Here is a 72,089-nt window from a genome sequence, read left to right on the forward strand (position 1 = left end):
AGTTCATCTACATTAGCTGCGCCGCTGTCTTCTAGGAGCATGTTGACCATAGTCTTGGGAGGACGCCCAAGGTTCATCCTCCCATGATTGGGCTCCCATGTGATGACTAGGCTGGCAGGTAGCTCGGGGTGGCGTAGCCAGTGCCCCGCTAGTTGCAGTCTTCTTGCCTCGATTTTAGTGGAGAGAATCGGTAGGTTGTAATAGAGTTCAATGTTCGTCATGTGCTGTTGCCAATTCATTTGGGTACCATAGGTGCATTTTAATATGAAGACAAATTGAATTTAATAGTACAAATAAGAATTGTAAGTACAGTTGCATAGTTCTGTGGCATTCTATCAGCAATATTACTGCAGTTTTAATATTTCTACTGAAACTCTCTAAACTGGTTGGTATTTCCAACAGCTCTAACTTGTATTTCACAGCTCTTACATGTCTGTTTCCTTTTTCTCTAACTTCCCTCAATAAGCATCATCAACAGCTTATCATATTGATAACTGACTCCACATCATCAGTTGTGCTCCCTTTTGTCTTATCCTCAGTCATACAGCATGGAAATAGGCCATTCAGTCCACAACATCCACACTAACCAGTAGGCACCCATCCACATTAATCCCATCTTTCACCTCTTGGCCCAAAGTCTTCAATGTCCAGGCGATTCAAGTGCTCATATAGACACTTCTTAAATGCTGTTGACACCCCTGCTTCTGCAAATGTCAGGTAGTGGATTCAGGTTCTTGCCATTTTCTGAGTGAAGGAGGTCCTCCTCATATCTCCTTCATCCTAAATCTATGGCCTATAGTTATATTCACCTCTGTTAAGGACAAATAATTTCTGCAGTCTACCTTTATCTATCATTTCATCAATTTAAATACCTCAGTCCTGTCTTCTCTGCCGCCTTAAGTTTACTTTCTCTTTTTCAACATAAGATTAACTCTTTGATATTTGCTGTCCTGCTTGTGATATTTGCTTTTGTTGGACTGGGCTGTAAAATTGTTATGTTTTTCTTGTAGTTTAAGTTCCTTATGCTTATTTGTATTTTTATATTATCACCTATATACCTAATATAAACGTGTTTATATTATCAACACGTTTTATGCCTTAATCATAACTTCTGAAGAACTTTCAGATCACAAAAGCATCAGGATCCAATATTTTCAATTTTATTTTTCCAACATTGGCAGCTCTTTGATTTTCATTTTTCTGCTTTTACCACTCACCAGGAGTAACTTCCTTACCTCAATCTTCCCTTAACGGGATTCTGATAAACATTGCTAAACCATATGCTTAAAAATGCTCTCATACTTGATTATTTTTTCTGTCTTAATTTTATTTCCATTTTAATAAATGCCTTCAGACTTACATCATCAACATGTTCATCAATAGCCTTCAAGGCTCTCAGTCCTGAATCCTGGTAATAGTCTGTCATTTCTTCTGCATATGAAATCCATACACAGTTATGGCATCCTTTCATACAGCACCAAGTAGGTGGTATTGGGGGAGGAGTGTTATTTACCCAACTTTTTTCACTCTCCCTATTTTTTCGTTCTTTATCTTTAAGATGATGTTGGTTGTTTTTTTGGTCCTTCATATAGTTCAGGTTCCTGGAGAGAGTGAAAAACCGTTGGCTGTTGGTAATGGTTCGGTAATAAGAAAATATCTGAAGAGATTTGATTAGTCCAGATGTGCAAGCTGAAAGAGGCAAGCTCGGCATCCACCTAATTTTACTGGAGAAAAATGTTGAAACTAGTCCCAAGTGCTCCTGAGGAAGAAAATAAAGAAAGGTAATGCAATGAGGAGTAACATGTAACGTCCAGTGTTTACTAGTGCTCTCCACATACCTTGACTCCGTCATTGTCATCAATTTGTTATGTGGCTTGTCCAATATCCAGCAATGATTGGCAAGAAGTTTCTTCCTAATAAATATTGGGAAGATCAAAGCCACTGTCTTATATCCAGCAATGATTGGGAAGAAGTTTCTTCCTAATAAATATTGGGAAGATCATCCTCTTAGGTCCACAGCACCACTACTTCTGAACTACCATCTTCACTTTTTTAATGCAACTGGTAGAGAGGCTGAGCGTGACTTCACAAACACCTCTACACATGTGCAACATCTGTGACCAACCCTTGGCTTTTTCTGCTGCTGAAACCCTCTACCATGTCTTTGTTAACTCTGGATTGAACTACACTAAGGCACACCTTGCCAACCTTCCCACTTCTACCATGGTGGTCTCAGTTATGGCATTACATCCTTGCTTTTATATTCAAGTCCTCTCGAGATGAATTGTACTTGCCTTCCTCACCCTGCAAATTAGCCAGCAGACATCATGTATGAAAGTGCTGGTGAGTGATATTTTTGAACCACTCCAGTCCTTTTGGTGTTGGGAACCCCATAGCAAGCTCCAGAATACCCAGCCACCCAGTATTTGTGAGTCAGGATGGGATGCATCACTGATGCTCTGCTCAAGACCACAAGAGAGAGCTGTGAACATGGCCCGGTCTCTCATGAAAACCAGCCTACCCCCCCTCCACTGGCTTTCTGCTGTCTTGGAAAAACAGCCAGAACAAAAGTAAAAGCAAAACAACTATTTAGTGACATAAATAGCTATACAAGACCTTAGACAGACCCCACTTGGAGTACTGTGTTCAGTTCTGGACACCTCACTTCAGTTAGAATGTGGATACTATAGAGAGAGTGCAGAGATTTACAAGGATGTTGCCTGGATTGGAGGGCATGCCTTCTGAGAATAGGTCGAGTGAACTTGGCCTTTTCTCCTTGGAGTGACGGAGGATGAGAGGTGACCTGATAGACGTGTATAAGATGATGAGGGGCATTGATCGTGTAGATAGCCAGAGGCGCAAGGGGTCATAGTTTTAAGGTGCTTGGAAGTAGGTACAAGGGGGATGTCAGAGGCAGGTTTTTCACACAGAGAGTGGAAGATGCATGGAATGCACTGCCAGTGAAGGTGGTAGAGGCTGATACAATAGGGTCTTTTAAGAGACTCTCTGATAGGTACACAGTGCTTAGAAAAATAGAGGGCTATGGGGAAGGGAATTTCTAGGCAGCTTCTAGAGTAGGTTACGTGGTCGGCACAACACTGTGGGCCGAAGGGTCTGTAATGTGCTGTAGATTTCTATGTTTCTATATAGTCAGTGTTAATAAACCTGATTCTGATTCACAATCAAATACCCTCTCATCCCAGACATCCCTTCTTCTCCCCCGTTGGGCAGAAGACACAAAAGCTCGAGAACTTGTACCACCAGGCTGAAGGTCACTTTCTACCTCTCTGTTATAGCACTCTTGACAGACCTTTTCTACAATAAAGACGAGCTCGACCTTACAATCATCTTCATCATGGACCTTAGACTGTATTTGACACTGTGTGTTACCGAAGCGCTATATTCTGAATTATATAAATGTTTTTTTTCTTCTTTCAATGTATGAAATGATCTGTCCAAGTAGCTTCCAGAGTCTCACACAGCATCTCAATACATTTGACAATAATAAATCAACTACACGGCGCTGGAGGCCTAAACTGTCCTTTTCGGTGGCAGAGGTCACCATGAGGTAGAGTCTACAGGGACACAGACTCGGGGCTGCTCCCTCTCCCAACATAATCCCTGGTACAACGGACGATACTCACCGACGATCCGACAGAAGTTAACCCAACCAAAATGTCCTTCAGCTCCGCCGGCCCAGAAACGCTCCCTAGCAACGGAAGTCGCCGGTCACCCGCCGAATGACGGACAGCAGCCCGGGCCAATGGGGTGCCCGCGAGGTAGATCACGTGTTCAAAGGGGCGGGGAGAGTCCGCTGACGGACGCGGACCGCGTGTGTTTGGAGTGGAGCGGCCGCCGGAGATGGGGAAGGTCCAGCGAGCGAAGCCGGGTTCCTCGGGGCTCAGGGACCGCCAGCAGCGGCGAGACAGGTTAGCCCGTCTTCGCTGATTGAGCGCAGCAAGGTGGGGGTCCGGAGTACTGGGATGGATCGTCCTCTCGGCTCCGGGTACCGGGTCTCTCGGGCCATGTTACTGGAGTTAGCCCGCTTGATCCCTGATACTGGAGGTTAGATTAATATCTGCAATCCACAGGCCGGTCTTTTCTCCCCTCGCTGCCCGTGGGATCTTGCGAGGATACCTCTTTGAGCCATTCTCATCTCTGGACCCACTCCATGAACCCGAGGTCAAAGACCTCTGGTGTAGTGTTGAGGGAATACCATGTTGCCTGTGGATGAGACCCCACGGTTTATTTTGAAGAAGCGCAGAAAAGTATTCTGGCCAAAATTTAGCTCGTAGTCAGTCTCATTTATATTGCAACTTGGCTATTTTGTTTCCTATAGCATTGACTTCAAAAGTATTTATTGTAAAATGCTTTGGGATTCTCTAAAAGGGGTATTATAGATGCACTGTAAATAGCTGTACTTGTGTTATATATGTGTACGTGTATATATTTGGCAGTGCTTTGAGATGACAGATGCACTGGACAGCAAATTTTGTTGAAAGTGTTGCTTCATCAGATTTTTTTTTTGTTTCTGATAAACTGCTTGAAGCTGAACGCATAATTTCAGACCGTTTGTATCACATAGGAATTTGGAGAAACAAGAAAATAACTTTTATTGCATGTAATGCATTTAATTGCACAATGGTGCTGATGTTCAACCAAGCTCAGAATGCCTTGTTGATGATTTTCATTTGTACTCAGTGTCTGAGGCGGACAATAATCAGCCAGTATTGATGGATTCCAGTTGCCCCTGATACTGTTTCTCCGTGACTGCAATGTCCTGGTGAAACCTTTCACCATGCTCGTCACTGACAGTACCAAGATTTGCAGAGGAAAAAATCTAAATGTGAATGCAGAAAGTGAATCTTTAGTGAGATACTGCACTTCCTGGTTTTGTATGCTTGAAGCATGTTGTCAGCCAGCTGCAAGTAGTTTGATGCTGTGAGGTTGCCAAGAAAATTTTTCAACAACAGCCTTGAATGTCTTCCATGTGATTTTCTCTGGTCCCACTAGAAGTTCTTCGAATTGCCTGTTATTGATGACCTGTTTGATTTGTGGACCAACAAAAATGCCTTCCTTAATCTTGGCATCAATTATTCTGGCTTGAATTATGAATTAAAGTAACAAATGTAGACAATTTTTTAAAAAATGGTGTGTGATAGGGAAATTTCATGGTGATTTTCATGATCAGCAGCCCAAAATCCATAAGACACACCCAAAATATTCAGGAAGCAAAGGGTTTGTTGGTCAGTGATTTTATTAATTTGTTAACCCTATCTTCTGGTTAAGATGGCACAACTGAACACGTGCGACAGCGCTCTGGTAATCAAAAACTAAGAAACCCAATTCAAAGACATCACTCAAAATACCTTTTCTGAGGTGATTTGTGTATTGTTATCCCCGCAAACAGTGAAAGAGCGAACAATAGCCAGGTGAGTTTGGGGGATGAGCTGAGATGGTGTGTGGCAGAATCATTGCAGATGGAGTTCCAATGCCTGTACAGCTGGCCTGGGTTTGAGGTTGGATCACTTTGGGTGCCAAGCTGATATGAAGAGCTTGAGAGTGGCTTTGGGCTGGACGGTGAAATCTAGGCCCGGAGCAAGTCGCTGGGTACCGTGGTCTAGGGCCAGGGCCTTTCACTGCAGCCGGGTCCTAGTGCAAGATACGATTTGCTGTTTAGACAATTTAAGTACCGGCCCATATCGGAGGCGAGAGCTGATTTAATTCGCTCTCCGCGATGGTCAGTCCTCTGCTGTATGCCCGAGCCTTTCACAGTCCATCTGGTCAATTTATACACCAGCCCAGACAGACTAAAAAGACAGGGTGTTGGCATCCAGGATGAGAGCCAATTTTGTTCATTCTCCACGATGGTTACTCCTTTCTCCATGGTGCCGATGCTGTGAAGACTGCCTTGGAGTTGTGCTCTGTGCCCACTAATACGATTAACTGATAAGTGAGGCTTTGGGCGTACTCCAGGGTTCGGATCTGAGGACTCAATTTTGGTTCAGAATGTTGTTTGCTTCAGTTGTTTGCGTCATTTGTTTTTTTTTTCCTTTCTCTCACACATAAAATGTTTGTCTTTTATTTTTATTTCTTTTTCTTTAATTGGGTTCCTTCGAGTTTCTTGCTTTGTAGCTACCTGTGCGCAAGCAAATCACATGGGAGCAGGTGGTGAATGGTTGTATGAGCAGCGGGTGCATGTCACCAGTCCTGTTTATGCAATCATTGACGCCAGGCAGACATTGTCTGAAGGGTATTGATAATGGTTGGGGTCACCCGTCTTGTGGAGACACTACCCAGAAGAAGGCAATGGCAAACCACTTCTGTTGAAAAATATTTGTCAAGAACAATCATGATCGTGGAAAGACCATGATCGCCTATGACATACAACACTACACATAATGAAGATGATGACACTTTAAAAAGGTTCTGTAGATAGATCCAAGATTTGGAAGCTGAAGCAGAAATGATTGAAATGTACAGTCAGCCCTCCGTATCCGCGGATCCAACCAACCACGGATCGAAAATATTCGGAAAAAAAATTCCAGGAAGTTCCAAAAAGCAAAACTTGAATTTGCCGTGCACCGAGCACTGCGTTTAATCCACACGAATGAAGTGATGTGTAGGCATACCCTGCTGTAGCCTCCGGCCATTTCACAGATCCTCTGTCTCTCCCCAGCACTCGTTGTTTGAGCATTGTTCACCTCGCGTCTCATTCATTCACTACTTGTGTTGTGTGCACCCTTTGTTTCTGTGAAAAAATGCCTCCTAAAAAGCAATTAAGTGGTCAAAGCAATTCTCAAAGCCTATGAGGGAGCGTAAAGTGCTGTCTCTTGCCGAGAAAATAAAGATCTTAGATCTTTTGAAAAGTGGCATGTTTGCCAAAGTGGACCGTAAGGTTGGTAAGAACGAATCGAGCATTTGCACAATAAAGCAGAAAGAAGCTGAAATTCGTGGAAGTGTTAGTGCTACCCCTACAACGGCAAAAATGGTCTCTCTGGTTCATGATAAAGTGCTTGCAAAGACTGAGAAAGCATTAAGTGTGCGGCTAGAGGACATGTCATAGAAGCATATCCCTGTTGATGGCAAAATTATGTGTGAAAAAGCACTTAGCCTCTATGAGCACTACTGTGAGGGGGTTGAGGAGAGCGAGAGGAAGGAGTTTAAGGCTAGTAAGGGATGGCTGGCTAGCTATGTAAAGCGCTAAAGCCTCAGGAACTTAAAGATCACGGGAGAATCGGCATTGGCTGATGCCACAGCAGCATCAGCGTTCCCAGAGGAGCTCAAGAAACTCAGAGAAGAGAAAGGCTACCTTGCAGAGCAAGTCTTCAATTGTGATGCAACGGGCTTGTTCTGGAAGAAGATGCCCAATCGTACCTACATCCATAAGAGTGCCAAGCAGGCCCCGGGGTTCAAGGCCTGGAAAGATGGCATAGAAGAGCATAGAGAAACCATTACCAACGAGGAACTCGAAGATCTGCTGACATCCTCTACAGAAGCTGATGATGCAGAAGATTTGGAGGAGGCAGAACCATCAATTTGGACACTTGAAAAATTTGCAGCAGTTTTTCAACAGGCGCAAGCGTTAAAGGATATGATCCTCGAGTACGATCCTTCGACGGAACGAAGCCTGCGTGTCACCCGAAGGATAACAACATGCCTACAACCACTGCAAGATTTGTTTGATGATGCAAAGAAAAAGAAGAAACAGCTTCCTATAAAAACGTTTCTAACTAAAGCATCTGCAATTGTAAAGCCTTGACCTGCAACGCTTGAAGATCCTCAGCCCTCAACCTCCACAGATCCTGACATTAGTATTATTAAGCCTCCTTCAAAGCGTCATTATTCCCTAAACAATACGGTATAACAACTATTTACGAAGTATTTACATTGTATTAGATATTATAGGTAATCTAGAGATGACTTAAAGTATACGGGAGGGTGTGCGTAGGTTATATGCAAATACTATGCCATTTTATATGAGAGACCTGAGCATCCACGGATTTTGGTATTCGCGGGGGGGGGTCCTGGAACCAATCCCCCGCGGATATCGAGGGATGACTGTACAGTGATTGAATCGTTTTACTTCAACTTGCTATTGGAAATGAAAAGGCAAAATAAATGAATTTTGGTATACAAACAACAGGAATTCTGCAGATGCTGGAAATTCAAGCAACACTCATAAAAGTTGCTGGTGAACGCAGCAGGCCAGGCAGCATCTCTAGGAAGAGGTGCAGTCGACGTTTCAGGCCGAGACCCTTCGTCAGGACTAACTGAAGGAAGAGTGAGTAAGGGATTTGAAAGTTGGAGGGGGAGGGGGGAGATCCGAAATGATAGGAGAAGACAGGAGGGGGAGGGATGGAGCCAAGAGCTGGACAGGTGATAGGCAAAAGGGATACGAGAGGATCATGGAACAGGAGGTCCGGGAAGAAAGACAAGGAGGCGGGGGGGACCCAGAGGATGGGCAAGGTGTATACTCAGAAGGACAGAGGGAGAAAAAAGAGAGTGAGAGAAAGAATGTGTGCACAAAAACAAGTAACAGATGGGGTACGAGGGGGAGGTGGGACATTAGCGGAAGTTAGAGAAGTCGATGTTCATGCCATCAGGTTGGAGGCTACCCAGACGGAAGATAAGGTGTTGTTCCTCCAACCTGAGTGTGGCTTCATCTTTACAGTAGAGGAGACCGTGGATAGACATGTCAGAATGGGAATGGGATGTGGAGTTAAAATGTGTGGCCACTGGGAGATCCTGCCTTCTCTGGTGGACAGAGCGTAGGTGTTCAGCAAAGCGGTCTCCCAGTCTGCGTTGGGTCTCGCCAATATATAAAAGGCCACATCGGGAGCACCGGACGCAGTATATCACCCCAGCTGACTCACAGGTGAAGTTTTGCCTCACCTGGAAGGACTGTTTGGGGCCCTGAATGGTGGTAAGGGAGGAAGTGTAAGGGCATGTGTAGCACTTGTTCCGCTTACACTGATAAGTGCCAGGAGGGAGATCAGTGAGGAGGGATGGGGGGGACAAATGGACAAGGGAGTTGCGTAGGGAGCGATCCCTGCGGAATGCAGAGACGGGGGGGGAGGGAAAGATGTGCTTAGTGTGGGATCCCGTTGGAGGTGGCGGAAGTTACGGAGAATAATATGTTGGACCGGGAGGCTGGTGGGGTGGTAGGTGAGGACCAGGGGAACCCTATTCCTAGTGGGGTGGCGGGAGGATGGAGTGAGAGCAGATGTACGTGAAATGGGGGAGATGCGTTTAAGAGCAGAGTTGATAGTGGAGGAAGGGAAGCCCCTTTCTTTAAAAAAGGAAGACATCTCCCTCGTCCTAGAATGAAAAGCCTCATCCTGAGAGCAGATGCGGCGGAGACGGAGGAATTGCGAGAAGGGGATGGCGTTTTTGCAAGAGACAGGGTGAGAAGAGGAATAGTCCAGATAGCTGTGAGAGTCAGTAGGCTTATAGTAGACGTCAGTGGATAAGCCGTCTCCAGAGACAGAGACAGAAAGATCTAGAAAGGGGAGGGAGGTGTCGGAAATGGACCAGGTAAACTTGAGGGCAGGGTGAAAGTTGGAGGCAAAGTTAATAAAGTCAACGAGCTCTGCATGCGTGCAGGAAGCAGCGCCAATGCAGTCGTCGATGTAGCGAAGGAAAAGTGGGGGACAGATACCAGAATAGGCACGGAACATAGATTGTTCCACAAAGCCAACAAAAAGGCAGGCATAGCTAGGATCCATACGGGTGCCCATAGCTACACCTTTAGTTTGGAGGAAGTGGGAGGAGCCAAAGGAGAAATTATTAAGAGTAAGGACTAATTCCGCTCGACGGAGCAGAGTGGTGGTAGAGGGGAACTGATTAGGTCTGGAATCCAAAAAGAAGCGTAGAGCTTTGAGACCTTCCTGATGGGGGATGGAAGTATATAGGGACTGGACATCCATGGTGAAAATAAAGCGGTGGGGGCCAGGGAACTTAAAATCATGGAAAGGTTTAAGAGCGTGAGAAGTGTCACGAACATAGGTAGGAAGGGATTGAACAAGGAGGGATAAAACCGTGTCGAGGTATGCAGAAATGAGTTCGGTGGGGCAGGAGCAAGCTGAGACAATAAGTCGGCCAGGACAGGCAGGTTTGTGGATCTTGGGTAGGAGGTAGAAACGGGAAGTGCGAGGTGGGGGAACTATAAGGTTGGTAGCAGTGGATGGGAGATCCCCTGAGTGGATAAAGTTGATGATGGTGTGGGAGACAATGGCCTGGTGTTCCTTAGTGGGGTCACGATCGAGGGGTTAATAAGAGGAGGTATCCGCGAGTTGTCGCTGCGCCTCGGCAAGGTAGAGGTCAGTACGCCAGACTACAACAGCACCCCCCTTATCGGCGGGTTTAATAATAAGGTTAGGATTAGTGCAGAGGGAGTGGAGAGCAGAGCGTTCCGAAGGAGTGAGGTTGGAATGGGGACAAGGTGCGGTGAAGTCGAGACGGTTGCTGTCCCGTCGGCAGTTAGCGATAAAGAGATCCAGAGCAGACAGAAGACCAGAGCGGGGTGTCCATGAAGAAGAGGAGGGTTGAAGACGGGAGAAGGGGTCATCGGTGGGGGTGGAAGAGTCCTTGCCGAAGAAGTAGGCTCAGAGACGGAGACGGCGGAAGAACAGTTCCGCATCATGGCGAACACGGAACTCGCTGAAGTGTGGGCGAAGGGGGACAAAGGTGAGGCCCTTACTGAGGACAGAGCGCTCTGCCTCCGACAGTTGAAGGTCGGAGGGGATGGTAAAGACCCAGCACGGATGACAGCTGGGATCAGAGGGGGGAAGGGGGGAGGCTGGGGGTGTCAGTGGAGAGGGGATGGTTGGGGTGAGAGGAAGATGGAGCCTCTGAGGGCCCAGGAGTTGACGGTGGGTTCTGAGGGAGACGGGGTTGCAGAGTGATGGTGGGGGAAGGGGAGACAGGAGTCACAATAGCAGCACATAAAGACCCGGCCTGGAGTTCAAGGCTGGAGTCGCAGTTGGTGGTTGCGCAATCACCTTGAATGTGTCCATGGTGGTTGCTGGAGTCCGGGTTTTGAATATGCCCTGAGGTGTTGGAGCCGGCGAGATCAATGGCAGAGGCAATCTGAAGTTCATGCCTGCTAGTTTCATGGCCAGCAGGCTCTGGAGTCCGTAGATGTAGGATCTTGCGATCTTTGCCTAACATGACAAAGTCAAAAAAATGACGATTGCAGGCGCAGATCCGACGGAGGATGAAATAACGGGTAGGACCATTACAGACGGCGAAGAAAGTGTCCCGAAGGTGGGGTGGAAGGGTCTGGGATAGGGACACCAAGTACCTCCTCATGGCGGAGAGAGTCGCCTTCAGAGCTTGACGGGAGAAGCGGCGAGAGGCAGAGTCAATAAAATGTGAGTACCTGGGATCCTCAGAAGTTCCAAATTGAGAGGCTTGGAAACGAATCCTAAAGCCAACTGGAGTAAGTTTGTCTTTTTGGTATGTTTGTCTTTGAAGCATAGGGGTATTTGGAACATTTATAGAGTCTGTTATGCATTACAATAAAGTCATAGCTGGTCTATGATCAAGCAGGTGAATGGCATTAGATTAAGCGTATCTTTAGATTCCTAGGTATATAATGTATATCATCTCTTTTTACTTTTTACTGTGTGAATCAGAAAGCCCAGGTCTCATTCTGCTAAATTCGTGGCAATTTGTCAAAAGTCAATTTATTATGTTTTTGGAACATAGGTTGATTAACTGTCCAATTAATTTTTTGAATTCCATAGGAGACCAGAGGAAAGCATAACAATACTGAAGGGAAAGGATCTTCTTGTAACTTGATGTTTGAAGAAAAAAGAACTTGCTTGGTCGGTGTCACATTGCACTCTGTGGAATTCTGATGAACATTCTGGTAGTTTTGTTTATACTGCCACAGGGATTGCACTTCACAAATACGCTGGTGACGGCAGAATGGTTTAGGCTCTTGAAGGAATATGCTTTAATTCCTGCCGAAGGGTTTTGGCCCAAAACGTCGACTGTACTCTTTCCCATAGATGCCTTCTGGCCTGGACCGAGTGCCTCCGGCATTTTGTGTGTGTTGCTCGGATTTCCAGTGCCTGCAGACTTTCTCTTGTTTATGCTTTAATTAATAAATGCTTACATTGTGCAAGTTCGTATATCTGCATTATCCCATAAACTGTAATGTATTTAACAAATTATCTAGCAATCACAGAGTTAAAGCTTACATTTTATGTGGCATTTATTTCTGATGTGAATGGGAGTGCCAAACTTCATATTGAGAAGTCTTTCCGAACTTTTCTATGTTTTATGGCAGTGTACCCAGCTATTATTATTAGACAGTAATACCCGGCAGGGGAACATTGTTTCTTCCTATCAGCTTCCCTTTTGTATCTCAGAACCTCAAACTTGAGACCACTCCCTGATCTTCAAGTCCCTGTAAATAGAACATTACAAGACATGAACACAGTGAAACCGTGACTTCACTCTGGTTCCCATCCCCCAAGGTACTTTAAACTCTCCCCAACAGATCTGGCAAACCTGCCCACAAGAATATTGGCCCCCAGGTATAACCCATCCCTTTTGTACAGGTCATACCTTCCCCAGAAGAGATCCCAGTGATCCACAAATCTGAAACTCTGCCCCTGCACCAAATCATTAGCCACACATTCATCTAGCATATCATCCTATTACCTTCCTGGCATGTGGTACAGGCAGCATTCCAGAGATTACTACCCTTAAGGTCCTGCTTTTCAGCTTCCTACCTATTTCCGTATACGGGTTTCCCCCGCTATCCGAAAGTGCAGCGTTCCTATGAAACCTTTCATAAGCCGAAATGGCGTAAAGCGAAGAAGCAATTACCATTAATTTATATGGGAAAAATTTTTGAGCGTTCACACACCCAAAAAATAACCTACCAAATAACACGAAAACCTAAAATAACACTAACATATAGTTCGAATGGTGGATGCAGGCAAGTTCAATGCACGCACAATGTCTTTATTTCATTCACCACGATCAAAACGCTTAATTACGTATAGTTTTACGCTAAGCGTAACATCCTTACGAGCTCTCTTAGGCTTTTCTGATACCTTAGGACATCTTGCTAACGGATGCACAAAATAAATCGAGATAAAGCACAGATGCTCACAGACACAGTTCAAAGCTATGGCGGCTTGATGCTGAGATGCTGAGTGTAGTTCCTGGGGAAGGAGCTTGGCGGTGCGCTGCCTCTGTAACGGCTCGCTGCAAAACAAATGCTGAACGCTATTTTCGCTTTTCGCCTTTTTTCGTAAAAGCGAAAATCCTCTTCTGATTTCTTTCAGTTAGCAAAAGCAGGTACTAATGTAGGTCTTTCATAAAAGCAAAGTGGCGTAAAGCCAACTTTCGGAAAGTGGGGGATACCTGTATTCTCTCTTCAAGACCACCTTTTTCCTACCTATGTAGTTGGTACTAATATGTACCATAGTTTCTGGCTGCTCACCCTCCCCCTTTAGAATGCTGCGGACCTGATCTGAGATGTCCCTGACTCTGGCATCTGGAGTCTCTTTCACATCCACAGAATCCCCCAACTATTGAATCTCCTATCATCACTGCTCTTCTCTTCTCTTCCCCCCCCCCACTTCAGTGCCAGAGATCTGTTCATTGTGGTTTCCCCCTGAAGGTTATTCACCCCCACCCTCCCAAAGAATCCAATGTGGTATAGTTGTTACTGAGGGAAATTGCCACGGGGTAATCTGAACTATTTGCCTATTTCTGTTCCCTCTCAGAACAGTCACCCAGCTACCTGCCTCCTGCAACTTAGGGCTGACTACCTTCCTGTAGCTCTTTATCAACCTCATTCTCGGATCATTCAGCTACAGCTCCGGTTCCCTAGCACAGTCCATAAGAATCTGCACCCAGATGCACTCCTTGAACTCAATCTTAGTTTGTGTAATCACTGTGTAGTTGAAGCAAAGAATCCAGATATTTCGTTAATTGTGTTGGAAATAGAATACATGATCAACTGACAATGCACTTTTAACTCCTTAGCAAACCAAGGAAGAGCAATATGAAGCCCAAAAATATTGACGAACAAGAAATTCCATTCAAACTCCGTGAGATAATGAGAAGTAAAGAGGAATTGAAGCGGAAGATGAAAAAAAGGAAGCCAAAACCAGGTAAAAAATGCTTTTAGTGTTACGGATGAGCCCTGCATCATGGCTGATTGGGTATCAGAAATCTATCCTCAAAATTCACAGATCACGCTCCAAAACTGTGAGATGTGGAATAAAATTAACTCTCATTGAACTTCTAAGAAATAAAAGTAAATAAACAAACAAATTACTTGCTTCATGACGCTTGCACAGATGATGTGCCTTTGTGTTCAGGAAAATTGTAGTTTGGACTGTTTTCTAGGAAGGCAACAACCTGCCCCTCTCCACTCTGAGGGTGGGGGTCACCAGTATTCCATTAGTAATTATTACTCATCTTGCTCATGTTACCATGAGCCTGAATCACATGTTGAGCATTGGACGCATATCAGTTTGCTCAAACTTGATATGGTGTATTGGCTTTTAGTGGATTTGATTTATCTATAGTACTGTGCAAAAGACTTAGGTGGCACTTCTTCTCTGCCACCTGTCCCACACCCTGCCCGCGGCAGTCCTCCCTCGCCATCCCCAACACCGTTTGCTCCCGCCAGATTTACAAGCTCGCTCTCCGCTCCACATTGACAAATACAATATGGTGCAAACTTCTTGAGCATCCTAACTATGTATATATGTGCCTAAGATTTTTTCAGAGTACGGTATATAAATAGATCAAATTCTCTTGTGGGTGATATTGTTTATATGTTCCTCTTGAGCAGCTGAAGGTTTTTTTTGCTTTATTTCATTCAGGAACCTAGGGACTAGCACATGCTGTCAGTCAGTAATCAGGTGAAGGTGGTGAAGATTCAGTTTAAGTCAAAATTGAAACCAAACAGAGAAACAGCCATCAGACAATGCTGTTGGGGGAGTTTGTTCTGCGTCTTCTTGAACAATATTTTTAATCTGTCAATCTGTCACTCTGTCACTGCTGGAGGAACTCAGCAAGTTAGGCAGCATCTATGGAAATGAATAAACAGTCGACATTACAGGCTGAGACCCTTCATTAGGTTTGGATAGGAAGGGAGAAAGAGAACAAAATGAAAAGATGGGGGGATGGAAGGAGGATAACTAGAAGGTGACAGGTAAAGCCAGGTTGGTAGGAAAAGTAAAGAGCTGGAGAGCAAGGGATCTGATAGGAGAGGAGAGTGGACCATAGGAGAAGGGGAAGATGGGACCCTGGGGGAGGAGACAGGCAGGTTGAAGAGGTAAGAGGCCAGAGTGAGGAATAGAAGAAAAGGGGGAGCGGAGAAGGGAAAATATTTTTATTAGAAGGAGAAATTGATATTCATGTCATCAGGTTGAAGGCTGCCCAGGTGTTAAATAAGGTTTTGCTCTTTCAACCTGAGGAAGATAAGGTCATGGACTGACATGTCGGAATGGGAGTTAGAATTAAAATGTTTGGCCACTGGGAAGTTCTGCTTTTGGTGAAGATTTTAATCACGTGTCTTGTTTAACTTGAGAGTAGATTTGTTATCAAAATTGTTTGACCTTTATGTCAGTGGGAATATCTGTGGCAGTAATCAAAGGCTTTAATTAGGGAATTATTGCTGTAGTGAGTGGGATATTGACTTTATCATCACAATTAATGTAATAATGTGCAAGAAAATAAAGTCATCTCTACGTTAATGTCTTCAGGAATGGCCAAATGCTAATGGAAATAATCTGATTATTTTTGTTCTCTCTGAGGTCTTATTGATTCCAATGTGGCATATATGATACAATACACAGCCATTTAGAAAAAATGGAAGTAATTTAATGTTTCCTATACATGTCTCGACTATGCTTTAGTTTAAACTATTATGCTACACAATATTTCATCCATTGCATAAGGACATAGGAGCAATAGCCCATGTTTTTTCAGTCTGCTCAGCCATTCATTCACATCCTGGTTAATCTAACCTAGGTCTCAGATCCACTCAGCCCCTACAGATGGAAAAACCTCTCCTTCTCCAACTTGCAATGCCCATCAGCATTCATTTGCTTTTCTTAATTATTTGTTAAACCTGAAAGGTTAAATTATTTCATAGGTTATGTCCCTCTCCAACAGTATTTTATAATGCTGTTTGCATTTACATGATGGTATTTATGCACACTGGTTGCATGTCATGCTAACACACTGCAGCAAATTCCAAATGTATCTAAATATATATGTTCAAAGTAAATTTATTATCCAAGTACATGTATGTTACCATGTACATCCCCGAATTTAATTTTCTTGTGGGCATTCACAGTAGATACAAAGAAACGCCGTAGAATCAATGAAAAAGTGCGCACAAGACGGACAAACAACCAATGTGCAAAGGACAGTAAACTGTGCAAATACAAAAAAGTAAATAAAAGTGCAATAAATATCGAGAGCATGAGATGAAGAGTTCTTGAAAGTGAACCCATAGTTTTTGGAAAAAGTTAAGTGATAGGGTGAGTGAAGTTAACCACTCTGGTTCAAGAGCCTGATGGTTGAGGGGTAATAACTGTTGAATAAAGTTGATCCCTGATTTTGTAGTCTTCTTCCACTTAAGTTATATTCTGTTTTGGTATCTCTTTGTAGATAAACTTGCAATTCCAACAATTCCTCCCCAATTATATTTAATTTACCATTTTTAAAAAAATCAGACTCTACTTATTTGTGGCTCTTTGTCACCTTTGTTCTTGTTACAATCAGTATAGTACGTCTCAGTTTTATAATCTTGATTCTGTCCAGTGGTACCCTACAAATTTATATACATGTATTCAGTTATGTTTTTTTATTCTCTTGGCACTTGAGTCATTTTAGATTTTAAATTGTACATTGTGATTTAATATATCGTAATCTGTAAATTCATAAGTATATTTTACACATAGAATAACTTTTTAGTGAATGAGAAAACCATGGTCATTTTAATAAATTGCATAAGTATCAAACTATACATGCCTAAAGGCAGAATTTCTGAGATTTTTTTCATTTGTTTTATCAACATCAGTCTACTCCAGGGGTTCGCAACCTGGGGTCGTGGACCACTTGGTTAATGGTAGGAGTCCATGGCATAAAAAAGGCTAGGAACCCTTGATCTACTCACTTCAGCCACTAATATTTTAATTATAGCAATCTTTCTTATTTTCCATTGCCTTTGATACTTCTCCAATAATAAGCTTTTTAATTTGCCGATCTTCTCTCTTCCTGATGGTTCTATGAGCACCAGCATCTCAGCAAGTCATACAATTCTACTATCATGCCCATGCCAATCTAATCTCATTTGCCCACGTTGGGGGTACAGAATATTTCATGCCTTGCCTGTCCAGTTGCCCTCTAATTGTAGTGATTATATCTCACTCCACCGCCTCTTCTGGCAGAGAGTTTCAGATATCAAACGCTGTGTGTGTACCTACACACAGTAGCATAACAGTTAACATAACTCTTATTACCGTACCAGTGACTTGAGTTCAATTCCCGCTTCTGCCTGTAAGGAGCTTGTATGTTGTGCTCCCCGTGACAGCATGGGTATCCTCCAGGAGCTTCGACTGCCTCCCACATTCCAAAAACGTATGGGTTAATAGATTCATTGGTCACATGGGCATATTTAGGCGGTGTATCTCTAAATAAATGAAGTTAAATTTAAAACTCCTATGGCTGACCCCAGGCCTCTTGTAAGTTATAAACACGAGCTTCTGCAAATACTGGAAATCTTGAGCAACACACAAAATGCTGGGGGAGCTCAGCAAGTGGGACAGCTTCTATAGAGGGGAAATAACAGTCAAGCATAAATCTTGTAAGCTACACACATCAAAGTTGCTGGTGAACGCAGCAGGCCAGGCAGCATCTATAGGAAGAGGTGCAGTCGACGTTTCAGGCCGAGACCCTTCGCCAGGACTAACTGAAGGAAGAGTGAGTAAGGGATTTGAAAGTTGGAGGGGGAGGGGGAGATCCAAAATGATAGGAGAAGACAGGAGGGGGAGGGATGGAGCCAAGAGCTGGACAGGTGATAGGCAAAAGGGATACGAGAGGATCATGGGACAGGAGGCCCAGGAAGAAAGACAAGGCGGGGGGGAGACCCAGAGGATGGGCAAGAGGTATATTCAGAGGGACAGAGGGAGAAAAAGGAGAGTGAGAGAAAGAATGTGTGTATAAAAATAAGTAACAGATGGGGGTACGAGGGGGAGGTGGGGCCGTAGCGGAAGTTAGAGAAGTCGATGTTCATGCCATCAGGTTGGAGGCTACCCAGACGGAATATAAGGTGTTGTTCCTCCAACCTGAGTGTGGCTTCATCTTTACAGTAGAGGAGGCCGTGGATAGATATGTCAGAATGGGAATGGGATGTGGAATTAAAATGTGTGGCCACTGGGAGATCCTGCTTTCTCTGACGGACAGAGCTTAGATGTTCAGCAAAGCGGTCTCCCAGTCTGCGTCGGGTCTCGCCAATATATAAAAGGCCACATCGGGAGCACCGGACGCAGTATATCACCCCAGTCGACTCACAGGTGAAGTGTTGCCTCACCTGGAAGGACTGTTTGGGGCCCTGAATGGTGGTAAGGGAGGAAGTGTAAGGGCATGTGTAGCACTTGTTCCGCTTACACGGATAAGTGCCAGGAGGGAGATCAGTGGGGAGGGATGGGGGGGACGAATGGACAAGGGAGTTGTGTAGGGAGCGATCCCTGCGGAATGCAGAGAGAGGGGGGGAGGGAAAGATGTGCTTAGTGGTGGGATCCCATTGGAGGTGGCGGAAGTTGCGGAGAATAATATGTTGGACCCGGAGGCTGGTGGGGTGGTAGGTGAGGACCAGGGGAACCCTATTCCTAGTGGGGTGGCGGGAGGATGGAGTGAGAGCAGATGTACGTGAAATGGGGGAGATGCGTTTAAGAGCAGAGTTTAATCTTGTAAGCTATCTGTTTTGGGACCAGTTGTTATTTACAAATGTATAAATTAAATATTAGCTCTCTTAATCTGTGACTATGTGAAGAGAAATTCTGATCTTGCTTTCCTTTAAACACCCAGAAAAGCCAAAAAGGACATCTGCTTTAGGAGGCTCAGATCCGCATGGGGATGTACGGGTTCCGAAGTTTAAGAGGAAGAAACGGGAGTCAGTGAAAAATTACATTCAACGCATGGAGCAGGAGGCAAAGCACGTAATATTCATGAGCGAAAATCAGCTGCCACGTTATCCTGAGATGGAGGACAAGGGGAAAGAAAAGGATAGCCATGTGAAATCAAAGTCTGAGAGGAAAAAAGAGTACGTTCTATTATCAATGTACAAATGCTATCGTTAAGGATAAATGCAATATTTTCATTTTCTCGTAAAAGGAAAGAGGATCTGTCATTGTGAATATCATCTAATAAATTTATGAATATTCAAAAGATATAAAATGTATTGTTAATCAGACTGATTATTATCAGACTGGAGTATTGTGTGCAGTTTTGGTCCCCTAATCTGAGGAAAGACATTCTTGCCATAGAGGGAGTACAAAGAAGGTTCACCAGATTGATTCCTGGGATGGCAGGACTTTCATATGATGAAAGACTGGATCGACTAGGCTTATACGTTGGAATTTAGAAGATTGAAGGGGGATCTTATTGAAACGTATAAAATCCTAAAGGGATTGGACAGGCTAGATGCAGGAAGATTGTTCCCGATGTTGAGGAAGTCCAGACCGAGGGATCACAGTTTGAGGATAAAGGGGAAGCCTTTTAGGACCGAGATGAGGAAAAACTTCTTCACACAGAGAGTGGTGAATCTATGGAATTCTCTGCCACAGGAAACAGTTGAGGCCAGTTCATTGGATATATTTAAGAGGGAGTTAGATATGGCCCTTGTGGCTAAAGGGATTGGGGGTATGGAGGGAAGGCAGGTACAGGGTTCTGAGTTGGATGATCAGCCATGATCATACTGAATGGCGGTGCAGGCTCGAAAGGTCGAATGGCCTACTGCTGCTCCTATTTTCTATGTTTCTATGATGCTGAAGTTTTTAAAAAAACTTCATGGTTTTATGGCGTAATGGTGTAACGACGTAAACTTCATGGCGTAATGGTTTTCAGTGTCTGTGGGCAGAGAAACAGAGCTCACATAAACTATTAATGACTTTATCATGCTGACCTGAGAGTTTTCTGTTATTTCACGTTTCCATTATTTGCAGTGTTTTGCATTCAAGTTAATACTGCAGATACGTAAACTGAAATATTTAATGCAACACTTATTTCCAAAGTGTAGCATATATGTGCAACCATAAGATAAATTTTTATTTGCTATTACCTTCCGTTAACTATTTTCAAAATAGACCCTGAACAAAAAAAAAATTGTACTTCTGATAGACTCAAATTTCCAGAGGCTTTTAGTGGAAGTTGGCCTGAAAACTGGTGCTGAAATGATAGTGTGATTTGGTGTTAAATCACTTTTATCTGTGTACGGTGTACCAAAACAAATGTATCAAAGTTCGTTCTACCTCGGCCATTCCCCAAAACCCACTGTACCTCCTCCCCAACCTTGTAAAAGATCAATCGCCATTAATTACTTAAGATCTAAGTCAGTGTGTCATTCATTTGTTAAAGTAGACTTTTACCAAGAGGGCTGCGAAACTGTGGAACTCAATCCCACGGACGGCTTTGGAGGGCAAGTCATTGGGTATATTTAAAGTGGAGGTTGATAGGTTCTTGATGAGTAAGGGTCTCAAAGGTTATGAGAAGGAGAAGGCAGGAGAATGGGGTTGAAAGGGATACTAAATTGGTCATGATGGAGTGCTGGAGCAGACTCTGAACCAAATGGCCCAACTCTATTCCCATGTCTTGGAGCTGCCTTCAGCTCTAAGTAGAAGAACGTGTATTTGTAGACAGTGTCATCTTGTGTTTTTTATTACAAATAATGTTTTTTTGAGATTATGTATAACAATACTTCATCTAATATTCTGTTAGTTTGCACAAGTTTTGAGTTTTGAACTATATGCGTAGACCTGTGCAACCATTAAGTATTCTATGTCATACTCTTTTTGTTTTCATTATACAGTGTTGTAAGCTCTTAAACAAAAAGTTTGATCTAATGTACGCTGTTTGATCTAATAGTGCGAGCTCAGAACTTGAAACTCCATCTGTCACTTTTTAGTAAAGAATGTTGTGCAAGTCAATAAATGTGGAGATGAAACGAATGTGAGAATTCAAGGGGTAAAAGTGTCTTTGAACTTTTTTTGTGCACAGTTATGCATTTTGCTGATGGTGGGCGGGGGGGGGGCACTATTGTACAGGATCAAAATAAGCTGCAGGGTTGTAAACTCTGTCAGCTCCATCATGGGCACTAGCCTCCGCAGTGTCCAGGACAAGAGCGGTGCCCTAGAAAGGCGGCGTCCATCATTAGGGACTGCCCTCACCCAAGTCATGCCTTGTTCTCATTGCTACCTCCAGGAAGGAGGTACAGAAGCCTGAAGGCACACCTATCCGATCTGTGAATGGACATTGAACCCATGAACACTACCTCACTACTTTTTAGTTTTATTTGCACTAAATATTTAACTATTTAAAATGTATATATACTTGCTGTAGTTTGTTTTTTTTTCCCCCCTATTATGTATTGCATTGTTCTGCTGCAAAGACAACAAATTTCACAACGTATGCTGGTGATATTAAACCGGATTCTGATTTTTGTATTAAATAGATCTGATAAGAAAAGGTTGAGAAGACTTGTTGGTAAGAAAATTGAACGAAAGATGATGAAGCAGGAGAAAGAAATGTTTACAGGTGAGTGACTGCAGTGAAAGTCCTGGTAGTGTGTTGCCTCCTTGTGCTCTGTTCTGGTGGTGGTAGAACTGTTCCATTAATGCTCTCAACAGACAGCTTGATTTGAGGCAATAATACAATGCTAGGTGTATTTGTTCTACAGTCACATATGATTATCTTCTGTCTTCCATGACAAATAGTGCATAAGACAAACCCTGTCTTATACTCTCAGTCCCCTCTCACAGGGTCTGTGAGATACATTGCAAAATAGTTTAGCAGTTCCACTCTACTCCATTTTGGGCATGCATACCTTGCTGGGTCAATCATAGAAGAAAGACATTTGGTCTTGTAGATGGTATCTTGTAGACCATTCCCCTATTCTGTACAGCCCTGTAATTATAAGTTCACTGAGGTACTTACTCCTTTTAATAACTCACACCAATGGAGGCAATGGTTTAAAGTTGTAACCATTGTCTGTAAAAATAAAACCACTTCACCCCTCACATTAAATCTGTGATAGCTGGTTCTTTAGCCATCCTTTAATGAGAGCAGCTTCTTTTCCCTTTCTTAACCACTCTTCACTCTGTTTACACTATCTAATCTCATGATGATGACATCTCTGTCGAATCACTCGACCATTTTTGCTCCAACGTGAAAAACCAGGCTGCTCCAGTCAAACTTCGAAGCTGAAATCCCTCATGCTCGAGACTATTCAGAGCAAGACTGGAACTGCCACCTCTGCTTGCCTACATTTGATGAATAATGCTGGTATTTTTAACTACTCTTACTAAACTTAACTATTACAGCCTATAGTTCTTTAAACCCTCTTCATGTTTTTCATGACATTCTGTATAATTAGGATTTTCCACTTATATCGCTGTTAGTCTAAGTGGTACTAGCACATTATTACTTCAGGCAAGTCATATTTCACCTATTTTTTTTTATTTTGCGTTAATGAAATGAATGGCAAAATAAATTAGAATCGCTGTTTGTAGTTGGTATTTGAACTTTGCATTCTTTTAATTTTTTCAATTAGAGTGACTATAGCTTCCATTTTCCTGTAATATGCTTTTGAATAGAAAGTATTTAGTTTTTGTATTTGTATAGAGCTGCTTCCAACCCTTTCATGCATCCTCAGATATTTTACTCCAATAAGTTACTTCTGAGGTCTGGTCACTGTTGTAACGTAGGAAATGTGGCTCTGTTCGTCGAGCAAGCACCCAGAAATAGCAATGGCATACACACTCTGTGGCCATTTTATTACATTAAAGGGTGGAACCCGGTATGATCTTCTGTTGCTGTAGCCCATCCTCTTCAAGGTTTGATGTGTTGTGTGTTCAGAGATACTCTTCTGCTCATCACTGTTGTACTCTGTTGTTATCTGAGTTGATGTTGCCTTCTTGTCAGCTTGAAGCAGTCTGGCCATTCTTCTCTGACCTCTCTCGTTAACAAGGCATTTTCGCCCGTAGAACTCCTACTTAATGGATGTGTGTGGTTTTTTTTTTTGCACCATTCTCTGTAAACTCTAGAGACTATTGTGTGTGAAAATCCAAGTTTCTGAAATACTCAAACCACTCCATCTGGCACCAACAATTACTCCACAGTCAAAGTCACTTAGATCACATTTATGCCTCCTTCTGATGTTTGGTCTGAGCAACAAGTGAACCTCTTGACCATGTCTGCATGCTTTTATGCATTGAGTTCCTGCCACATGATTAGCTGATTAATTATTTGCCTTAATGAGCAGGTGTTCAGGTGTAACTAATGAAGTGGCCACTGAGTGTAGATTGCCCAAGCCATTTCTCTCTTTCAATGAGGATAACTGCCTTGCTTCTTGCAAGAGCTGATGAGCAACAGCCATCACACACGTTCCTTGACCCACTGAGTTGTTCCTGCAGTGAGGCTTTGGAGAAGATCCTGTCTGACTAATCAGATTCAAAGTTTTGAAGAGGTGACAAACGATGTATGAATGAGGATGGTGTATTTGATGTAGTCTTCATGGACTTCAGGAAGGTCTTTACCAAGGTTCCATGTGGGTGACTGGTCCAGAAGATTAGAGCCCATAGGATCCAGAATTGGCTTGGTATTAGGAGATCAAATGATGGTGGTTTATTTTTGTGATTGGAAGCCTTGCGTCACAGGGATCTGTAATGGAACCCTTGCTGTTATCTTTAAATAATGATTTTGAATCAGACAAGGTTTATATCACTGCTATATGTTGTGAAATTTCTTGTTTTATGGTAACAGTACATTATAAACTACCCATAAGAAATCTATATATTAAAACATTGTGCAAAAAGAGATCAAAAGTAGTGTTTGTGGACCATTCAGAGATTTCTGTATGGTCTATGAACCCATAAACTATTTGTGATCTCTTTTTGAAACACTATTTTGAAATCTCACAGCGAAGGGGAAGAATCTGTTCCTAAAATGCCTTCATGCTTTTGGTTCCTCCTCCCTGATGGCGGGAATAAGGAGAGAAGTTTGTCTTCCCTGATGGTGATGAGAAGAGAGAAATTTGAAGATGACATGAAAATGGGTGCTGTTGATATATGAGAGGAGGGTAACTGTTGGATCTTGGATGATACTGATCAGTTGGTATGTTGGCAATGTAATGAATGTCAAGTGGAATTTAATCTTAATAAGAGTAGGATGCACATAATGAATGGTACAGCATATTGAGGAACACAGTGACTTGATAGGCTGAGCTTGTTTTTTTGGAGCATCGTCGGCTTGAGGGGTACCTTATGGTGATGAACAGAAGTATGAGGGGTATATATAGGGTAGATAGGAGATTTTCCCCATAGCAGTGGTAACTAGGTTTCAAAAACAGAGGGTAAGGGGTAAGAATTTTAGAATGGATGAGAGGAAGAATATTTTTCAACCAGATGGTAGATTCTAGTATATCATGTCTGAATGGATGTTAGATGCAAGTACTAACTATTTGAGTACTAGCTAGATAAACTGCCATGGATTAGGAGGCTATGGATAAGCACTGGTAAATGAGATTAGTATAGAACATAAACAATAAACCATTACTGCACAGTACAGGCCTTTCAGCCCATGATATTGTGCTGACCTTTTAACCTACTCTAAGATCAATCTGACCCTTCCCTCCTACATAGTCCTCCATTTTTCTTTCATCCATGTGCCTGTGTAATCGTCTTTTAAATGTCTCTAATGGTCTCTAATGTATCTGTTTCTACCTTTACTCCAGTAGCGTGTTCCACACACCACTCTGTAAAAAGGAAGCTACCTCTGATATTCTTTCCCCCCCCCCAACTATACTTCCCTCCAATCACTGTAAAATTATGCACACAAAATGCTGGAGGAACTCAGCAGGCCAGACAGCATCTATGGAAAAGAGTAAACAACCTACTTTTCGGGGCAAGATCCTTCATCAGGACCGAAGGGTTTCAGCCCAAAACGTCGACTGTTCACTCTTTTCCACAGATGCTGCCTAGCCTGCTGAGTTCCTCCTGTATTTTGTGTGTATTACTTTGATTACCAGCATCTGTAGATTTTTCTCTTGTTTATGACCTTAAAATTATGGTCTCCCACATTAGCCATTGCCATCGAGGGGGAAAGGTTGCTGCGTGTCTACTCTACCTGTTCCTTTTAATCATTTTATACAATACTGTGCAAAAGTCTTATGTGCATATATAGAGCTGGAGTGCCTAAGACTTTTGCACAGTACTGTTGTTGTCACAAGGAGCAGAGAGTGAGTTTGTAAATCTGGCGGGAGTGAAGGGTGTTGGGAATGGTGAGGGTGCAGTGCCGTGGGAGATGTGTGGACAGGTGGCAGAGAAGGAGGAGTACAAGGAGCAGAGGGTGGAACGGGTGCGGGCACACGCAGTCTTGAGACACCAGGCAAGGTCATTTAATTCCAAAGAATTAGTTTATTGATCTCTCTGGTGCTTCCCGCTCCCTCCCCTCTCCTTTTCCCAACCAAGATTTCCCTGTCCCTGTCTCCCTTCCCACTCTCAGTCCGCAGTAGAGACCCATATCAGAACCGGGTTTATCATCACTCACATATGTCATGAAATCTGTTTTTTTTTTGGCGGCAGCAGTATAGTGCAATACATTACCAAGTCACCGCTCTGTAGATAGGTCGTTGATGGTTTGGTGAAACGCCTGTTTCTGCGCTCTCTGACTGATTCAGAAGTTACTGAAGTGAAGCAAGGTCAGTGATGTGTGCCTGGGATGGCAGGCGTGGAAGAGACACAATGACAGGTGTGGCATCTCCAGGGGTTGAATGGGAGTGTACTGTGCTTTGTAGAAATGGAAGAACAGACTGGGGGGTTGGGGGGAGGATCACAAAGGGAACGGTTCTTTTTGCAATCCTGAAAGGACAAGTTGTGAGTTATTTCTGACTGTCCTGTAGCTTTATGTATGAATATTGGCTTCAGAGGTGAAATTACATCAACAATTTGTTGACCTTTAGCATAAGACATAGGACCAGAATTAGGTCATCATCTGCTCTGCCATTCCATCATGACCTATTTATTATCACTCTCAACCCCATTCTCCTGTCTTCTCCCCATAACCTTTGATGCCCTGACTAATCAAGAACTTAACAACCCCCACTTTAAATATACCTAATGACTTGGCCTCTATAGCCGACTGTGGCAATGAATTCCACAGATTCATCACCCTTTGGTTCAGGGGTTGCCATCCACTGATCCACAGACCCCTTGGTCCGTGGTATAAAAAGGGTGGAGAATCCCTGCTCTTGCTGAAGAAATTCCTCCTCATCTGTGTTTTAAAAGGATACCCCTCTAGCCTGAGGGTGTTCCCTCTGGTCCTACACTCCTCCACTATAGAAAACATCCACTCCATCTAGACCATTGAATGTTCGATAGATTTCAATGAGATCCTCCCTCGTTCTTGTAAACTCCAGTGAGCATAGGCCCAAATCCATCAAATACTCCTCGTATGTTAACTCTTGTTTTCAGTGTCATTTTCGTGAACCTCCTGTTGACCCATAGTAAGAACTACTTCCTGACTACACTTTTTTTCCCACGGGTTACAAATTTGTTTCAGTTACTCCATTATATGACAAGCCTAGATTTTAAAAATGGCATGGGTATAATAGTTTTATCGGCCTCTGTCATTTGGTCCGTTGTGGTGCCTTGCTGACCATTTCCCACAAATTTACAATCCTGGAATTGTTCTCAGTGACCACTAGGTGGGGCACTTCACTCACTAGTACATCAGCAGTGCTCTGCATTTTAAACCTCTTGTGAGCTATGTCACAGAATTGCTGAACCATCAGAAGGTACGGAAGACTTCCATCTATATGTCCCTCTCTTTCAGTAGCTGCCTGCTAGATATTTGTGCTGACATTTTGCTTTCAAATGCCATATCATTTTGTAGTTCTCTGGCAAACAGCTAAAATTGTCATAAGAGCCTGGAATTAATCCCATTTATGGGACAAAGTTAAACGCATAATTTTAAGGTTGGATTTTGAGAAACAGTTGTATTGGTGTTTCAAAACAGGGAAAACAAGATGGAAATGAGATGTGAATCAGACAGTATCTGGGGGAGGTAGATGGTCAATATTTTAGGTCAACACGACTGGAAAAGTGAGAAATCAAATTATTTTAAGATGCAGGAAGGGATGGGTGCAGAGATCATGTCTATGATGGGCTACAGACCCAACTTAGCAAGATAAGTATTTAAGTCCTGGCAGTCACAGTAAAGGAGCAATTGAAACTGAAACACCCAGGAACATCCATGAGAGAAGAGGGAAGAACTGGCTGGTAACTTGTAGCTACTGTATTTGTGAGGAATGGCCTCCCCACCATCGAGCACATCCACAGAGAGTGCCGCCATAAGAAAGCAGTATTCATCTTCAAGGACCCTCACTATCCAGGCCATACTCTCTTCCTGCTGCTACCATCAGGAAGGAGCTACAGGAGCCTTGGGTCCCACACCACCAGGTTTAGGAACAGTTATTACCCCTCAACCATCAGACTCCTGAACCTGTGTGGATGACTTCGCTCACCTCAACGCTGAACTGATTCCATAACCTATGGACTTGCTTTTGTCCATCTTTGTGTGTAGTTTTTCATTAATTCCATTGTATTTCTTTGTATCTACTGTGAATGTCCACAAGAAAATGAATCTCAGGGTAGCATATGGTGAAACATATGTATTTAATAATACATTTGACTTTTGAACTTAGTCCTGAGGGCTGCATTGTTCAGAAGGAAGATGAGATGCTCTTCTTGGAGCTTCCATTGGGCAGTGTTGGAAATGGTTTGGAGGCAAAGGCAGAGAGGTCAGTGTGGAAGTGGGCTTTAATGATAGCTGTCTGGAAGGTTGGGGTCATACTTGTGCTCTGAGCAAAGCTTTCATGTGCTTTGGCTGCTCCAGTGTAGAAAAGGCTACACTAAATTGGTAAGTTCATTTATTATTGTCACATGTACTGAGCTACAGTGAAAATTGTTATTTTGCATGCCATCCACGCAGATAATTTCATCACAATAGTGCAGAAAGGTAACACAAGGCAAAACAATAACAGAATGCAAATCAAGTGTTTCTGTTAGAGAGAAAGTGCAGTGCAGGCAGACAATAATGTAAAATGCCATAATGAGGTAGGTTGAGGTCGATTCTGTCTTGTATCAGGAAGTGTTCAATATGCTTATAAAAGTGGGATAGAGGCTGTCATGAGCACTGAATATGTGGCACTAGCTTAGAACCAGTACAGTTTCACTTACCTAGGCAGCATAATTCGACAGGATGGTGGGACCAGGAGTGACAACCTGTGTAGACTTGGTGAAACTAGCAACATTGTCAGATCAGTGAACAGCATATGGGGGTTGGCCAAGTACAGCATCGACACCAAGGTGAAGTTCTGTCCATACTCTTGTACGGGTCAGGACGTTGGCACATGACAGAGAGCCACCTTGCAAAGCTGTCGTCGTGAGCCTCCGGGGGAAGGTCCTCTACATTTTCTGGCCAAGAAAGATCACCGGTCATGCCCTACACTTTCAGTGTTATCAAGAGGACATGTCCACACTCATCATGAAGAAACGCTGGAGATGGATTGGGCATGTGATGAGAAGAGAGGCCAACTCCTCATCAAGACAGCACTTCACTGGACTCCTGAAGGGCAGGGGCATCACGGGAGACGAAAGACAACTGGGCGCCGTACCGTAGTGGCAGAAATGAGGACCCTCAACCACTCCTGGAGCACAATAGAGAAGATGGCCAAGGACAGACAGGAATAGAGGACCTTCATTGCTGCCCTAAATGCCAGCAGCATAAAGGGCAGTAAGTTAGAACCAGAACAATTAGAACCAATTGCTTCACCTAGAAGGGCTGTTTGGGCTCCTGGATGATGGTAGAGGATCAGCTGAAGGGAAAGGATGTTGCATCTCCCATAACTGCGTGGGCTGTGCTATGAGAAGAGGAATGGCTGGTGGACACTGGAAGGACTATGAACTGTGCTGGCTGGAAGTGTAGAGGGGAGAAGTCATGTTATGAGAAGCTGTGAGAATAGACCATTGTCTCAGCATGCTTGTAGTGTAAGGATCAAAGCTCTCTGAAACTTCATTAGGATTAAAGCTTATTTCTCTGAATGGAGCTGATCTTGCTCGGGCAAGAGAAGGGAGTTGAGAGGGATATTAAATCAGCCAAGATGGAATGGTGAAGCAGACTTGATGAACCGAATAGCCTAATTCTGTTCCTACGTCTTATGATGTTGTGGTCTTGTTTTGCAGATATTGTGCCATTTGGGGAAGTAGCCATGCAACCGCCCACCCTCACTGCTAAACCCAGGAAGAGCCAGACTGCCGATAAGGTAAGCATGTTTCCTCATGCAGAATCGATTACACTGAATCCAAACTGTTCAATGGGTGCTGTTTCATGCCAGAATTGTTCCATTTTAGTTCCTGCTCTCTTTGTTCCTTTTTTATATGAACTGTTTACCACAGTTTTGATTTCTTGTTTTAGCATACCCACTGTTGAGACTTTCTAAACTTGCTTTTGTACCATGACCATAAGATGCAGCACTTCTTGTACATGTGCTCAGTGGTGGGTTCTGAATATTAAACACACAATCTGGGCAGAGAGGCACCAGTACCTCTCGTTTCTAAATTTTAGCATCAGTGCGATAAAGGTCCAACATTCCAGCAGATTTTTTTTTGTATTACATTTTTCTCCTGCATTGTTTTCACAATTTCAGTTAGTCTCTTCATGTTTTGCCTCTTTATGAAATTTACTAAATAAATAAAGACATCCGTTAGCCTTGCGAGACCATGGATCTGCGCCTGGAAAGTCTTCACTCTCCAGGGCGCAGGCCTGGGCAAGGTTGTATGGAAGACCAGCAGTTGCCCATGCTGCAAGTCCCCCCTCGCCGCAACACCAATGTTGTTCAGGGAAGGGCATTAGGACACCAGTGTCATCGCAGAGCAATGTGTGATTAAGTGCCTTGCTCAAGGACACAACATGCTGCCTTGGCTGGGGCTCAAACTCACAACCTTCAGGTCGCTAGTCCAATGCCTTAACCACTTGGCCACGTGCCCACACCTTAACCATTTGGCCACGTGCCCACACATCTACTAAATGTTATATAATTTAGTCATCTGCATAATTACCTCCATTATTGTCCAATGGTGCAAAGTGGACATTTAGATTCAAATCCCAAATTCCAAATCCGAAAACCCCAAACTCTTAAGAACTTCCTATAGGGGCATGATTGAGAGCATCCTGACTGGCTACGTCACTGCCTGGTATGGGAGCTGTACTTCCCTCAATCACAGGACTGTGCAGAGAGCAGTGAGAACAGTCCAGTGCTTCTGTAGATGTGAACTTCCCACTATTCAGGACATTTACAAAGACAGCTGTATAAAAAGGGCCCGAAGGATCATTGAAGACCCGAGTCACCCCCAACCACAAACTGTTCCATCTGGGAAACAGTACCGCAGCATAAAAGCCCAGGGCCAACAGGCTCCATGATGGCTTCTTCCACCAGGCCATCAGACTGATTAATTCATGCTGACGCTACTGTATTTCTATGTTGTATTGACTATCCTGTTGTACGTAATATTTATTATAAGTTACTATAATTGCACATTTGAACTGAGACAAAATGTAAAGATTTTTACTTCTCATGTATTTGAAGGATGTAAGTAATAAAGTCAATTCTATTCAATTCAAATCCTGAAAGAGTACCACTTGCCACTTCCCTTTTAAATATGTTTCTTTACCCCCATTCTCCATTTCTGACCTCCAAACTAATCAGATTCAGGTTTAATATCACTGGCGTATGTCGTGAAATTTGTTGTGCGGCAGCAGTACAATGCAATACACAATAAAAGACAGTATAGATTATAATAAGAAATATATATTTAGTAGAAAAAGTGAGGAGAAAAAATAGGTAGTGTACATGGGTTCATTGTACATTGAGGGGAAGAAGCTGTTCCTGAAACACTGAGTTGTGTCTTTGTGCTCCTGTACCACCTGTTTGATGGTAACAATGAGAAGAGGGCATGTCCTAGGTGATGGGGTCCTTAATTACGGATGCAGCCTTTTTGACGCATCGTGTTTTAAAGGTATCCCTGATGCTGAAGAAGATAATGCAGTTGGCTGAGAGTGCAACTTCCTGCAGCTTTTTCCGATCCTGAGTGGTAGCCGCTCCGTACCAGGCTGTGATGCGACCAGTTAGAATGCTACAAATGTCCGCAATGGAGGGAAGTTCACGTCCACAGCAGGTGCAGAAAGAGGGCCCGGAAGATTGTCGGGGACACCAGTCACCCGAACCATAAACTGTTTCAGCTGCTTCCGCCTGACTCTAATTCAAAGTGAATTTATTGTCAAAGTATGTATACGCCACCATATACTACCCTGAGATTAAGTTTCCAATGCTAAGTCGATGGAAAAATATTAAGAAAATCAGGATAATAAAAGGAGTTGAGGGAAAATATCGCCAAATTAAGGCTGGAATTCTCTGTTACATAATTTTTGAAGTAGTTTGGTAATCTTCAAAAAGGCAGATGTCATCATAAGTGAACCCCAGCACCCAGGACATGCCCTCATCTATCTGGAAGGAGGTGCAGGGGTCTGAAGGCACACACACAGCAATTCGGGAACAGCTTCTTCCCCCCTGCCATCCGATTTCTAAAGGAACATTGACCCCATGAACACTACCTCACTACTTTTTCTATTTCTGTTTTTGCACTACTTATTTAATTTAACAATTTAATATACATTTGCTTTAATTCAATTATTTTCTATTTTATCATGTATTGCATTGTACTGCAAATTAACAAATTTCACAACATATGCTGGTGATATTCAACCTGAAATGCTGTTAAAAGCATGTTAAATAGTTGCTTGGTGAAGAGGTATTAAAAGAAATTAGTGAGCAATAGAGGATGTTCATGAAGAAAAACAGCCAGAACAGATGTAGTGGCCTGTAGCTTTTAATATTTAATATTAGTAAACATTTGTTATTATGCTTCCATACCGTGGAGCTTTGTGATTTAAGATTTTAATCCAATCTTGACAATAAAAAGATAAGGCTATTATAGCTTTTACATTTCAAAACTTTTCTTAAACAATTTGAAGTAGTTAAGTGCTTGCCATTAGCCGTGGGGCCATGAAGTGTAATCTTTTATCAGAATTCGGTCATCTTTATGGCTTTGTGTTGAACTCACTTTGTTCCTTCTAGCCCGGCGGAAGACAGTTGCTTCTGAAGTCTCTGATTGGTGACAGCAAGTGTGGCTCAGAAAGGACAAAGGTGATCTCCCCAGATGTTGAGTTGCCCAGAATGTCGATGGCTCGCCAGAGGATTATGCTGGAGGAGCGGGAGAGGGTCATCAAGGCCTATAGAGCTTTGAAGAAACAGAAATTACAAGCACTGGCCCAGAACTAGTTCAGTATGGAAAAGCAAAAGGTGGCAAATGAGAGGATTTTTCAGAGAAGCATTGTTTCCCGACATTGTTACTGTATGGAAGAAGGCCTTTCAGCCTGTTGAGGTCTACCTGCTCTTTACAAGAGCAAACCAGTGAGTCTTACTCTGAATGGATGCTGAACTTTAATGAATGACAGCTAGTTGAAAAGTTCAGCAAATAATCAATCCTCAAGAGCTTTTGAGCCTTAAGGGTTGTGGATTTATGCTTATAATTGTCAGTGTGTCCGACTACATGAGAAAAAAAGTACATGGTTAGGAAATTACAGCCCACATTAGTTTTGAGGAATCCATGATTATGATTAATGACTCATTTAATATGTTCTTAAATTGGTTGCTGTTCCATGCTCTGACTTTTCATCTCATCTAAATTTTGGATTTATACTGCACCTTTTTTTTTTAGAAAAGTGTTTAAGATTGCTTAGAGGTATCAAGTCAATATATGGACCTGTGCAGATGTGGAAAGCACTGAGAAATAACAGTGAGTATTGCAAATTGTATTTGGACATAACAAAATCCACTGCAAACTTCAAAATGTGATCCAAGCCAAACATTAGCGTATCAGGCTTGGCCACCTGTGCTGTTATTACTCTCATTTGCAAGCACACTTATCAGTTGTGTTCCATTGACTTTTATGTAGCTGTCTGGAAGAATTTTGCAGATCGCTCGTGTTTTAAAAAAGGGTTATATACCTCTGTTCTCTTTGGTTAGAGGGGGGACAACTATTTGTAATAGTTTCTAATGAAGGCACATGAGTAGGGATGCAATTTCTCCTGCAAAAAAAAAAAAGAATGTCTGGTAATCATTTAAATTGAATGATTTGTGTTTTGATAAACAGTAACACTCTTGTAAATCTAATTTTCCATCATGTGCAAGTGTGATTTGCTTTGCAGATTTTAAAAGCAGACTTCCAATCTCGAATACTTTAAAAGGCGAGCTCCCTTGACAATAAACATTGGAGGAGCTTGCTAAGAGTTTCCTGCAGATTTCCTTAGAAGTACTTGACATTTTGAAGTCAACTTTCAGAATATATACAGGAGTGCATTGGAATTAAATGTGCTAGCTTGTATTACGAATGGGGACATTTGATAATTTTGGTACGTTGCCAGTGTACAACACAGGAGCAGGCCCTTTGGCCCACCATTCATGTGTTGCCCATGAGTCCAATCTAACTAATTCCAAGTGCCTGTACATGGCCTCTCTTCCCTGCCTGTACATGTGCCTGCATAAATGCCACATTGGAGCAACATTTCAGCTTGGTTTGTACTTCAAACTGTACGCGACAGAGTGGAAAAGGTGAAGAGGAGAGTTGGTAAACTTTGGATAGAATGAGTGAAGAGAAACTCTTTTCAATGGCTGAAGATTCGCTAAGTAATTGATAGCATCACCTTCGTCATTATGTGCTGTGTCGTATGACATAGGTGATCATGGTCTAATGACCATGGTTGTTCTTGGCAAATTTTTCTACGGAAGTAATTTGCTATTGCTGCCTTCTGGGCAGTAGGTCACCCCAGTCATTATCAATACTCTTCAGAGATTGAATGCCGGGCAGCAGTGGTCGTATAACCAGGACTGGTATGACTTGCACCAGCTGCTCATATGACCATCCACCACCTGCTCCAATGGCTTCATGTGATCCTGATCGGGGGGAGCTAAGTAGGTGCTACACTTCCCCGAGATGGCCTGAAGGCTAGTGAGGGAAGGAGTGCCTTATGCCTCCTTTGGTAGAGAAGTATTTCCACCCTACCACCCAAAGTTGATAGCACTATGATTAAATTACTGAACTGGTAAATCAGAGGTCTGAGCAAGTAATTCAGAATCCTGAGTTCACATAATACCATCGAGCTCAGGAATAAAGGGTTAATGTATGAGGAATGGTTGATGGCTCCAGGCCTGTACTCACCAGAGTTTAGAAGAATGAGGGGGGATCTGTTTGAAACCTATTGGATATTGAAAGGCTTAGCTGGAGTGAGTGGACATAGAGGGGATGTTTCCTATTGTGGAGACTAAAGGGCACAGCCTCAGAATAGGAGGATGTCCCTTTAGAACAAAGAAGAGGAATTTCTTTAGCCAGAGGATAATGAATCTGTGGAATTCTTTGAAACAAATGGCTGGGGAGTCCAATCATTGGACATTTAAATCGGAGATTGATAGGTTCTTGATTAGTAAGGGTATCAAAGGTTATGGAGGGAAGGCAGGAGAATAGGGTTGAGAGGGATAATAAAGACTTACAGAGAAGAGGAGTTCGATCGGTAATACCGTTCCGACTGACCAGAAGTGCACTGCGAGCGGTAAGCGTAAAGGAGTTCGGTGCTTACTGTTCTGGCTAACAATGGATGGTGCAATCCGGGGTATATTACGATTGAGGAGCCTGTTTGCAGACTGGATATTCAACTTTTTACTGTTGGACTTTGGCCACATTCCACCGTGATACAACACTTGGCAGCACGGGAGGTCGTTCCTCCCTGTGGCTATCGAACGTGCAGCTCCTCCCGTGGAGGGTCGGACACCCTGGGCCAATAGACTGGTCCTGGACTTATTTTCCATCTGGCATAGTTTGCATTTTGGTGTTTGATTGTTGGGGTTTTTTGTATTGCTATACTTACGCTCTATTCTTGGTTGGTGCAGCTGTAACGAAACCAAATTTCCCTCGGGATCAATAAAGTATATCTATCTATCTATCTATCTAAATGAGACATGAAATGGCAGAGATGAGCCAAATGGAATTTAAATTTTATTTAAGAAAGATCAGCTAAATTTATTATTGCTAAGCATGAAAATGCAGGATTGTTGTATAATGTCCTTCAGGAGAAGAACCCCGCAATTTCTGTCTGGTCTAGCCAATATGTGACTTTAGACCCACATCATTGTGATTGACTCTGGCCACTAAAGTGGTCTGACCAACCATTCTTCATGGGGAAATGGGGACGAGCAATGAAAATACTGATGAAGCCAGTGTTGTCCACGTCTCAGTAAATAAAGTCCTCCCAGTGCTTCACAGTTTAGCTTCATCTACTTTTGTTTACACTGCCTGTCTAGCTAATTTGTTAATTGTTTGTAATGGAGGTCAGATAAAGACAAGCAGCTTAATTGCAATTTATCTTTAACAGTGGACTGTCACTTTAAGAAGCCATGCATACAGAGAAAATTCAATGTGTGATTTAATGTGCCATTCCTGGATTTGTGCTGGAGCTTCCATATATAACGTGTGCTTGGAACAGTTGTAGACATTTGCTGGAGAAGGGCCTCGGCCCAAAACGTCGACTGCTGCCCGACCTGCTGATTTCCTCCAGCATTTTGTGTGTGTTACTCTGGATTTCCAGCATTTGCAGAATATTTACTGTTTATAAATTACACAACAGTTGTATTTCCAACAAATGTAGCAAAGATTTATACAGCTCCAACCTTTACATTTAATTCCCAGTCTTCGGATACCAGCTCATCTTGAAGTAATGCCTTTGAGCTGAGTGTCGCTGAGCTTGGTAGTTGGGGGGCGGCGGGGCAGGAAAATCGATGCTTTTGTTCTCTCAAGTAAACATTACAGGAAAGTTCATTTGATAATTGGTGATGCTGTCACTGCATTCTTGGTTGAATAACCATCCATGGGTAACACTAGGATTGTATTTTCCAGCAGAGTGGAAGATTATTGGTTGGTACTGCAAATACCCTGTGGGGCATGTTTTTACCTGAAGGCAAACTGGTCCACCAGCTGGGCGACAGGACTTGTGCCCAGTGGGTGGGAGTGAGAGCCTGCTTTCCGCAGCTTGGTTGGCTGGTGTCAAAGTGGCACTGGCAGAGTCTTGTTGGCAGGCAGCTTGTCCACACACTCTGCTGAAGGGCAAGATTAAATCCATATACGTCATCTTTAAAACAAGTCTTTAAAATTTAGTGTAAAAGTTCTGAGTGCACACAGACATGTGGCAAATAGGAGCCTGAGGGAATGTGCAATATTTATTATTGGAACCAAGCCTTCCCCTGCTTTCATTTTACATCTACATCAGTGGGGTGACTTGGAGGAAGTCCAGCTAATCTTGCTGGAGTTCCCTTTTTCTCCCCCTTTAACAAAGTGCACTGCGGTGAGATCCATACCAGTCTGTGTAAATAAGGATGAATAAATACTTGAAGGTGAACAAATGTTTACCTTGGAAATAATGAACTTCTAACACTCAAAAAAAAACCTGGCATGCTTATGATGAGGATCCAGGATTCTGTTATCTTGGAAACGGTTTTTTTTGTTTCTCCTCAAGAGTTGCCATAGAAGTGCCACCTGTGCAATGTCAAATGGCAACCAAGTTTTCTAATTCGGCTGCAAATCCTTCTGATGTTCCAGGGAGTGCCATCTGTTTGAACTGTGAAATAATGCAGGCCTTGGTTAATGTTTAAGGAGCGATTGTGGGCTCATATTTGTCGCAAGTCTGTGTACACTCATTAAAAAAGAAATGATGGAACTTAATGATGGAAGTCCTGACGAAGGGTCTCGGCCTGAAACGTCGACTGTACCTCTTCCTAGAGATGCTGCCTGGCCTGCTGCGTTCACCAGCAACTTTGATGTGTGTTGCATGATGGAACTTAATACATTTTTAAAACTTATTTTTCTAAGTAAGGTATATGAATTTAAAGCACAAGAGATGCTATAGATGCTGGAAAACCAGAGGAACAGACAAAATACTGGAGGAACTCAGTGGATCAGGCTCAGTAGATGTTTCGGGCTGAGGCCCTTCATCAGGATTGCAATGGAATGGAGTCCAGATAAAGGATCTTAGCCTGAAATACCTACTGTTTATTCCTTTCCATAGGTGCTGCCTGAACTGTTGAGCTCCTCCATCCAGCATTTTCTATGTGTAGATGGATTTAACATTGCCCTTTTAAAATTTTCTGCATAAAGTTTAACACAGATGATGTGGTCTGTTCATTTAAAGTTATTTATTGAATAAAAGGGGAACCTTATCTATTAATTATTAAAAAATGTAAAAAGTGGAATGTATACTTTGACTCTGAACTGAGTGGCAGCAGTCTGTGACTGATTATATTGACATTACAGAAGAAGAAAAAAAATGTTTATCCAAAAATAAAATGACATTTGCTTTGTTTCCAATTAGATTTTTAACACTGGATGCTTTGGCAGTTGTGAGTAATTTCCAGTGAATTTGTATTGAGCTGAAGCAGTTGAGTGAGACGAAGTTAAAAGGAATGGCTTTCCAAATCCAGGATCCACTTCAAACAGGATCACTGTTACATACTGTCATCTGCTGATTTGTATACCCACTTCTGCCCAGCTGTATTTGCACTGGAAATGAATGGCTCAGCCATTTCACATTTGACCAGAATGATTCAGAGAGCAAATTTCCTCTTCTGAAGGATATTGTATTTAACTACAGTCAGGGCATTGTTTGTTATTTAGTTTATTTGGAGATGCAGTGTGGTAACAGGCCCTTCCGGTCAAAAGAGCCCATGCCACCCAGTTACCCGCCCCCCCCCCCAGTGACCAATTAACTCGCGCGTGTTTGGAATGAGGGAGGAAACCAGAGTACCCGGAGGAAACCCATGTGATCACAGGCAGAATGTACTAACGACTTACAGACAGTGGTAGGAATTGAACCTTGATTGCTGGCTCTGCCGTAGTAGTGTTACACTAACCCCTATGCGACTATGCCCCCTTCTAAATTATGTGACCGTCGTCAGTAATGGGTTTTCATTCCAGTTTCATTGTCTCCCTCTGAAGTCCAGTAATGACCAGTAAAGTACAAACCTTTTATAAAACTTGCTTCCTAGAAACACTTGGGATGAAGTTTATACACAGCAGTGTTGAGTACCCAGCTAACTGGTTTTGGGTTGTTGTTTTCTTCAAGAGTAGGCACTGCCTTGGCTATAGGCTTGTTCTTTGAATATCAACAGGGGTCTCTATCTGTCAGCATTGTGCTGTGGTGCAGGCCCAGATCAAGTATTTAATTTCGAAGACTGGGTGGAAACTATCTTTAAAACATTCTTGAAGACACACGAGACTGCAGATGCTGGAATCTGGAGCAACTTACAAATGCTGGAGGAACCCAGCAAGTCTGGTGACCCCTGTGCAGGGAAATGGGATGTCCGTGTCTCGGATGAGATCGAAAACATTGCCCTGCACAGATGCTACTCGAGCCCCTTTAACATTCATAGTGGAAGCCTAGATTACTCATTCCGGATGTTGGGGGAGTCTAGAACCAGAGGCCACAGTTTAAGAATAAGGGGTAGAACATTTAGAACGGAGTTGAGGAAAAACTTTTTCTCACAGAGGGTTGTGGTTCTGTGGAATGTTCTGCCTTAGAAGGCAGTGGAGGCCAATTCTCTGGATTCTTTCAAGAAAGAGTTAGAGAGAGCTCTTAAAGATAGCGGAGTGAAGGGGTATGGGGAGGAGGCAGGAACAGGGTACTGATTGTGGATGATCAGTCATGATCACAGTGAATGGCGGTGCTGGCTCGAAGGGCCGAATTATCTACTCCTGCATCTATTGTCTATTGCCCCTTCAGAGCTGTTGGACTGAGGTTTACTAAAAATATTAAAATTTGAATCATCTGAAGAGCCATTTCAACATTTTAAAAGTGTGGGAGAGAAGCATTTACACTTTGAGACCTTTGAACTCTAGCAACTAGAGACTAAATCCTAGAATTATATAGGCGTTGCACAAAGTAGCTTCTCTGTACCTCTGTGGAGGATTAAAATGCAGCTGATTTAATTCCCTACAGCACTCACCAGGATAGATTGCTGGAACCGTGTTCAGACATGTTTGGCTTGGATCTTACAGGTTCACAACAGACAGGTCAACCAAGGCATACCTTTTACATTAGTTCATTCTCCCATCCATCTATATTGAAAAGACACTTACACAGTTTAAAAAAAGAAAGCTGCTATCATGTGCACTTTTCCTAGGGCAAGAAATTTAAGCAATAGCCTAATTTAAGTGAATTCAAAGGTTCAGACCATAGTATCTTTGTTTCCCTTTTTCAAGGGAGAAGCAAGCATTCCTGGACTACAAAACATTTTCCTAGGTATTCGTTGGCTGTATGTTCACGTTTGAGAGTGAATTTATTGTCAAAGTGCATATATGTTAGCATATACAACCTTAAGATTCATTTTCTTGTGAGCATACTCAATAACCTCATAACAGAATTACAATCATAAAAGAATCAAATGAAAGACCACACCAACTTGGGTGTTCAAACAGTGTGCAAAAGACAACAAACTGAGCAACTACAAAAATAAATAAATATTGAGAACATGAGGTAAGGAGACCTTGAAACTGGGTCATGTGTTGTGGGAACATTTCAACGATGGAGCAAGTGAAATTATCCCCTTTGGTTCAAGTGCCTGATGGTTGAGGGGTAATAACTGTTCCTAAACGTGGTGGTGTGAGTCCTGAGGCTCATGTACCTTCTTCCTGGTGGCAGCAGCACGAAGAGAGCATGACCTAGGTGGTAAGTATCCCTGATGTTGGATGCTGCTTTCATAGAAAAACATAGAAAATAGGTGCAGGAGTAGGCCATTCGGCCCTTCGAGCCTGCACCGCCATTTATTATGATCATGGCTGATCATCCAACTCAGAACCCTGCACCAGCCTTCCCTCCATACCCTCTGATCCCCCTAGCCACAAGGGCCATATCTAACTCCCTCTTAAATATAGCCAATGAACTGGCCTCAACTGTTTCCTGTGGCAGAGAATTCCATAGATTCACCACTCTCTGTGTGAAGAAGTTTTTCCTAATCTCAGTCCTAAAAGGCTTCACCTTTATCCTCAAACTGTGACCCCTTGTTCTGGACTACCCCAACATCGGGAACAATCTTCCTGCATCTAGCCTGTCCAATCCCTTTAGGATTTTATACGTTTCAATCAGATCCCCCCTCAATCTTCTAAATTCCAACGAGTACAATCCTAGTTCATCCAGTCTTTCTTCATATGAAAGTCCTGGCATCCCAGGAATCAATCTGGTGAACCTTCTTTGTACTCCCTCTATGGCAAGCATGTCTTTCCTCAGATTAGGGGACCAAAACTGCACACAATACTCCAGGTGTGGTCTCACCAAGGCCTTGTACAACTGCAGTAGCACCTCCCTGCTCCTGTACTCTAATCCTCTTGCTATAAATGCCAGCATACCATTCGCCTTTTTCACCGCCTGCTGTACCTGCATGCCCACTTTCAATGACTGGTGTATAATGACACCCAGGTCTCGTTGCACCTCCCCTTTTCCTAATCGGCCACTATTCAGATAATAATCTGTTTTCCTATTTTTGCCACCAAAGTGGATAACTTCACATTTATCCACATTAAATTGCATCTGCCATGAATTTGCAGCAATGCTTTGTGTAGATGTGCTCAATGGTGGGGTGGGGGTCGGAGGGGTGTGGACTTTACACATCATGGACTGGGCCGTATCCACTACTTTTTGTAGGATTTTATGTTCAAGGGTATTGGTATTTCCATGCCAGGCTGTAGTGCAGTCGGTCAATATACTCTCCACCACACACCTATAGAAGTTTGCTAACATTTTAGATGTCATGCTGAATCTTCGCAAACTCCTAAGGAAGTAGAGGCACTGCCGTGCTTCATAGTTGCACTTGTGTGCTGAGCCAGGACAGGTCCTCCTAAATAATAATACCGAGGTATTTAAAGTTGCTGACTCTCTCCACTTCTGATCCTCCAATGAGGACTGGCTCGTGGTCCTCTGGTTTCCTCCTGAAATCAATAATCTGCTCCTTGGTCTTGCTGACATTGGCAGCCAGATTTTCAATTTCTCTCGTGTATGCAGATACATCAGCACCTTTGATTTGGCCTACGACAGTGGTGTCATCAGTAAAGTTCAATATGGCATTGGAGCTGTACTTGGCCATGCAGTTATGTGTAAAGGGAGTAGAGCAGGGAGATAAGCATACTGCCTTCTCGTGCACCTGTGCTGATGGAGATTGTGGAAATGTTGCCAATTTGAATGGACTGAGGTCTGCAAGTGAGGAAATCGAAATTCTAATTGCACAAAGGGGTATTGAGGCTAAGTTCTTGAAGCTTTTGAGGAGATGATGGTATTGAATACCGAGCTGCAGTCGATAAAGAGCCTCCTGATGTATACATCTTTGCTGTCTAGATGTTTCAGTGTGGAGTGAAGAGCCAGTGAGGTGGTATCTGCTGTGGACCTGTTGCTCCAGTAGGAAAATGAGTGCAGATCCAAGACACTTCTCAGGCAGGAGTTGTGCTTCACCATCAATCCCTCAAAATACTTCATCACTGTTACATTCATCTATTCTCCTTGTGTTGGCAGTTTATGCCAATGTTGCTTCCTTTAATCAGTCTTAGGATATAGGCAACGTTTAGATAATATTCTCTGCCCATTCATAGTTGCTTTAAGGAAGTTTTTGTGCAATTGACAGGTGGTTGGTATATCTGAATGGTTTGGTGATCAACTCTGAGGTTCTACAAAAGAGCCTTAATTTACATTTTTTTTCCAATACATTCATTTCCTGTTGGGCTCAAGCTAGGTAACTAATATGATTACCAATTTAAAGAGCTATATACTCAAGGGCCACTTTATTAGATACACCTGTAGACCTGTTTGTTAATGCAAATATCTAATCGACCAATCGTGGCAGCAATCTATCCATAAGTGTATGCAGACGTGGTTAAGTTGTTCAGATCAAACATCAGAATAGGGACAAAATGTGATCTAAAGTGACCATCGAATGATTGTTGGTGTCAGACGGAGTGGTTTGAGTATCCCAGAAAGTGCTGATCTCCTGGGATTTCCGTGCACAGCGGTCTCTGGAGCTTACAGAGAATGGTGAGGAAAAACAAACCATCCAGTGAGTGGCAGTTCTGTAGGAGCCAATGCCTTGTAACTGAGAGAGGTCAGGGGAGAATGGCCAGACTGGTTGAAGGTGACAGTAACTCAACCATGTGTGACAACAGTTGTGTGCAGAGGAGCATATCTGAATGCTCATCACAATGAACCTTGAATAGGCTACAGCAACGGAAGACTGTACCAGGTTTCAAAGGTGTCCACAGAGCGTACATCTAAAGCTGTGATGCCTTGAAGCTTCTACAAAGCACAATCTTTTAAGTTATTTCTTCATTGCTCAAAGTGACCTTTGCAGACCAAGCAATAGGCTTGGTGATACAACGAGCAGAAATTGACAGGGTTAATTGAATGTGCTGTGAATGCATGCATCGTAGTTGGCAATGCGAATCCACCAATTGCCACAAACAAGAACAACATCGACAAGAGCAGGAGAAACTCATCTGATCACTTGGGCATTTTATTACAGGCTTATATCATGCCGCGTAGGGGGCTTTTCTCAGTAAAAGATGCCCACTGTGTCACCTTCGATTAACTGGGTGAAGGTATCCATCTGACATGGGTGGAGGACAGATTTATCAGAACGTGGAAAATGTGGTACCAACTTGGCCAGGAATCTTGAAGTATAATATGGTAAGTGGTTGGTAAAGACACATCACCTTCAAAATATTGCACTGGCTATGCTGATAAAAGCATAAGACATAGAAGCAGATTTAGGCCATTCAGCCCATTGATTCTGCTCCATCATTCTATTAAGCCTGATTTCCTGCCTTCCCCTGTAACCTTTAACCCTTTTACTAATCAAGAACATATCAACCTCCACTTCAAATATACCCAATGGCTTGGCCTCCACAGCCATCTATGGCAATGAATTCCACAGATTCACCATCCTCTGGCTAAAGAAATTCCTCCTCATCTCTGTTCTGAAGGACCATCCTTGAGGCTGTGCCCTCTGGTCCGAGACTCCACCAGTGTAGGAAACATCCTCTCCATGTCCACTATCCAGTCCTTTCAATATTCAATAGGTTTCAATGAGATTCCACCCCTATCTCTTTCCCCAACCCCCACCCACCATTCTACTAAACTCCAGTGAGTACATGCCCAGAACCATCAAATGCTCCTCATACATTAACCCTTTCATTCTCAGGATAATTGATGTTGTCTGTGCCAATTAAAAACTAAGAAATTTAGTGTATTAATTCATTCATTATGTGCCTCAGAGGGCAGTGGAGGCCAATTCTCTGGATGCTTTCAAGAAAGAGTTAGATAGAGCTCTTAAAGATAGCGGAGTGAAGGGATATGGGGAGAAGGCAGGAACAGGGTACTGATTGTGGATGATCAGCCATGATCACAGTGAATGGCGGTGCTGGCTTGAAGGGCCGAATGGCCTACTCCAGCACCTATTGTCTGTTGTGCCATGCCATATGGTGTGGGTGATCATGGTCTTGACCATGATTGTTCTTGGCAAATTTTTCTACAGAAGTGATTTGGCATTGCCTTCCTTTGGGCAGTATCTTTACAAGACAGGTGACCCTAGCCATTGTCAATACTCTTCAGAGATTGTCTGTCTGGCATCAGTTGTTGCATCACTAGGACCTGTGATATTCACTGGCTGCTCATACAACCATTCACCATCTGCTCCCATGGCTTCACATGACCCTGATCAGGTTGGGGGTCTAATCAGGTGCTAAACCTTGCTCAAGGGTGACCTGCAGGCTAGCACCTTACACCTCCTCTGGTACAGACATATCTCCACCCCACCAGATCAATGGTAATGCAATTGCCTCTGGTCAATTGGATTGGAAATAGGACCTTTCAGTTGTCCATGTATAAATTGTATCTTACTGTTGCACGTAATGCTAAATCTATCATCATTCTGTGATTCAAATTCAATCTGTTCTATTGTTCCTTTTACTGAAAAGAATCTGGTTGCTCTCATTTACAATGAAACTATCCCATTATTCAATAGTTTCTGCAGTTATGCCCATGTATTAAATTTCCACAAAATATATTGACATCCCCAATCAGAAAACTCAGGAGACATTATTGGCCCGTGGGCCAGCCAGAATTACATTATCTGGAGGAATGTATTAATTAAACATTCACTTCTCTTAATAAGAACATGATTGAGTTAGAACCCCAGCTTTTTCATAGTTTTTCACATTTTCTGTTTCAAGTTTACTAAATCACTGTTTGTGATTTTTATAAATGACCTGGATGAGGAAGTGGAGGGATGAGTTAGTAAATTTGCTGATGACACAGAGGTTGGAAGTGTTGTGGATATTGTGGAGGGCTGTCAGAGGTTACAACGGGACATTGATATGATGCAAAACTGTGCTGAGAAGTGGCAGATGGAATTCAACCCAGATCAGTGTGAGGTGGTTCATTTTGGTAGGTCAAATATGATGACAGAATATAGTATTAATAGTAAGACTTTTGGCAGTGTGGAGGATCAGAGGGATCTTGGGGTCCGAGTCCATAGGACACTCAAGGCTGCTGTGCAGGTTGACTCTGTGGTTAAGAAAGCATACTGTGCATTGGCCTTCATCAATCGTGGGATTGAATTTAGGAGCCGAGAGGTAATGTTGCAGCTATATAAGACCCTGGTCAGACTCCACTTGGAGTACAGTGCTCAGTTCTGGTCGCCTCACGATAGGAAGGATGTGGAAACCATAGAAAGGGTGCGGAGGAGATTTACAAGGATGTTGCCCGGATTGGGGAGCATGCCTTACAAGAATAGGTTGAGTGAACTCGACCTTTTCTCCTTGGATTGGAGGATGAGAGGTGACCTGATAGAGGTGTATAAGATGATGAGAGGCATTGATCGTGTGGATAGTCAGAGGCTTTTTCCCAGGGCTGAAGTGGCTAGCACAAGAGGGCACAGTTTTAAGGTGCTTGGAAGCAGGTACAGAGATGTCAGGGGTAAGTTATTTTACGCAGAGAGTGGCGAGTGTGAGGAATGGGCTGCCGGTGACAGTGGAGGAGGTGGATACAAGAGGGTCTTTTAAGAGACTCCTAGACAGGTATATGGAGCCCAGAAAAATAGAGGGCTATGGGTAGCCCTAGGTAATTTCTCAGGTAAGGACATGTTCGGCACAGCTTTGTGGGCTGAAGGGCCTGTATTGTGCTGTAGGTTTTCTATGTTTCTAACCACAGGTGGGATGGTGAAGTCTAACAAACTGGGTCCAGAGGATATAACTGATATCGACATAAATATGAATAAGGAAATTCACAGTTGTCTTTACACCCCCAGGACGCTGAAGAAATGTGGCAAGTTCCCTTTGACCCTTATCAACTTTTATTGATTACCTTTTAAAGTATGCTATCTGGATGCATTGTGGCCTGGTATGGCAGCTGCTGTGTCTGGGACTGCAAGAAACCGCACAGAGTTGTGGACACAGCTCAGCTCATCACAGAAACCTAATGCCCCTCCATGGGGTCGGTCTATACTTATTACTGTCTCAGCCTAGGTAATCCAAAACCTCTCCCAACCCAGAGAATCTCTCTTACACACACCCCCCACTCCATTGAGAAGATCCTGAAAACACATACCACCAGGGTCAAGGGGAGCTTCTATCCCACTGTTATAAGCCTACTGAATGGCCTTCTAGTATAATAAGATAGACTCTTGGCCTCACAATCTATCTTGTTATGGCCTTGAATCTTATTGCCTGCCCGCACTGCACTTTCTCTGTATCTGAAACACTTTATTCTGCATTCTTGTTATTGTTTTCCCATGTACGACCTTGATGTACTGTTGTAATGAGACGATCTGTATGGGTGACATGCAAAAACAGCCTTGCTACGTGCGACAATAATAAACCAACTTCCCAGCTAATGAGCTGCAAATGTTTCTTCCTGTTACGGAGACCTTTCTTAATGAAGATGTGTTAAGGGAGAGAAAAAAAACTTCTTTATCATGGGCCATTTTTCCCCATGAAGTGCTCAATACATATTGATAAAGCTCAGCTACTGGTAAAAGAAGTTCCTTCATGGATAGAGGAAAATGTTGAACCACAGGATGGCAGGGAAGCCAGGATTGACCTCAGCCAAGTAGTCGGTCAATGCTCAAGAGGACAAACCTGGTGCCTGTATCCATTTTCTGTTGTGGATCAATGCCTTCAGTAGAGTACAACGGATTGAAGAACAATAGGAAAACACAAAGTTAACAACCAATGTTCCACACAATGCCAAGGATTTAAAGTTGTCTCTTTCATATATTCAGGAAAAAATGGCCCATGGAAAAACAAAACACGAGGAATTCTGCAGATGCTGGAAATTCAAGCAACACACATCAAAGTTGCTGGTGAACGCAGCAGGCCAGGCAGCATCTCTAGGAAGAGGTACAGTCGACGTTTCAGGCTGAGACCCTTCGTCAGGACTAACTGAAGGAAGAGCTAGTAAACCAAATCTCTTACTAGCTCTTCCTTCAGTTAGTCCTGACGAAGGGTCTCGGCCTGAAACGTCGACTGTACCTCTTCCTAGAGATGCTGCCTGGCCTGCTGCGTTCACCAGCAACTTTGATGTGTGTTTCATGGAAAAACAAGTTGTTTTTCCCTCCCTTAACACATCATCATTGAGAAATTGGAGCATATCTTGCCAATCCTGCGATGGATGGTGAACAAAGAAGAAGAGGGGGTAGTCTGAGAGCTGAGAGGTAATGTTCTTCTCCTTAAGGCCATCATGCCTACTGGGGTTTAGGCCACCGACAGCAACTTGCCAGAGGACTCTGTCCTGGGCCAGTTTTTTCAAGTCCAGGTGTCACCCTGTGTTGAGGTCTTTGGAGCTTTGGTCTTTGGTGTTTCTAGAGCTCTGGGTTTTATGGGATGGAGTTGCTAGCCCCTAGCCCCATGCCCCATGCCCCATGCCCGATCCTCCTCCTCCTTTCACAGCTGGGCTTGAGACCGTCCATGGCAAAGTAGCAAGGTAATGTTGCAGCTCTATTTAAAAAACCCTGGTTAGATAACACTTGGAATTTGGCGCTCAGTTCTGGTCACTGGAAGGCTTTAGAACAGGGTGCAGAGGAGATTTAGCAGGATGCTGCCTTGATTAGAGAAAACATCTTATGAGGATGAGTTGAGTGAGCTAGGGCTTTTCTCTTTGAAGCGAAGGATGATGAGAGGTAACTTGATAAAGGTGTACAAGATGATAGGAGGAGTGGACGACCAGAGACTTTCTCCAAGGGCAGAAATGACTAATACAAGGGGGCATAATTTTAAGGTGATTAGAGGAAGGTATTGGGGGGGATGTCAGATGTAGGTTAGAGTGGTAGGTGCATTGCTGGGGGTGGTGATAGAGGTATATCTCTATACAGGGAGGAGAAGATGGCGGTGCGACGCAGCTCGCAGCGGCCACTCCGGTGATGATGATATCTGTAATCTGTCAAGTAGGGTGCCGTGCACAATCCTGATTTGATGGAGACAGACGTGAGAGCACGGAGGAACATCTGGAGAAACTTCTGAAACGCCTGCTTCGCTGCTGCTGCTGCTGTGTGGTCCAGAATCTCCGGAGGAGAAGGCCCCAAATCCTCGGCTTTGCTTGTTGCTCGGCGGCCGGGGTGGGGTCGAAGTGCTCGGCAGAGGATGGCGCTGTGTGTCGGAGGGCTGGTCGGAGGCTCGAAGTTTTTGGACGGACTCAGGATCGGCTGCGGTTGGGTGCTTCCAATGCATTGGCAAATTTGCAGCGCTTGGAAGCTCATGGCAGGGCGAGTTTCTCTCTTCTACCGTCTGCGTGAGATGATGGGGCTATCGGGGCTTGAGACTTTTTTTTACCGTGCCCATGGTCTTCTCTTTATCAAATTACGGTATTGCTTTGCACTGTTGTAACGATATGTTATATGTTATAACTATATGTTATAATTATGTGGTTTTGTCAGTTTTAATCCTGTGTTTCTGTGATATCTCTCTGGAGGAGCGTTGTATCATTTTTTAATGCATGTATTTCTAAATGACAATAAATGAGGACTGAGTATCCTCATAATCAAATCTAATCTAATATTTTAGGGACACTTAAGAGTCGTTTAGGCAAATGGATGAAAGAAAAGTGCTGGGCTATGTGGAAAGGGGAAAAATTAGATTGATCTTGGAGTAGCTAAAAGGCGGGCACAACATCTCGGACTGAAGGGCCTGTACTGTGCTGCTCTGTGCTGTATTCTATGATATGGGTGATAGGCAGGACAGCGTGTTGTCAGTGGACCAGTGGGGGTTGCTGAACGACGTAGATCTAAAATACGGGGAGCAAGAACTGATTGGTAGGGTCACCCAAGGTTAGAGTGACAAGAGAAGCCAAGGACAGGTGATTGCCTGTCCTGGATGGAGGGTGGGGACTTTTGCAGATAATTTTTGCTGCCTTGACTCAGTGCTCAACGTGTATTGGACAGATCAGTGCAACCAGGTCGCTTAGAAACATTGGCTGCAACAGACCCTTGCAATGCAGGACAACTGGAGGATATAGTCGAGCACTTTGTCAGCCATACCAGTCAGCTACTCTTATCTCTCCTCCACCAGATAGCCAAATTGAGTGAAGGAGAAACTGATTAATAGTTGGGATAATAGGGATGAGTCACAGTCAGACCTAGGGCAGGAACATTCACACCACAGGGCGAAACTGAGAAACAAAAGACACCTTGTTCAGTTGACGTGTTTATCAAAGGGAGGTTAGGTAGGGTGAGTGTTAGCAAGCTGTTTAACTCGGGTTAGGCAGTATCCACGTCTCAGCCTTGGATATACCTGTAAACATGACTCAACGGGGCAGTTTAGCTTCCAATGCTAATACATCCAATACTGGAACTATCCTTCAAAGACTCTTTGAAAGCAGATGTGATATCTCGTTTAACATGGTGCTGGTGAAGCCTAGTGACTACCTTTTGGCAACAAACCAAAAAAAGAATACAAATAAATGCTTTATTATTAACACTTTTTCTGGTAAAAATCAATGGTAAATGATCACCGCAGACAATGGAGAGGTGAGGCTGAATCGAGGGTCGAAGCGTGTGGGTATGAGGCAAAGGTGAGGTCGAGGCATATTCGAGTTAAAGTTGGGGTGAACGGAGCAGAGCAAAGTCGGAATGGAGGGGAGGCAGATACGAGGCCCTTCCACCTAAACCAAGAGCAAGGTTTGATCAATCGAAGCGTCAGGCCGATTTGGAAAGGTCAAGTATGGGCCAAAACATGGCGACAGGGCCTATGCAACAGGGCCCATGTCCTAGAGCGAGGAACGACATGATGCTTGGGTGATTTAAACACTGGGCCAGATGGATTGAAAAGGCAGGGTGTCGGGACCAGAGGCCAGGGACGGGCCGATTTTGCTTGCTGCTCCACTACGTTTACTCAGATCTACACTGAACTGAGGCTGAGGCTGAGGCCTAGTCCAGCTGCTCCAGATGCTGTGTCTGTGGACTGACTTTCGGTCTGGATGCTATTTGTTTACTTTTATTGATTGCACAATTTGCTTTGTTTTGTTTTTCTCTCTGCACATTGGGTGCTTGATGGACAAGCAACACACATCAAAGTTGCTGGTGAATGCAGCAGGCCAGGCAGCATCTCTAGGAAGAGGTACAGCTGACGTTTCGGGCCGAGACCCTTCGTCAGGACTAACTGAAGGAAGAGCTAGTAAGAGATTTGAAAGTGGGAGGGGGAGGGGGAGATCCAAAATGATAGGAGAAGACAGGAGGGGGAGGGACGGAGCCAAGAGCTGGACAGGTGATTGGCTAAAGGGATACGAGAGGATCATGGGACAGGAGGCCCAGGGAGAAAGAAAGGGGGAGGGGGAAGCCCAGAGGATGGGCAATAACGGATGGGGTACAAGGGGGAGGTGGGACATTAGCGGAAGTTAGAGAAGTCAATGTTCATTCCATCAGGTTGGAGTCTACCCAGACAGAATATAAGGTGTTGTTCCTCCAACCTGAGTGTGGCTTCATCTTGACAGTAGAGGAGGCCGTGGATAGACATATCAGAATGGGAATGGGACGTGGAATTAAAATGCGTGGCCACTGGGAGATCCTGCTTTCTCTGGCGGACAGAGCGTAGGTGTTCAGCGAAACGGTCTCCCAGTCTGCGTCGGGTCTCGCCAATATATAGAAGGCCGCATCGGGAGCATCGACTGTACCTCTTTCTATAGATGCTGCCAGGCCTGCTGTGTTCACCAGCAACTTTTATGTGTGTTGCTTGAAATTCCAGCATCTGCAGATTTCCTCGTGTTTGTGGGTGTTTGATGGTCTTTTTTTAATGGGTTCTTTAGTGTTTCATTGTTTTGTGGCTGCCTGTCAGTAAACAAATCTCAAAGTGGTATAATGTGTACATACTTCGGTAATAAATGTTTTTGAGCTTTGGACTTTGAATGGGGTACCCCGATAAAACATTAGTTTTTTTTATTTGTATAATATATAAGATCAATAAGCCCAAGGGATGAGGACAATGGGTTTCTGTGTTGTTCACTGATGCCCTCCAAGATGAACAGGAATAGAAGAATCATGTGTTTATGGGTTGAAATCCCACTCCAGGGACTTGAGCACAAAATACAGACGGACACGGTACGGGATTAAGAGAGTGCTGCCTATCAGAAGTGCAGTCTTTCTCCTGAAGGGTTAAACCAAGACTCTCTTTACTGCAACATACATCAAAGTTGCTGGTGAACGCAGCAGGCCAAGCAGCATCTATAGGAAGAGGTGCAGTTGACGTTTCAGGCCGAGACCCTTCGTCAGGAGGAAGGGTCTCGGCCTGAAACGTCGACTGCGCCTCTTCCTATAGATGCTGCTTGGCCTGCTGCGTTCACCAGCAACTTTGATGTATGTTGCTTGAATTTCCAGCATCTGCAGAATTCCTGTTGTTTGCGTTTAAACTCTCTTTACTGTTTTGTTTGGAAGTAAATATCCTGCGGTGTTTTATTTCTCATAAAGAGCTTGGAAATTCTGAAGAATCGTAGGTGCAGGAAATCAGAACTAATCCGAATGGTAAGTTTTGGTGGACTTGAGGATAGCGAGGAAGATTATCAAAAGATACAGCAGAATATAGATCGGTTAGAAATTTGGATGGAGAAGCAGCAGAGAGACTTTAACCTGGCAAGCGTGGAGAGGTATATTTAGGAGGTCAAATGCAAGAGGATTGTATACTGTAAATGGCAGGACCTATAGCAGCACCATGTACAGAGAGATCTTGCATGCATATCCATCGCTCCCTCAAAGTTGCAACACAAGATGATGGGGTGGTAAAGAAGGCTTGTGGTATGATTGCCTTCATCGGTCAGGGCTTTGAAGGTGAAAGATGGAAAATCATGTTGCAGCTGTATAAAGCTGTAGTTAGGTTACATTTTGGAAGGTATCAACTATGAGAAAAGTTGTACAAACTTGTATTGTTTTCAGATGCAGGAGAAACCAGATAGAAATATATAAAATTATGCAAGACATAGATATGGCAGTCAAAATTCAGATACTAGAGAATTTAGGTTTAAAATGAGAAAGGGAATGCTTAAGAGAAGTTTGTGAAGCAAGTTTTCTTTTACATAGAGAATGGTAAGGTGCTGGAATGCACTGCCAGGGGAAGCAGTGGAAGCTGAAATAACGGCATCCAGACAGCCACATGAACAGGCAGGGACTCGAGAAATTAGCTTTAGCTTTACTCGTCACAGGTACATCAGAACAATCAGTGAAATGTGTAGTTTGTGTCAACGACCAACACCCAGTCTGAATATGTACTGGGGGCAGTCTGTAAGTGTCACCATGCTTCCAGTGCTAACACAGCCTAACGTATTAACCCTTACTAATCTGTTGGGTGACGGGGTGGAGATGCGTCTCTTCTAAAGGAGGTGCAGGGCGCTCCTTCCCTCCGCTTGCCTGCAGATCACCCTCTGGCAAGGTGCAGCACCTGCTTAGCACAACACCCCCCACCCCCACCACCAATCAGGGTCACGTGAAGCCACGGGAGCAGGTGGTGGATGGTCGTACGAGCAGCCGGTGCAGATCACAAGTCCTGGTTATGCGACCACTGACACCAGACAGACAATCTCTGAAGAGTATTGACAATGGCTGGGGTCACCTGTTTTGTAAAGACACTGCCCAGAAGAAGGCAATGGCAAACCTCTTCCGTAGAAAACAATTATCAAGAACAATCATGGTCAAGACCATGTTCGCCCACATCATCTGACATGGCACATGATGATGATGACAAACCTGTACATGTCTGGAATGTGAGAGGGAACTAGAACACCTGGAGGAAACCCACGTGGTTGTGGGGAGAACATATAAACTCCTTACAGACAGCAGCTGAATTGAACCCGAGTCACTGGCGCCATAGAGCCTTGCACTAATGGCTAAGCTTTCGTGGTCTATGTGCAGACAGATGAGATTGGCTGAGGTTGGCATTGTGGTCGTTGCAAACTTGGTGGACTGTAGGGCTCCATGTTCTGTGTTTTAAGAAACAAGTACCGGAAATACTCAGAAAGCCTAGCAACATCTGTGGAGAGAGGAACACGCTTCACTCTTTGGGTCAATGACCTTTCATTGGGAGGTTTATCTCGCAAGATAAGATTGCTATTATCCTGTTGCTGTCTGTGAAAACTTGCTCTGCGCAAGCAACAGCCGTGTTTGTCTCGGTTCTACAGCCACTTCAGAAAGACTGTAAATTATTTGAGATGTAGATTTGAAATGTTGACTTTGTGCCTGAGCTGCTGAATATTTTGAGCACTTTAGTGTCTTTATTTAATATCATCAATATCCACAGTGCTTTACAAGAAAATCTCAGCCTATTATTTCACTACACTCTTTCTGCCTCGTACTTGCTTCCTGTTACATTTAGTTAATAACTTTTTTTCCTTTCATCTCATTACCATTTAAATGTGGCTGTGCTAATCCCATACTTCTCCCATCTCCTTACAGCTGGGAAGAAGGCCATTCGGCCCATTGATTTAATGCAAACTCTCAGGGCAATCCTACCAATGCACTGTCTCCACCTAGACCTTAAGATGTAGGAGCAGAATTAAGCCATTAGGCCCGTTGGATCATCTGCTCAACCATTTGATCACAACTGATTTATTATCCCTCTCAAATACATTCTCCTGTCTTATTATTTTGTATTTGGAGAACAGGCCTTTCAGTCCAAACAGCCGTACAGCCCAGCATCCTCCTGTTTTATTTAACCCCAGCCTAATCACAAGACGACGTCCAGTGACCAATTAACCTACTAATCGATACATCTTTGGACTGTGCAAGGACATCGGAGTATCTGGAGGAAACCTACACGTTAAAAAGGAAGAACATACAAACTTTTTTCCAGAAGGTGCCAGAATTGAAATCCAATAACCGACGCCCCTAGCTGTAATTGCATTGCACTATGCTACCATGGTGCCCCGTGGTACCATACCATCCTCTCTCCGTAACTGGTGAAACTCCTAGTAATCAAGAACCTGTCAACCTCTGCTTTAGTCGTACTCAATGATTTGGCCTCCACAATCATCTGTGGCAATGAATTCCTCTTTCAATCTTTTTTATTGATTTAAAAGAATAAGGATATATACAAACCATAAGGATATATACATATTTCAATAATAGTATGAACAAAGAAAGGAATATACACTGTCAAAATCATATATTGTATTAAGCTAATATAAAGAGAGAAAAGAACCACTTCTCCTCTTAACAGTTCATAGAAAAAAAAGGCTCAAGATTTCCTGTTATTGAGGGGAAAAAAAACACGAAACTAACCTAAAACAAAAAAAAAGGGGGACTGGGCAGTCCATTTTGAGGATACAGTTTTTTAAAAAAAGGGAAAACCCTTCTGATCAAATCTAAAACCGCGGAGAAAAAAAATTAACTGGAAAAGTAATTGTCATGCGTTGAGTGGAAGCAGGAAACGTTTCCTACTTCCGTTGGAATAATCCCAAAGATTGCTGTAAGTGAATTAGGTTGTATGTCCAGACCTATGACTTTTGGTAATGTTCTAAAAACATCTCTCCAAAAATTATTTAACTTTATGCAGGACCAAAACATATGAGTTAAAGTGGCCACCTCAGTGTTGCATCTATCACAAGTAGGATTTATATTAGAAAAAATATGCGCTAGTTTATCTTTTGACATATGCGCCCTATGCACTACCTTGAATCAAGGAGTGACGGGCACAAGTAGATGAATTATTAACTAAATGACATTTTATTCCATTGATTATATGAAAATGACTTGAAGTTCCAATTCCCACGCACGTTTAACCGTATCATTAGACATCATTTGTAAATTCAATAGCCGTTTATATATGATGGCTTTCAATCCTTTTCGGAATGGTTTAAGCTGAAAGATGACATGTGGCAATGAATTCCACAGGTTCACCACCTTCTGGTGAAAGTAATTCCTCCTTATCCATGTCCTAAAGAGATATCAGTGTATCCTGAACGTGCCTTCTAGCCCTAGACTCTCCAACAACAGGAAACATCACCTCATTGTCCACTCTTATCTTTCCTTTCAGGTGGATGGAGAACTGGGGGCAGTTAACAGGATGCAAAGAGGGGGTGCTCTTTGCATCCTGTTAACTGCCCCCAGTTCTCCATCCACCTGCCCACAGTAACTTAAGATCAAGGGCGCTATGGTAACATTGCGGCTAGTGTGACGCTATTACAGCTCGGAGCATTCCAGAGTTCAGAGTTCAATCGGTAAGCAGTTTGCTCGTCCTCCCCATGAGCCATGTGGGTTTCCTCCGGGAGCTTTGGTTTCTTTCCCCCCCCCCCCAGCCCAAAGCCATACCAGTTAGTAGCATAATTGGTCTTTGTAAATCGTCCTGTGATTAGGCTAGTGTTAACTAGGTGGGTTGCTGGGCAGTGTGGCCCATTAGACTGGGAGGGTCTGATCCCCAAATAAATAAAATTAGCATTTTCTTGGGATGTGTGGGAAGACCAGAGGAGCTGGGCCGTGAAGAGGTCAGGCACACGCAACGTGGGCTGCGCTGGCTGTTGGGATTGAACCAGGAGCCCTGGCCCTGTGCGGTTGTACTGCTTATGGTAGTCACCCCCACCATAACGTTTGAAACATCAGTTTTGTACCTGAGCTACTGAATATTTTGAACATTCTACAACCTTTATTTACCTACTCAGTTTTTAACAAGAAAATCACAACCAGTCTACAATAAATCAGAGTCTGCTCTTGCAGTAAATGCCTCCTGCCTCACACTTTATTTCCTGTTATATTTTATTAATAACTCTTCGACTGTACTGATTAAAGTGGCTGCCAGTCACCATGGTCCGCGCCCCAAGAGTTTCGATGGTCTCTGAACATAAATAGGCCCTCGCTTCTGAGGGTTAAGAAGGGATAATGGAGTTCTGGTAACGCGGAGAGGGCTCTCCAGAACTGAAGGAGCCAGTCTCGGGGCTGAATTATGAGAGGCCTTTGATGTTTCAGCAAGTGGATTCATTTATCACAGCTTCGTCCTTCAAGGAGATTTGTTGCTTGTCAGGGACTGGATGCCAGAGCCCTGATAAGAGAATTCCTTTCTGAACACCTCAGTCAGATTAAAGAAAACTTGAATTATTAATGACAAGTTGGAATATATTTTGGCAAAACATAATTTCTTTTATCAATACTTAAACCCAACTCACCCTGGTACTTGACAGAGCTAATATATAACTTTAAGATTCATCAGTCTTTCAGTGCAGATAGTTTTTGTGATTGAACTGTGTTTCAGCTGACTCTGACGTTGTCAGTAATAACCTGTGTGCATGGTGTATGATACACGAGAGCAACGTGCGAGCACAGCGCACTAGTGAAAGCCTGCGGGCACGGTACACTAGACACAGCCTCCGAAGCACGGTGAACCTGTAATGACCTATCAGCACAGTCAGGGAACATGGTACGGCCCGAGTAATCTGCGGATGCGGTACACCGGCTACCTCCTGTGGACACGGTACAGCAGTTCTCCTGAGAGTGCATTCCCTGAGTTAGACGCGTCTCCAAGAGGACCACAGCCTTGTTGTGGTTTGGAGGTTGGTGTGCCTCAATAACCCGGAGAGCTATGCTGGCTGGAGTCAGGGCTTTGTGCTGTGGCTCTTGGTAGGGTCACCCATGCCAAACAGGTCAAGGGTGGGGGAGGCCAGACTAACAGTGGTCCGCCGGCCCTCCAGGTTCAGGGGTCCAGCTCAGGGCTAACAACGCTGACTGGTAAAAACAAAGTTGCTACGGAAACGGCAATGAAGAATCCTTCTGCATCTGGGTGCGATGGTATTCCTGAGTCTCCACCCGGGATGTGCGTGACTGACAGTTGTGAAGAGCTACTGACCTGATGAAGGAAATCTTGAACACCACCAGTGACGGGGGACCTTCATTGCTGCCCCAAATGCCAGCGGAGTGCGGGGCAGCAGAGAGTTAGACATGATGCCAAATGAAGTAACAAGTTTGGCTGGCATGATTTTGAGACTTATGCCTACTTTACAGTTTTTATCCTGATGTAACCCTAATTAACTTAGGGGAATCTTCTTTTACTCATAGAGGCCCATTGTATCTGCACTTCGGCTGAGTTTGCCAGTTTGCTCCGCCTGTTTGCAGTAAACTCCCTTCCTTGCGCCCAACTTCCACCCACACCATCTCACTGGCTGATCTTGCTATCACCCCCGAACCCAGTCGTGAACGCCTCAGCCTTAAGGAGGAGACGCACAGCTCAATTTCACCAGGATGTTAGTTGGTTGTCTCTCGGGGTCCGAGGAAGGCTACATTGTGCGGGGTGGCAGTGTTGTTTTTTTTTAACGAGGCTGAGTTGCGAGGTCAACATCAACCCGGAACGGATGGAGAGCGTGCACGGGGGCGGTCTGTCACTGGATCGAACTCGGGAACCTCCGTTCTCGAGCCCGGCGCTGATCTCACTGCGCCATCAGCCAACCTTTTGCACAATGTAACCAGTGTGTGGAAGATATTAAAGTGGAAAAGCCTGGCACAGAGGCAATCCCACTGTCTCGGCCTCAGAAGTCAGGATCCAGTGGCACGAAGTATCGTTACGTCTGGCAACTTCCTTGGCTGCACTGGATGGCCGCATCTTCTTAAGTGCTCTGCCGCACCCTGTGCTCTCCACAATGCCTTGCTGCAACGCCTTCTCAGCCGTTGAACCCCCGGGGTTTCCTCTGCCTGATCCCCCCAGGCAGTCTTCGCATTCTGGGATGAGCAAATTCCTATCTCACCGAGGGTTTCAGACCCGTCCGCTACCCTCACCTAGTTTAGCCGGCCTGTCGAACCCGTTGCCCGGGGTGTGGCCACCGTCACATGCAAACATCTATGAGGAGCCACAGGTGAGAGCTGGGCGTTGGTGGGGACCAGTAGATGACAAGCCACTCCAAGGAGTGTGACAAGACCACCCAGCTAGAGGTGCTACCCCTCCCATGCGCCCCATCCACTCCTCACCAGGATGACGCTGGAGTTAAAGGGTTAAATTATGGGGCCCTGATGCATAACCTTTGCTTGCACTCTCGTGGGGTCTGAAGGTCAAGCACTGATTATTCGCTCTGTTTAAAATGAGTCGATTGTGTAAATAGAGAAAATTCATTTCCTCTAGATTGGAGCAATCCAGCTGAAAAGGTGACACATCGTTTCTTATTTCTTCTTGTATTTCTCCTTGCTTACAGAATGTTCAGATCGATATTGTCACACTTGGTACAAAATGGTGCAAATGATACATTTGGGATTAATTCTCTGCACACAGCAGGTCCACACCCTCCCTCTCAGCGGTCCCAGCGTGGCGGAGTTAGGCAAATTTTATTACTTTGGTGTGATGGGGCACAGAGAAACGAACACCAGTGCCTAGCAACACTGCTTCGTATCAAAAGCAGGGCTGGCAAGAGCAATACTGTAATATGTAAAGCATCTGGCAAGTGTACACTCAGTGGCTAATTCTATTAGTTACACCTGTACACCTGCGTGTTAAGTTAATGCAAATATTTAGGCAGCAACTCAGTGCATAAAACCATGCAGACATGGTCAAGAGCTTCAGTTGTTGTTCAGACCAAGCATCAGAATGAGGGAAGAAACGTGGGTGAAGTGACTTTGACCGCAGAATGATTGTTGGTGCCAGACAGGGTGGTTCTCTGACGGCAGTGTCTGAAAAGAGGATGCTGTCCAAGTTGCATGCCATCTTGGACAATGTCTCCCATCCACTACATATTGTACTGGGTGGGCACAGGAGTACATTCAGCCAGAGACTCATTCCACCGAGATGCAACACAGAGCGTCATAGGAAGTCATTCCTGCCTGTGGCCATCAAACTTTATAACTCCTCCCTTGGAGGGTCAGACACCCTGAGCCAATAGGCTAGTCCTGGACTTATTTCCTGGCATAATTTACATATTACTATCTAATTATTTATGGTTTTATTACTAGTTAATTATTTATGATGCAAATGTAACGAAAACCGATTTCCCCCGGGATCAATAAAGTATGACTATGACTATGACTATCTCAGAAAATGCTGATCTGAGGTCTTCACACTCAACAGTCTCTAACATTCACAAAAAAAGGGGCAAAAAACAAAAAAAAGCAACCAATGAGCAGCAGTTCTGTGGGTGAAAACACCTTGTTATTGGGAGAGGTCAGAGGAGAATGGATAGACTGGTTCAGACTGACAGGAAGGCGACAGTAACTCAGATAGCCACATGTTACAACAGAAGAGCATCTCTGAATGCACAACAAGTTGAACTTTGAAGTGGATGGGCTACACCAGCAGTAGACTATGGACGTACACTCAGACATCACTCTATTAGGTACAGAAGGGATCAAATAAATTAGCCACTGAGTGTTCATGTGCTCTCTTAACAAGAAGTATGTCAGTAATGTTTGTCCTCCCACTACCCCCCGCCCTACCAGATTCATTTGCTCCCTTTAGGGGATCTTGCAACTTCTCATTCCACAAAATGACGCACTCTCACACACAAAGGTCTCGCTGTTTCCAGGCTAATTTTTTAGATTATGAGAACACTCAGTCCTCTTTTATTGTCATTTAGAAATGCATGCATGCATTAAGAAATGAGACAATGTTCCTCCAGAGTGATATCACAGAAAACAGGACAGACCAAAGACTAACACTGACAGAACCACATAATTATAACATATAGTTACAGCAGTGCAAAGCAGTACCATAATTTGATAAAGAACAGACCATGGGCACGGTAAAAAAAAGTCTCAAGTCCCGATTGACTCCCAAGTCCCCGATAGCAGGAGGCAAAAGGGAGAAACTCCCTGCCATAAACCTCCAGGCATCAACAACTGCAAATGCCTTGGAAGCAGCCGACCACAGCCAACACTGAGTCCATCCATCCGAAAACTTCGAGCCTCCGACCAGCCCCTCCAATACAGCCTCCCAAGCGCCATCCTCTGCCGAGCGCCTTCGACCTTGCCCTGGCCGCCGAAACAAGCAAAGCCGAGGATTCAGGGCCTTCTGCTCCGGAGATTCCGGTTACCACACAGTAGCAGCGGCAGCGAAGCGGGCATTTCAGAAGTTTCTCCAGATGTTCCTCCGTACTCTCATGTCTGCCTCCATCAAATCAGAATTGTGCACGGTCCCCTACTTGACAGATTACAGATATCACTCACCGGAGAGGCCGCGTGCGCTGTGTCGCGCCGCCATCTTCTCCTCCTCCTTCTAATGCAGGTCCATGTGCCCGGATTTATGAATGCACTGGGACTCAAGCTCATTATTCCATAACCAGCATCTGACCATTGGGACAGGTCACACCCAAGAGATGCGAACTGGCCCTCAGAGAGAGTGCTTCCCTGTCAGAAGGGACATTTTTCACATGAGGAGTTAAACCAAGGTTCCTTGCAACCTCTCCCAGACAGAAAAATTCCACAGAGCTATTTTGAAGAAAGGCAGGAGAGTGATCTGCAGCAATAAACTACATGTCTGGAAATTTATTTGAGTAAGCACTTAGTCTTCTGCCTTCAAAATGCATCCTGTTGACTTTTGACAGAATGAGTTGAAGCAGAAGACAAATGTGACCATATGGTGCATTTAGCATCCCTCACTAGCAGTAATCTCTAAACAAGAACCCAAGAGATTCTGCAGATGCTGGAAATCCAAAGCAAGACAAGCAAAAGGCTGGAGGAGTCCAGCAGGTCAGGGAATAAGCATTCGCCATTTTGGGCCAAGACCCTTCATCAGGACTGGAAAGGAAGGGGGAGGAAGCCAGAATAGGAAGGTGGGCAGAGGGGAAGGATGGGCAGGCAAGGGATGCTTAAGTGAGAGGCTGGGAGGTGATGAACCAGCGGGCTGAAGAAGAAGGAATCAGGTAGGAGAAGAGAGTGGACCTCGGGAGAAAGAAAAGGAGGGGGGGCACCTGAGGGAGGTGTTAGGCAGGTGAGGAAAAGAGAAAGGGTGATAGGGGTGTCAGAATGGGGAATGGGAAGAAAGAGAAGAGGGAGGGAGTTTACCAGAAGTTAGATAAATCGATGTTCGTTAGGTTGAAGGCTACCCAGGCGGAATATGAGGTGATGCTCCTTCAACCTGAGAGTCACCTCAATCATGGCAGTGGAGGAGGCCATGGCCTGACATGTTGGAATGGGAATGAGGAATGGAACTAAAATGGCTTACCACTGGGAAATCCTGATTTCGTCCAGCATTATTGTATGTCTAAACAAGAGCACTTGCCATAAACAAAGAAGACCATTCAGCTCATCAGATCCATGATGAAGTTTACACTCAGAATGAGCCTTCTTTGGTCCTGTCTCCCAGTGTGGCCTCCTGTATATCGGTGAGACCCGACATAGATTGTGTGACTGCTTTGCCGAGCACCTAGGCTCCATCCACCAGATCTCCCAGTGGCCACCCATTTTAATTCCGTTTCCCATTCCCATTCCGATATGCAAACAACAGGAATTCTGCAGATGCTGGAAATTCAAGCAACACACTTCAAAGTTGCTGGTGAACGCAGCAGGCCAGGCAGCATCTCTAGGAAGAGGTACAGTCGACGTTTCAGGCCGAGTTCCTACTAACTCTTCCTTCAGTTAGTCCTGACGAAGGGTCTCGGCCTGAAACGTCGACTGTACCTCTTCCTAGAGATGCTGCCTGGCCTGCTGCGTTCACCAGCAACTTTGATGTGTGTTGCTCCCATTCCGATATGTCCATCCATGGACTCCTCCACTGTCATGATGAAGCCACACTCAGTTTGGAGGAACAACACCTTATATTCTGTCTGGGTAGCCTCCAACCTGATGTCATGAACATTGATTTCTTGAACTTTCGGTAATGTCCCCCACCCTCTCCTTCACCATTCCCCATTCCCTTTCCCCTCTCTCACTTTATCTCCTTGCCTGCCCATTTGCCTCCCCCTGGTGCTCCTCCCCCTTTTCTTTCTTCCATGGCCTTCTGTCCTCATCTATCAGACTCCCCCCTTCTCCTGCCCTGTATCTCTTTCACCAATCAACTTCCCCTCTCTTTACTTCATCCCTTCCCCTTCATGTTTCACTTATCACCTTGTGTTTCTCTCTCCCCAACCCCACCGTTTAAATCTACTCCTCAACTTTTTATCTACAGTCCTACCGTAGCGTCTTGGCCTGAAATGTCGACTGTACTCTTTTCCATAGATGCTGCCTGGCCTGCTGAGTTCCTCCAGCATTTTGTGTGTGGGGCAAGAAGATGGGTGGGTTGTGAAGAAGTTGTTCCAGAAAACACCATCGAAGAGACAAAGAACAAAAATAAACAGAAAGAAAAAGGCAGGACAGCAAACAGACACCAGCAGCCCCTCTGAAGCAAAGACGGGAAACTGACGACGCAGGCAGGGACAGCCCAGAGGCCATTGGCCCTCGGTTCCAGGAGACTGGGAGGAGCACGGCATCCAATACACAGCATCTCCAAGGAAACCGGGGCCACTGGCCCCCAGCTCCTGGAGACTGGGAGCGGCAAATGAGCTGTCAACCCCCCCAGCTCTGGGAGTCTGCGCAGCAGCCCGGCTCAGGGAGATGTGGGGCGAAAACTGACAAGAACAAAATGTTCAGAATCAAGTTTAATATCACCGGCTTATGTCATGCAATTTGCTAACTTTACAGCAGCAGTACAATGCAATACATGATAATACAGAAAAGAAAAACTGTGTGAATTACAGTAAGTATATATAGTATAGAAATAGAATCAAAGTCTAGAAATAGAATCTGTTGCAATCATGTAGAAATGAAGTTTAACTCTCTAAAGGATGCTTTGGTAGAATCAGCAAAGTCAGTGATTCCTGAGCAAGAAAAAAGCGCAAAGAATAAATGGATGACAGGTAAAATCAAAAACCTAATGGAAGAAAGGAGACTGAAGAAAGTAAATTCTATGGCATATAAGTCGTTAGATAAAAAAGTTAAAAGTTTATGTCAAAAAGCCAAAGAAGAATGGTTAAACCAGGAATGTAAGCAACTAGAAAGAATCCCTATTACTGATCCAAAAAAGTTACATCAACAAATCAAGAATATCACTGGTAAAAAGCTCCTCTGTTCTTCAGGTGGATGTTTGAAAGCAAAGGACGGTACCGTTATCATGGAAAAAGATGAGATTATGAACAGATGGACTGAGTATGTTCAGGAATTGTTTGAAGACAATCGAGGTGAAAAACAAGAAATTAAGAACATTGAAGGTCTAAGTATTTTAAAATCTGAAGTTCGTAATGCAATAAGTAAGATGAAGAAAGGAAAGGCAGCAGGTTCTGATGAATTAATAACAGAACAAATTATCGTCATTGATGATTCTGGAATTGAAAAACTTACTGATTTAATTAATGACATTTATGAGACTGGAATAATACCAGAAGAGATGAAAAAATCATTATTTATCACTCTTCCTAAGAAACCTGGAGCAATTGGATGTGAATTACATAGGACCATATGTTTAATGAGTCATATCACTAAGATACTTTTAAGAATTTTGATGACAAGAGCTAAAAGTAAGATACAGGCTGAAATAGGTAAAGAACAATGTGGTTTTGTGAAAGACAAAGGTACAAGAAACGCGATATTGATGTTAAGGATACTATCAGAATGAGCTATTCAAGTGCAAAAAGATTTGTTTGTTTGTTTCATTGACTACACAAAAGCATTTGATAAAGTGAAGCACAATAAGTTATTTGAAATATTACTGGAAACTCTAGATCTAGATTTGAAAGACCTCTGCCTAATCAGAAATCTGTACTGGGAACAAAATGCCACTGTAAGAATAGATGGAGAAGTGAATCAGTTTACAAAAATCAAGAGAGGCATTAGACAAGGGTGTGTTGTCTCCCCTGATTTGTTTAATGTGTACAGTGAAACAATATTACAAAATTTAAGAGACATCTTGGGAATCAAAGTTGGCAGTGAAAACATCAATAATTTCAGATATGCAGATGACACTGTGTTAATTGCAAGTACGGAGGTAGAACTGCAAAACTTAATTGATATAGTTGTTGAAGATAGTGCAAAAATGGGTCTACCTATCAATCACAAAAAGACGGATTGTATGGTGATATCCATAAAGAAGGAGAATCCTATCTGCAGGCTGAAAATAAATGGGGAAGGCATAGAATAAGTACAGAACTTTTGCTACTTAGGAAGCTGGGTGACATCAGATGGCAGGTGCGATATGGACATCAAAAGAAGAATAGGGATGGCAAAAGACACCTTTACGAGAATGATGAGTATACTGACCAACATTAAACTAGGCATGACAACCCGCCTCAGAGAACTGAAATGTTATGTTTATCCAGTTATGTTATATGGCTCAGAATATTGGACAATATCTAGTAACATGAGGAAACGAATTGAAGCAGCAGAGATGTGGTTTTTAAGGAGGATGCAAAGAATATTACGGACGAAACGAATATCTATCGAGGATGTCATGAACAGAGCAAGCACAAAAAAAGAGAAATAATGTCTGAGATCATGAAAAGGCAACGTAACTTCATTGAACAAGTGATTAGGAAAGAGGAGTTAGAATGCACGGTAATTATGGGAAAGATTGACGGGAAGAAAGCAAGAGGAAGGCAAAGACAAATGATGATGGAGACAGCAGCCAGAGAACTGGAAATGAATACCAATGAATTGATCCACTTGACCCGAAACAGGAGTGTGGGCCATGGCAGTCAAAGCTCAAACTGGGCACGGCACCTGATGATGATGATGATGATATATAGTAATAGAATAGTTAAATTAAGTAGCAAACAGAAACAAAAACAGAAGTGAGATGGTGCTCATGAGTTCAATGTCCATTCAGAAATCGGATGTCAGGGGGGAAGAAGCTGGACGAGAAGCAGTGACCACACATCACCAGCATCGCTGTACCCAGCGGAGGACCATCCTCAATACCCAAGCCCACGACGAAGAGTGAGGCAGTTTACCAAGGCTGTTATAGCTGACTGATCGTGCTGCCCTGGACTGCGGTGGAAGCAGACACAGTTATGGCATTTAGGAGACACTTAGACCAATGCTGAAATATACAGGGAATGGAAGGATATGGAACATTCCCAAACAAATGGGATGATTTTAATTTTTCATAGCACTAAGCACACAGACATCACTGGTTAAAAGGACTTTTCTATATTCTATGTTCTATAAATAGAAAGTGGCCAGGCAGCATCGTGGAAAGAGAAACAGAGATAATGTTTCCACCAAATACCTTTCATTAGATGAAAGAAAGAGTATAATAATAACTTACTTAGTAGCAGAGAAGGTAAGTTAGAGGTGCAGAGGACAAAGGGAGTATATACTCAGTGGCCACTTTATTAGGTACACCTGTACTCTGTTGATAATGCAAATATCTTACCAATCAATCATGTGGCAGCAGCTCAATGTATAAAAGCATGCAGACCTGGTCAAGAGATTCAGCTAAAACACAGAAAAAGTGCTGGTGAATGCAGCAGGCCAGGCAGCATCTTATAGGCACAGTTGATGTTTTGGGCCGAGACCCTTCGTCAGGGCTCACAAAGGTACCTGACGAAGGGTCTCGGCCCGAAATGTTGACTGTACCTCTTCCTATAGATGCTGCCTGGCCTGCTGAGTTCACCAGCATTTTTTGTGTCTGTTGCTTGAATTTCCAGCATCTGCAGGTTTCCTCGTGTTTGCATTTTTAAAGAGATTCAGTTGTTGTTCAGAATGGGGAAGAAATGTGATCTAAACGACTTTGACTGTGAAGTGATTGTTGGTGCCAGATGGGGATGTTTGAGTATCTTAGAAACTGCTGATCTCCTGCAATTCCATGCATAACTGACTCTAGAGCAGGAGTTCCCAACCCTTCTTAAGCCATTGCAACCTTGCCATTTACCGAGGGAACGGTGGATCCCAGGTTGGGAACTCCTGCTGGGGAATTTCGGAATCAGAATCCAGTTTAATACCACTGGCATATTTGCTGTTTTGCACGTTGCAATATGTAATAATAAAAATTGTAAATTACAGTAAGTATATATATGTTTATTACAGTTAAATTAAGTAAGGCTTGCAAAAAGAGAAGAAAAGGTATTAAGGAAGTGTCAGCAACACACACACAAAATGCTGGTGGAACGCAGCAGGTCAGGCAGCATCGATAGGAAGAAGTGCAGTCGACGTTTTGGGCCGAGACCCTTCGTCAGGAAGTGTTCACGGATTCAATGTCCATTCAGAAATCTGATAGCAGGGAGTGAATGCCTTGAATCATTGAGTGAGTGCCTTTAGACTCCTGTAGAATGGTAGCAATGGGAAGAGGACATGGCCTGGGTAATGGAGGTCCTTAATGAGTGACGCCACCTTTTTGAGTATATAAAGAATGATGCGAAAAAGAATGAAAAAAGAAATCCAACAGGTGTTAGTTCTTTGGGTGAAAGTGCCTTGTTGATGAGAGAGGTCAGAGGAGAATGGCCTGACTGGTTCACAGGAAGGTGACATTAACTCAGATTAACGCATTACAACAGTGGTGTGCAGAAGAGCATCTCCGAATGCACAGCACGTTGAACCTTGAAGTGGATGGGCTACAGCAGCAGAAGACCTTGAACGTGGAGTGCCATGGTAGCGTAGCGTTATTAGAGCTCATGGTGTCAGAGTTTGGAGTTCAATCCCAGCTTCCTCCATAAGGAGTCTCTGAATGTTCTCACCTTTATTAGGTACAGGAGGTACTTAAAAAAGTGGCCACTGAGTGTATGTGACAGGGAGGGGGGGTGGAGTCAGTGTTGCCTTGCAGACAAATTGTAGAGGTCTTCTGATGGATGAGTTAATTCAGCAAATTAGAATACAAACAAAGATATCCAGCTGTGAGATTGAGTAGAACGAGTCTTTGCCTTCTGGAAGAATGAGAGATTTCAATAAAATGTTAGAACCAGAATCAGGTGTAATATCACTGACAAATGCTGTGAAATGTGTTGTTTTGCAGCAGGACAGTGTAATACATAATACAAACTATAAATTGCAAAAATGAATATATGCTGTATATTAAATTAAAAAAGTAGTGCAAAAAGAGAGAAAAACTAATAGTGAGGTAGTGTACATGGGTTTATTGTACGTTCAGAGATCTGACAGTGGAGGGGAAGAAGCTGTCCTAAACTTAGTCTTAGAGGTTTCAGCAGATGCTGAGAATCTGATTTCTGCATCTGAGGAGTCCATAACTAGAAGTCATTATCTGAGCAGAGAGAGTTGGACATTCAGGACTGAGGAGGCAAGGAGTTGTATCACTCAGTGTTGTGAAACATTGGAAGTGGTTGGGGATACTCAGCCTTTGAGTTGTTCGTTACAGTGGCAGGATTCCTTTTATGGCCATAAGATGCAGGAGCAGAATTAGGCTATTTGGTCCATCTAGTCTGCTCCACCATTCAATCATAGCTGATTTATCTTCCCTGTCAACCCTACTCCTTTTGCCTTCTCTCCATAAACTTTGACACCCTTACTAATTAAGTGCCTATCAACTTCATTTTAAATATGCCCAAAGTCTTAACCTTTTCAAGTGTCAGTGGCAAAAAATTCCACAGACTCACCACCCTTTGGCTAAAGCAATTCCTCCTTTCTCTGTTCTAAAGGGACACCCCTCTATTCTGAGACTGTACTCTCTCGTCCTTGACTCTCCCACAGTTGGAAACTATCTAGACCTTTAAATACTTGTTAAGTCTCAGTGTGATCCCTCCACTCATTCTTCTAAATTCCAGCAAGCGTAGGCCCAGAACTATCAAACACTCCTCATATGTTAACCCTTTCATTCCTGGGATCATTCTCATAAACCTCCTCTAGGCCCTCTCTAATGCCAACATATCCTTTATTAGATATGGACCTAAAACTGCTCACTCTACTCCAGATGTGCTCTGACTAATGTCTTATTTATTGTAAGCTAGGCACCTCCTTAGGTGAGTGTTTATTGACAAAACCCAGCCAGAAACCATGGCAGAGCTGAGGAAACTATATGTTGAGACTAACTCTAGAAGGTTTCTGGCCTAGTCATTTCCCATGTATTGACACTGCAACAGGGATCAGCTTATTGATAGACTTCCCACTGAGTCATTGCGTCTGGGACACTTGACCAATATCCGCTGGGTCTCCTTTTATCAAAGGATTTGTGGTTTTAATAATTCAGCTCGCTGTTTACAACCTGACTATCTGTTGCACAAATAGTTTCAGTCATGCCATGGCTGTCAGCTCTTGTTTTTCAATTGGCTGATTGAATGGGGGAACAGGCCTCTTGAATCTCGTGAACGTGAAGGTGAGGTTAGGATGTGAACAACTGCAAATATGCAATCCAATTAATCATTACAATGTGCATAATAGCTGCACACACCTTTGTGCATTGCTTCAGATGATGTCAAATCCCTTAGCTTGTTAGCTTCTTGCTGGCAATTGAGTTTTCAGGGATGTAAAAGAGCAGCTGGAGAAAAATAATAGTATTGAGCCGACTTCATCATCATCATTATGTGCTGTGTTGTATGATGTCATCATTATGTGCCATGTTGTATGACATGGGCGATCATGATTGTTCTCAGCAAATTTCTCTACAGAAGTGGTTTGCTATTGCCTTCTTCTGGGCAGTGTCTATTTAAGATGAGTGACCCCAGCCATTATCAATACTCTTTGGAGATGGTGGCAGTGGTCACGTAACCAAGACTTGTGATTTGCACGAGCTGCTCACACGACCATCCACCGCCTGCCCCCATGGTTTCACGTGACCCTGACTGAGGGTGGGGGGGGCTAAACAGGTGCTACACCTTGCCCAAGGGTAATGGTAATCCGCAGACTAGTGGTGGAGGAAAGAAGGGTCTTACACCTTCTTTGGCAAGATATATCTCCAACCCACCACCCATTTTTATCAAGGAGCCGATTTAACAAGGAAAATTGTGTTTGAATAATCTATTGGAATTCTTTGAGGATATGACTAAGTAGACCAGGTAAAAGACCTGTGGAGGTAATTTAAGACCCTAAAACATTGGATTAGGATTGGACTATTCAGCCCATTGAATCTTCTCCACCATTCCATCATGGCAGATTTACTATCCCTCTCAACCCCATTCTCCTGCCTTCTTCCCATAATCTGTGGCACTCTTACTAGTCAAGAACCTTTCAACCTCTGCTTTAAATATATCCAATGACTTGGCCTTCAGAGATTCACCAAGCTCTGGCTAAGGAAATTCCTCCTCTCTCTATTCTGACATCCTTCTGTTCTGAGGCTGTGATTCCCTCAATGTAGGAAACATCCTCTCCATGTCCACTCCATTTAGATAAGAAATTATTTTAGATTTTCAAAGACTTTAAATAAGGTTCTATTCAAGTTGGTCAGCTTGGGAGTAGGATGATGAAGAAAGATGTGCAGGATAATAGACCTTGGTGGTTGGGTTCCAGCTAGTCACAGTCTGTATTAACAACACAGCTGAAAGGAATGAATATCATATTTCCATTTTTTCCCAAATTAAGCAAAATTAAGAGTGGTAATGACCTCAGGAATGAAAGGGTTAACATTTGATGGCTCTGGGCCTGTACTCGCTGGAGTTTAGAAGAAGACGGGGGATCTCATGGAAAGCTATCAAAAACTGAAAGGCTTACACAGAGTGGACATGGAGAGGATGTTTCCTACAGTGGCAGAGTCTAAGACCTGAGGCGCAGCCTCAGAATACAGGGATGTACATTTAGAACAGAGATGAGGAGGAATTCCTTTGGCCAGAAGGTGACTCCACAGATGGCTGTGGAAGCCAAGTCATTGGATATATTTAAAGTGGAGATTGATTGGTTCTGGATTAATCAGGGCATCAAAGGTTACAAGAAGAAGGCAGGAGAATGGAATTGAGAGGGATAATAAATTAGCCATGATGGAATGGCGGAGCATACTCGATGGGCTGAATGGCCTAATTCTGCTCCTATGTCTCATGGCCTTAAAGCTGTGAGTAGGAGAATGTCACGTAACTGCACTGAAATGTGTTCTACAATATGAGCAATGCTGATCACCGGGCTACGCTAACATTACTTAGATGATAACATTTCAGTATTGGAAAATATTGTCAACAAGCTCCAAAGTTTCTGTCTTTGAGGGACTCCACTGAGTTGGTGTGTCAATCCAGGCTAAAATTGCCCACTTGCTTGGAGAGATCTTGACATGTTGTTTCACCCTTTCCCCAAACTCCACCCCCAATAGCAACAGCCATTTCCCTAAATAAAAACAAAAACATTTCAGATATTCCCAACAGTTCAGACAGCAACTGTGGAGAGGAAATTAGAGCTTAGTCCGTTCATCAGACATTTTGTCGCTATTTGTCCTTCCACAAAAGCCGCTCAACATGTTGTATGTTTCTAGCTTGTTGTTTTTATTTCAGATTTCCAACATGAGTCATACAACATAGAAATTCAGTAGAGTCAGCATGAATTAATCAGTCTGATGGCCTGGTGGAAGATGCTGTCACGGAGCCTGTTGGCCCTGGGCTTTTATGCTGCGGTACCGTTTCCCAGCTGGAACAGTTTATGGTTGGGGGTGACTCGGGTCTTCAATGATCCCTCGGGCTCTTTTTATACAGCTGTCTTTGTAAATGTCCTGAATAGTGGGAAGTTCACATCTACAGAAGCACTGGACTGTTCTCACTGCTCTCTGCACAGTCCTGTGATTGAGGGAAGTACAGCTCCCATACCAGGCAGTGACATAGCCAGTCTGCATGCTCTCGATCGTGCCCCTATAGAAAGTTCTTAGAGTTTGGGGTTTTGGGATTTGGAATTTGGGATTTGAATCTAAATGTCCACTTTGCACCATTGGACGATAACGGAGGTAATTATGCAGATGACTAAATTATATAACATTTAGTAAATGTGTGGGCACGTGGCCAAGTGGTTAAGGTATTGGACTAGCGACCTGAAGGTTGTGAGTTCGAGCCCCAGCCAAGGCAGCATGTTATGTCCTTGAGCAAGGCACTTAATCTCACACTGCTATGCGACGACACTGGTGCCCAGCTGTATGGGTCCTAATGCCCTTCCCTTGGACAACATTGGTGTCATGGAGAGGGGAGTCGTGCAGCATGGGCAACTGCTGGTCTTCCATACAATCCTGCCCAGGCCCGTGCCCTGGAGAGTGAAGACTTTCCAGGCGCAGATCCATGGTCTCGCAAGACTAACGGATGCCTTTACTGTTTTGTGCACTTTATGCAGTCCTAGATAGGACTGTAGTCTGGTGTAGCTTTTGTGTTTTTTCTTACGTAGTTCAGTGTAGTTTTTGTATTGTTTCATGTAGCACCATGGTCCTGGAAAACGTTGTCTCACTTTTACTATGTTCTGTACCAGCAGTTATGGTTGAAATGACAATAAAAAGTGACTTGACTTGACTTGACTTGACTTGAAGATGTAGGAGCAGAATTAGGTGATTTGGCCCATCAAGTCTGCTCCACCATTTCATCGGGGCTGATTTATTACCCCTCTCAACCACATTCTTCTGCCCTCTCCCAGTAACCTTTGTCACCCTGATTAATCAAGACCCTATCAACTTCCACCTTAAGTATATCCAATGACTTGACTTTCACTTCTGTCTGTGGCAATGAATTCCACAGATTCACCACCCTCTGGCTAAAGAAACAACTTCTTCTTCTCTGCTCTAAATGGATGTCTCTCCATTCAGAGGCTGTGACGTCTAGTCCTAGACTGTCCCACTACAGGAACCATTCCAGCATCAGGGAAGAGGTACAGGAGTCTGAGGACACACACTCATCATTTTAGGAACAGCTTCTTCCCCTCCGCCATCAGATTTCAGAGCAGTCCATGAACACTACCTCACTATTTGGCAACAGACACAAAATGCTGGGGGAACTCAGCAGGCCAGGCAGCATCGATGAAAAAGAGTACGGTCAGCGTTTCGAGCCGAGACCAGTCACCCGAAATGTCGACGGTACTCTTTTCCATAGCTGAGTTCCTCCAGCGTTTTGTTGGTGTTGCTCGGACTTCCAGCATCAGCATATTTTCTCTTGTTGGTGATTGGTTCACAATTCTGCTCTCATTTTGCACTATTTATTTATTTTATATTTATTATAACTTCCGTTAATTTTTTATGTATTACACTGTAGTGCCACCACAAAACAAGACATCTCTCAACACAGGTCAGCGATAACAAAGCTGATCCTGATTCTGAATCTTCCAGGCCCAGGGAAGTTGATAGTTCATTCCCAGAGATTGTTTGCAGCCCAGGATGACTGGGACTTGGCAAGCTTAC

The 72,089-nt window shown here is 43.7% G+C and overlaps 1 protein-coding gene across 6 annotated transcripts; it reads left to right on the plus strand.

The window, feature by feature from the left end:
- Positions 1–3,810: 3,810 nt before the first annotated feature.
- ccdc137 (coiled-coil domain containing 137) lies at positions 3,811–35,901 on the plus strand. Of its 6 annotated transcripts, none has more exons than XR_010015781.1 (7): positions 3,811–3,929; positions 14,014–14,141; positions 19,081–19,315; positions 21,722–21,804; positions 29,511–29,590; positions 32,462–33,182; positions 35,812–35,901. XR_010015781.1 is itself a non-coding variant. In XM_063030516.1 (7 exons), exons 3-7 carry the CDS (start codon positions 14,033–14,035, stop codon positions 32,663–32,665), a joined length of 711 nt encoding a protein of 236 aa, XP_062886586.1. In that variant the 5' UTR covers positions 8,229–8,284; positions 11,751–11,831; positions 14,014–14,032; the 3' UTR covers positions 32,666–34,936. The 6 variants fall into 6 exon arrangements, 5 of the variants coding, with proteins under 5 accessions (XP_062886585.1, XP_062886589.1, XP_062886587.1 ...); XM_063030516.1 differs by lacking the exons at positions 3,811–3,929; positions 35,812–35,901 and adding exons at positions 8,229–8,284; positions 11,751–11,831 and having other exon boundaries at positions 32,462–34,936; XM_063030515.1 differs by lacking the exon at positions 35,812–35,901 and having other exon boundaries at positions 32,462–34,936.
- The last annotated feature ends 36,188 nt before the right edge of the window (positions 35,902–72,089 follow it).

Source organism: Mobula hypostoma, chromosome 22 (genome assembly GCF_963921235.1).
Source record: "Mobula hypostoma chromosome 22, sMobHyp1.1, whole genome shotgun sequence".
Taxonomy (NCBI): Eukaryota; Metazoa; Chordata; class Chondrichthyes; order Myliobatiformes; family Myliobatidae; genus Mobula; species Mobula hypostoma.

What these genes read in the sequence shown, in the direction of transcription:
- ccdc137 (XM_063030515.1), top strand. Translation starts at nt 3,862, where the DNA reads ATGGGGAAGGTCCAGCGAGCGAAGCCGGGTTCCTCGGGGCTCAGGGAC. An exon ending in AAAAAGGAAGCCAAAACCAG is followed by an intron (nt 14,142 to 19,080) that starts GTAAAAAATGCT and finishes TTAAACACCCAG; the next exon opens with AAAAGCCAAAAAGGACATCT. An exon ending in GGAGAAAGAAATGTTTACAG is followed by an intron (nt 21,805 to 29,510) that starts GTGAGTGACTGC and finishes CTTGTTTTGCAG; the next exon opens with ATATTGTGCCATTTGGGGAA.